Below are 55,228 nucleotides of genomic sequence, written 5' to 3'. Positions count from 1 at the left end.
TTTTAGATAAATTTACACTCCTTTTTTATGCCAGATGGGTAGTATTTATACAATCTTTTGGGTGAATTTTTCTTATTTTATTAAGGATAGGGGAAACTGATAACAGGTCGGTGGTTGGAACTGTTTGCAGTTGTAGGAAATGCTGTCATATTGTCACGCCCAGAAATTTCTCACACGAATTTCTGAACTTAATTGTGTATTAAAATCTCTATCCAGGACCAGCCAGGGTACACAGAAAGAAAATGTTGATTACATAAACATCGTTCTTAGAAACAACTGAAAATAACACTTATTCTAACGAAAATGCAGCGGGAAGAAAGGTAGACTAGCTCCAGCGGGTACGGCTCCAGTCCACAGGCAAAGCTTCGACGGTAGACCAGCTCACTCCTGAGAGACACCTCCATTGGACTCAACTTCTAGCTCTGAAGAGAGAAAAAGTTGGGCAAGGCTGAGTACAAACCACCGTACTCAACAAGTAACACGGAAAGAAGGGAATAAATGATGCATAGGGATTATCAAGGGCAGTCTAGGGTTAGTTGCAATAAAGCAGCGGTTAAACAAATAACAGAGATTAAAAAGAATAAAGATAATTGAATACATTAAAGGATAAGTAAATAACAGTTGTAAAATACCACAACACTGTCCAACGTTACACCACGTTGCAACAGGCCCAACCACTGCTCAACGTTACACCACGTTGCAGTAGTCCCGAGTGAAAACCAGTTTACTCAAGTTATTAAAAGTTCACTGATCACAGTGAAGCTGGGAGTTCGCCCGTGACCGTGGGCACGGCTATTCGAATAGATTATACTCTGATCAGAGGTGTACTACTGTACCCACAAGACACGACTCCACTACACTTGAACGTGCGCCGACATACCACCATGGTATACCGGAAAGGAGACCGTGATAGGACCCGTCACATAACCCTCCCTATTTAATCGCACCGCACTTTAGGTTTCACCCCCTCCTTTACACCAAATCGGGCAGTCCCCTCTTGTGCCTTGGTAGATCCGGAAGCAGCAGAGGCTTTCGTTACACCACGATTGTCCGTCCATACTCCATCATGCCTGCCCTTGCCTAGGTACGTCAAATAGTTCGAAGCCATGCTTCAAATCCTACCTTACCCATTTCGGCATGTGGTTAGCACTTAATTACTTCCAGGGTTTTCCGTGAACCGGTCCTTAATTGCCATGGATGCGACTCTCAAAACCATGCACCCACAGCCCACCATTATCAATATTTTGGTTGACATTAACCCGAACCGGATAATGAATCAATATTACAGCTATTCAGAACTAAGCATGATTAAATGTGATTCCATGAGCTACTTGTTCTAAGCACGGCTAAGCATTAACCTAGGCCTAACTATAATCAAGTTACCCCCGGTCTAGCAATGAATAAAGTTGGATAAACAACGGCATAATAATAAGGTTTACCCGAAAAATAACATACAGTAAATATTTTAATTAAAACAATACACATTTGAATAAAGAAAGCGAGGAATTTGCAATAATGGGTTCAATATGATCAAAGATAAGTGCCACTTGCCTTGCTCTGGCCCCTGTGGAACTTCGGCGACGATCTCGAAGTAAACCGGCTCTTTGGCGGGGTCCGAATCTAAGCGACAAAGCACAAAAATAAATAAAACAGGCACAAACTCTACTGAAACAGCAAAAGAAAGTATTTTTAATGGTTCTTGACAATTTTATGAATTTAATGAAATTTGAATGGACCTAAACGGAGACTAGATGAATTACTTATGAATTTTAGAAGTTTTCTGGGTTTTTAACTAAACAGAAAAGTCCTAAATCAATTATTACGCAATTAATGGGGTTGCTGACGTCAGCGAGGAGAGAGGAGGCGCTGACGGGTGGGGGCCACATGTCGGTGGGAGAGAGGGGAGAGGAGAGGCTGACAGCTGGGCCCCACGGGAGGAGAGAGGGAGGAGGGGCGCGGCGGCGGCTGACGGGTGAGACCCGTCGGTCAGAGGGAGAGAGAGCGGGGGAGCGGGGAGAGCGGCTCGGCGGGCGGCGACAGTGGCGGCGTGCGACCGAGACGGCGGCGCACGCGGCGCAGCCGGGCAAAGCAGCGGCGACGGACTGGCGCGGCGACGACGACCGGGCGACGAGCGCGGGCGCGGACTGGCACGGCGACGACGACCGGGCGACGAGCGCGGGCGCGGACGGGCGCGGGTGGCGGCGGCTTGACGACGGCGTCGCGAAGGCGACGATGACAGCAGCGGGCGGCGGCGGCAACGAGCACCGCACACGTCCGTCGACGGCGTGCGGCTCGGCGGTGGTCGGCCGGGAAGGAAAAGAGAGAGGGGAGGAGGAAGGAGACGCTCACCGACGGCAGCGACCGTGCGGGGGAGTCGGCGAGGTCGAGGCGGAGGTGCTGACGCGGGTAGGCGCGGTCGATCGGCAATGGCGGCGGAGATCGATTGGCGACGGTGAGGAGGTCGGGCGCCGCGGCGACCGGGTGGCGAGAGGATGCGCGGCACTGGGAATGCTCACTGGCGACGACAGGGGCGGCGACCAGTTGGCGACGACGGGGCGGAGGTGGTGACGCGGCTGGACGGCGGCGAAGGGCGTCCGGTAGCGAGATCGAACGGCGGCGGCGAGGAGCGGCGGCTGCGGGAGCTTCGGGCGGAGAGGGAAAAGGTGAGCGGCGGCGCGGCGGCGGTGAGGATTTATAGTGCGGGGAGGCCGGCTAGGGCGGGACGGTGGTTGGAGACCGAGTCGGGCGCGGCGAGGACTCGGCGGCGGTCGTTGCGGCGGCGGCGGTTGTGACGCGGCGGCGGCGCGGCGCGGCTTGGATTCGGCCGGCGCGGGCGCGCGAGGAGAGGAGGGCTCGGTCACTGACAGGTGGGCTCCACCTGTCAGTGGCGCAAGGGAGGAGGGAGGCGGCAACGGACTTCGCGGGCGCGGGCGAGCGAGCTGGGCAGAGCGGCGGCCCAGGGGGAGAAGGCGCGCGCGGGGAGAAGGCCAGTCGGCTGGGCCGGCCTGGAGGAAGAGGTGAGCCGGCTCGGCTGGGCTGGCCCGGGAAGGGAAAAAGAAAAAAGGAGAAAAAAAGAAAAAGGGAGAGGAGAAAAATTGGACTTCGGCCCAATTTGAGAAGGAAGGGAAAAAGAAAGGAAAAAGGAGGGAAAAAGGAAAGCCCCACTTTTGCCGAGTTTTAAATTAATTTGTTTGGCCACATTTTATACTTCTGCAATTTGAGTTTAAATCAAATTAGTCGATTTGCGAACCCCGATTTAATTAAATTAAGTTCTTTTAGAGGAATTTTTCCTAAGTTAATTAAGTCAATTGTTATTTACGGATTTCTTTTTACGATTTTAGGCTTAGGATAAAACTCCGGGTGTGACACATATCTCATTAGCTAATCTTCAGAGGGACTCTAGATCTTTATTAATTTGAGCAAATAGCTTATCTTTTACAAAGCATTTACCTGTCATTGCGCCATCTGATCATCAGGCACATCTTGATTCTTGACTCCAAATACACTATTGAGGGGCATCTAGCTTTGATTCAACATATAACCATTTACTCTAAAGTGTGAAGAACGAATAATAAGTAAATGACTAATCCCTTTTTCACATCTGATTGATATACCATCCCTTTCTACACTAGACAGAGTACGTATATTTATGATGTATGGATAACACAAAATACAAACACCAACCGTCACCCAGACTGGAAAGGTAGTTATAAACTCAACATGACAGATAAAATGCCCCTGAACATCCGGCCTGTTCAGTGGTCACCTTCGTTGTCAGCGCATAGAAATTATTTTATTAAATAAATCATTTTAGTAAGTAATTTTATTACTAAACCACCGAGCAATTTTTTAAAAAAACTGAACCTCTTGACCACGTCATTATTGGTGGCGCGGCAAGACAACATTGTCACGCAGTCTGGTCAGCGTGGCATGGTGTCAAGACGCCAGTCTTGCCACGCCAATGTCAATGGCGTAGCAAGACAAGTAAGCCGTTTCGCCACGTCAATATTGGTAGCGTGGCTAAAAGGTTCATAGGGTGGAAATATTTTCTCCGAAGGTTTAGTAATAAAATTATTTATTAAAAAGGTTTTAAAAAATAAAAAAATTTCCAGCGCATATTGCTCGGTACCAGATAACCATACCTGACCCCTACCTTGCATATACAATCCTTACATCACAGGACCATAATTTGTTATGAGTTGGGTGTAGGGACACAGAAGAGTGTAAATGAACAACCTACAGATGTATGTGACTAGTCGCTTGGCATAAATCCATAAGCACAACTCCACTGAACATCTTCAGGCAAAGACCACAAAGAAGCAAATGGATTTATGAGCAAAATGGATGACGTATAAACAGCTTTTCTATACCCCATCAAGCAATAACTAATTCAACAGGAAAAAAAACTATCATGCCTAATGGTGATACTGCATGGCTTCATATTTCACCGGTGCCAAGTGGCTTCCTTGAAGAATCACCCGAAGCCCATGCTTGGTAGTCCTTAACAAGCTGATAGCAAAATAATTTTCTTAGTTGGCAAATAATCTCTAGCACAAATATTAAGAGAATCATAGGAACTGCTACTCACACTTCACATAATCCTAGTAAGTTCTTCTACCTGCCAATTACTGAACATGGATTTCATTCATACTAGCATGTATCATTCTTTTTTTCAGGTCATTTAGTTTATTAGTAGTTATATGATTGAACAAATAGAAAGAAAACTAGAAACTGAACCATCCGTGAGAGTGCAAATATTGATTAGTTTGCTGGTAACAAAATCTAGATATGGAGTTGAAATGCAAGGCTAAAATTCAAATTGATGGAACAAAAGCAAACATCTAAAACTGAACTATCTGTGAAACATCAGATGTTGATTAATAGACGATAAATAAATGTAGCTACCTAGACTTGATGTCTTGATTATTGTTAAAATTTGCAAGCAAGTATTTAACTTTTTTTAGATAATAACAAAGTGTTTAACTGATAACCTAAAAAAAGGTATTTAACTGACCTGCTTCAAAAATCGTGGAAGCATGACTCGGAGTAGCTGCCCAAGAACTTGCCTGCCACTTGATTCAATCGCTTCAACTGGTAATGATTGGAATGGGAAGGGTATATCAATTGTAACCTGGAAATTTGTGACAAGAATGTAATTATGTCCAATAACTTTGTATGATGCTTAGACAGCCAAAGTCAGGTGAGAGCCAGAGAATTGATTACCTCAATTGTAGTATCCGATGTAAGCTGTTGAAATGTTGAATCATTCATGCTACTGTTGCAGAACACCCTATTCACCATGGAAGCTGCATTCCACAGTAAATCATGTCAATGATTTCCTGGACAAGGAATTCAATAGATTATCTTAGAATATGCAAAACAAAACTAAGAATCATACATATTAAAACTTAGCTAGATTTGCTAATAAATTGTGCCACTGTGACTATGAAAAGGCTTCCTAAATATATTGAAATTACATATTTTAACTGTGCATATTTGTTACTCAGGCTTGTTCTGTTTTGTGTTGCTACCACCCCCCCACGCGCGAGCGCGAAAAAAAACTCCCTATGTTTTATATTATAAGATGTTCCGACTCTACCTAGATTCATTCATGAAGCAATGAATATGTTTATATATGTGTTCAGACTCATTAGTATCCATATGAATCTAGTGAGAGCTAGAATATCTTATAAGTTATAATATGAAACGTGAGATATTATCATGTAAAGAATCACAAACAAGTAAACATCAGCATCAGCTATTGTTTATGAGGTTGTGACAGTGTATTTATCTTTGATCATTATCTAGTCCAAACCATGGGAAATATCAGTAATAAAATCAAGAAGCAACTATTGTAATTGTAATTGTTTTTGCCGTGGGATTTCTAAAACCGACCTTACCTGAAAACTTGTCATTCTGCGCCTCCACAAGTGGTGATCCCTCGAGCTGAGAAACGGAAATTTCAAATAAGTGACATTGATCGCAATCCACAAAATAGACCAGCTGCCGTCGGTGAAGCAGCACGTAGGTACCAAACCTTGCAGGAGAGGAGGCTAATACAGCAGCCGTTGGGCTCCTCGTCGACGCGAACAAGGAGCACGGGGCAGACCTCGAGCGCGAAGAAGCGGAAGCGGTAGACGTAGCAGCGGAAGGTGGATTCATCGACGCGCTCGATGCGCTCCGCGTCGAGCACCGAGTACTGACTCGCCGGCAAGCTCATATACTCCGCTACACGAGCAAGCAAACATCATCTCAGGCTCAGGGGGATCTCCCGGATCCTGAACCGGGAGGGATTAGTCCGAGAGGGGGGAAGAGATACCGAGCGGGCGGGCGAGCTGCTGGACGGAGGTGGACTCGGAGCGGCGGGCGACGAAGCGCGCCTTGGGGGAGGACGACACGGCGGGGGAGGAGGACGAGGAGGAGGAGGAGGAGGCGCGCACGACGGCGCGGCAGCGGCGGAAGGTGGCCGGGAAGGGCAGCGGCGACCGGAGCGACGCAGCCATTTTTGGGCGCGCGCGCGGGGCGTCGGCTGCCGGGTGAGTGGCCAGCGGCGGTTGCGTCCCCCCGGGAACTGGAGCAAGCGTGCGTGTGGGGAAGGCGTGGTGTGGCCGTGTGGGGGAGGAATTTTGGGTTCGATTTCTTTGTTTTTATTTGGACGGATAAGATGGAATGGGACAGGGATGGGTGGAGATCTGGAAGACCGGAACGCCGGGTGGTCGGGGGATGTATCATGTATCCGGTATATATTATTAGTATTATAAAACTAGCTCGTGGCCCGCGTAGAAGGTGCGGCTATCCTCGTTACGAAAATTCTTATATAATAAATATAGTTTCATATTATATTGTAAAATATAAATATTAAAGTGGTAATATAGTATTAAACTTAGACCTAATTTAGATTAAACTTTTACATTTGATACTTCATACAAATTAAAACAATGACTCATTTTATATTATCTTAACAACATAATACATCTAAGGATAATACTACAATAGATCAAAATTGTACAAATTTTATGGCATAATATCCTTCGTGCATATCTTTCGTATATATTAATTATTTGTTGTTGTCTATAACATGTTTCAAATAACATATCGTTAACTATAAAATAAATTAAATATTTTTAGGCATATGAGAAATTTTTTTAGTTTAATATTAAACGATATCCTCGTAGGGATCTGACGGCAGCCGCGCGGATTAAAAAGACCCTAATATTTTTCCCTTCCTTCTCCGATTTAAAAAAATATTATTTTTTTCTTTTTTATCTCTTATTTTCCTTCAACTGCACGATCCAAAAAAAACTGATTTTTTTTTCTTTCCTTGAACGGCAGAGGCATCGATTAAAAAAACTTGATTTTTTCCCTTACCTTGTGTGATTCCTAAAAGATATTATCTTTTCTTTTTTATCTCTGTCTCTCATTTTCCTTGATCATAAATCACTTGTCCGATAAAAAAAATCATTATCGTTTCATTTTTACGATTCCAAAAGAAATCCAAAATCACATTTTAATCCAAAAAATCTTATTCATTTTTCTCCTAACACTATCATTTTTAATCTCTTATTTTCCTTCCACGGCTTGACCCAAAAAACCCTGATTTTTTTACTATCTTTGTCCGATCAAAAAAAATATTATCTTTTCTTTTTTTCGATTCCAAAAATATCACTTTTTTTCTCCTAATAAAACTCCTTGCCCGTCCAGATTAAAAAAATCCAATCCAATCCAGATTTTCCAAAAATCCACGTTCTTTTTTATCCAAAAAATTATATTATTTTTTATCCAAAAAAATCACGGTTTTTTCTCCTTGCCTGATCTAGATTTTAAAAAAAAAATCCAATCCTTCCCCCCAAAAAAATCCATGTTCTATTTTTATCTTAAAAATCATGGTTTCTTCTCCTTGTCCAATCCAGATTTAAGAAAAAAATCCAATCATCCCAATAAAAATTCACGTTCTTTTTTTATCCAAAAAATCTTATTTTTGTCTCCTCGTCCGATGCAGATTAAAAAAAATCCAAGCATTTCAAGAAAAAAATCCACGTTCTTTTTTATCTAAAAAAATTACGTTATTTTATCCAAAAAATCATTTTCTTCTCCTCATCCGATCCAGATTAAAAAAAATCCAATCATTCCAAGAAAAATACCCATTCTTTGTTATCCAAAAAATCATGTTTTTTCTCCAAAAAGAACTCCTTGTCCAATCTAGATTTAAAAAATCCATGTTCTTTTTTATCTAAAAATATCACGTTCTTTTTTAGTCTAAAAAATCACTTTTTTTCTCCTTCTCCGATCTAGATAAAAAAAAATCAACTTTCTTTTTTTCTCTCCTAGAAATCACGTTTTTTTTTCTCAATTTGTCCAATCCACTCCTTCCAGTCACGTTTTTTTTCTCCTAAAAAAACTATTTCTTTTTTATCTTTTTCTCCTAAAAAAACCCTTTCTTTTTTTCCTTATTTTCTCTCGATTAATTTGGGATTTTCTAGCCCATGAGAACGAACGTGGTGGCTCCTTTTCCTGTTACTTTATATATATAATAGATAGATAGATATTTAACTCTTTTTTAATCTTCTAATATTTATCTTATTCAAAAATTTAATATAAATATAAAAATGATAAGTCATACTTAAAGTTCTTTTAATAATAAAATAAGTCACATGATATTTTTCATAATTGTTTGAATAAAATAAATGGTCAAACATTGCTGATAAAAAAAAGTCAAACATCTTACATTATGAAACAGAGAGATTAATACACAACGTCGTGGAGTCAATATGTAAAATTCGATAAATATTATTTATATGGTATAAGATAGATGGTTTTATAAAAAAATAATGATTTTAATAGTTATAGTGATTTGTTTTTTTTACATTACTCTCGCTATAGCGCTCTGTCACTACCACTTATAATGTTCAGTATGATAGGTTATTCATTATTATTTTTTTCTGGATTTATCACAGGCATGACACATTACACGCAAGGTGAGGAGAGAACGAACGATTGCTCTTTTAGGTAGAGAATGTTTACGGTGCAATATACTTAAAGTCACTCCTTTTTTCATTTGAGAAAATATTAGTTCCAAATATTGATTAATTTGCAGTTCATTGCTTTTGTCGAGAATCTAGCTTTCACTGCTTACTGAAAAAGTGGGAAATATTGTTCAATTTTCGATATGGATGTTCGAATATTCAATCTTTCGAACGGTTGCGTTGTCGGACGCGCTACAGGGACAATTTCGACTGTCTGGTTCAATTGAGCTGTTGGTTGGTGCGAAAGGAGAGAAACGCCAGAATTTTCAACCATACTAGCAGATCCCCTGCTCAGGTGGTTCAAGAAATTAAGGAGGAAATGGCGGTATGGCGCCTTGCAGGTGTGTTGCGTTGTATCCACGCGCTAGGGGGGCCTGCCTCCCTCTCTCCGACTGTGAGACACCTCACGGCACCCTTGTAAAACTTCTGTAAATTCTCCTCTTAATGAAATTTGGTTGCCCTTTCTTTCGACCAACCCGACAAAAAATATATTCAATCTTCGGAGGTGCAACTTCATTTTAAGGAGCACACGGCAAATATGGTTGAGAGGGGCATATTTTCGATTTGGAATGCAATCTTTCAGAGGATGGTCGAAAGATTTGTATGGAGCTCCCATGGGCTGCAGTTCGTGGTAGTCTCATTTACAGCCAAATGTGGTTTAGTGGTTGGATGCATTTTACGTGCTCCAACAAATTTAGAATTCAGCCAGTCTCATCTTTCCTCTTCCATTTTTGCTTATAAATTAAAATTTGAATTTTCAACCTCGAATTTAAAATTGATTTTTAGATTTCTTTTTTGTCATAGTTTATTTTTTAAAAAGTATTTTTCACAAATTATTTTTCATTTACAAATATGTTATTTCATTTTTTTCTCAAAAAACCAAACAATCGCCGCTGATTATCAACCAAAGGACATTGGGTCACTATGGGCAAAATTACATTTTTCATTAGAACCATTTTTACATCGTTCGCTAAGGCGCTAAGAGCTAATACATTATACAAGCCTATTGCCTACAATATAACATTGGACTATACCCACCGAAAAATCTATATTCCTAGTTAAAGTTGCCCAAACGATCGAGTGATGTCACATCACCAGATTCTCAGGCGTCATGATTGTTTAATCAATCTCAGCATGCACGTAATCTACAAATACAAAATTCTTCTGGAGCGTATGAAATGCGTATGCCACCGCGGCACTAACCAGAGCAGAAGCGGCAAGCAATACTCTGAACTGAACATCCGCAGGAATCCCAGCAGTTGCACAGAACGCCACTGTCGCTCCCATGAAGACTTTCTGCAGAGTCTGGAAGGCGTTGTATGCCCCTTTGCAAGATGAGCATTTCAGTGTGTGCTGCTCATATCTATCCAGCATCTACATAGGTTTGCCATTTGATCAACATATAGTCAAATATAAGAATATCATACATGCAGGATACATAGAAACACAAACATGAATGCGCATGAAAATAAGTGGAAGCATAAGATGAAAATTAGAAGGAACTGCTATGGTATCCTCAAATGTCAGGATACCATAGAGATCATCTCTCCATGCTCCCATAGAGATTTTGAAGTTCATCACGATCTCGTCATTTTGATACTTAAACTGGGTGCCCTAATGGGACCAGTAAGTATGATAATTGAAAATAGCCAATAATAAACATAAATACCAAAAGAAATCAAAGTTTATGAAAGGAGCACAGTTTAAAATATGGAGATCAATTATCAATGCATAAAAAGTTCTTTTGGGATAAGGATGTAAACAAAACTGAATTCCTAAAATTATTGAAGGACTAGCTCAAAAAATAGAACTGCACAGATGCTGTCTCATAACTAAATCTTAGAAGTTTTTACCTCACGCTTTGAGAGGACAGTGGAAGGCAATACTTCTTGGCTAGGATTTCCGAACCAATCAGGTTGGCTGTTACCAAATTTCCTTAGCCATGCCCGGAATGCCAAAACAAAACGGTCAGCTTGCGTGGGTGTATATGTGATCTTTGTGTACTGCTGATTGATATCTGCAGAAGACTCCTTGGATGCAGACAAGAAGATCTTCTCTTGCCCTTGAAGAACAATCATATCACCATCATAGACCAAATTTGAAGTCCAATGCTCATACCATCGAGGGACAAGCTGCATCACATGTACAAAAAGCAAATGGGTAAGAGCAGGATTCATGGCTTCACTTTATACTTTCAGATATGATGAGTGATGACGGCATATTCCCGAATAACAGCAAAGCTCCATTATTATTTTTATGGAGCATGGACCTTTACTGCTATCTTCCCTCAACAAGATGGCAATAATACATAATTTGAAAAGGAAATAATTAAAAAAAGTAGATACCTGCCACCATGCTTTCCCTGGCATGGTGAACTGGAAAAAGTTCCGAGCACTACAAACTATAGAACGGGTCTTCCCTGGTGCCATTGGAATGTTGAAAGAGCAAATCCATATGACCCATTTCTGATCTCCAAAAATTGGTAACTTTGTGTCTATCTCAATTCTACACAAACCAAAGACTAAAAGATTAGAATCATAAATTGAGTGGTTGAAGTGAAACTGATAATATGAGCTGCTACAAAAGCCAAATACAGGGACAATGGGAAAAGGCATGATCAGAGTGTTTTTTTGTTGAGCATACTTGTTCATTGCATAGCAAGGGGCCACAAAAGTTGCGGTGATGCGAGGATTTCCAGAATTTGACCCTGAATATCCCCATGCACCACTTGATTCCATCTTAAATGGCAAAGGCCTGGCTCGATCTCTTCGACCAGTGACCTGTGAGAGGAGTTAAGTTTTGAGGAAAGGATAATGCTGCCTAGTAGATGATCAAGATTAGCTAAATTCAATTGACCATTTTCTTTGGCCGTGGAATCGGACTTTACAATCCTGACTTTTGTTCCATGAATAATGAAGGGAGACAAATGGGACATGGGAATCTGACTTTATAATCCTGATTTTTGTTCCATGAATAATGAAGGGAAACATGTTGCCTAGTTGTGGATTTACTGAAAGTGCATCTTCAGATAATGAAGCATATATCTAGTCTATGTACCATGAAATCAAGATAGACAGTTAATACAATTGTATCGATTAAGCAAGTACTGTATTATTCAATTTTAGCACTAGCCCATAGCTTAAGTAAAGAGACTAAACTACGCTGCAGCTAAACTTTCATATGAGGTCAATGCTAAGAGTTCAATTAAAAAAATACTACTAAAACCAAATTGAGGTGTGGCTGACAGCACAGTACGCAAGTAATCACTCAAAACTGGAATATCCAGGACTAGCATTATGCGCCATCACATTAAAGTAACTAATCATTCTCAAATCAAAATGCCAGCATTACCTTGTGGTGAGCAAATTCTATATGCGACGGATCAGAGACATTCTCCATCAGCGTATCGTACCCATAGTACAAATCCCTCTGGATGGTCACCGTGGAGAATGCAGGGTCCTCAAACTCCTTCGGTAGCCTGAAATCAAACAGGATCAAACCTTGTCACCGACGACATTTACCAGACTCGATCAATCAATAACCACAAACCCAGAATATACGCACATCGGAGGCTCAGTAGCTGTGGCCTTCTCCCACCCGTTCTCGTCGGGCCACACGAAGAGCAGCCCCTGCGAGACGAGGGTGGGGAACTTGATCGCGCACGCCTTCGGCGATCGCAACGCCTTGGCCTCCGGCCCCTCGGGCGCCGCCTGCGGGATCCTAGTGCATGCGCCGGAGCCATCGAATGACCAGCCGTGGTAGGAGCACTGCAAGCACCCCGTCTCATCGATCCTCCCCTCCTACGTGCACGCAGACAAACGGATCATCGTCATGAATACAATCGGATCAATTGGGCTCGGAAGTCGGAGGAGAGATTGGATGAGTGCGCGTGGTCAAATTCATACCGAGAGGGGCGCGAGGCGATGGGGGCAGCGGTCGTCGAGGGCGGCCCACTCGCCGGACTTGGGATCCTTCCAGATGACGAGGTCGCGGTTGAGGAGCTGGAACGGGGTGGGCACGCCGGGGTCGAGGTCCTCGACGAGGGACACGGGGTACCAGTGGTCCCTCCACACGAACTTCTCATCGGGCGACGACGTGCTCGGCTCCGTCTCCCCAGGCGCCTGGTCGGCCTCCCCGGGGACGGACGGCGGCGCGGCCACGCGGAGGCGGGTGTCGGCGCGTGCGCGGCCGCGGCCGCGGCGTGGACGCAGCCGGCTGGAAGCCGGGAGCGCCGGGAGCGAAGAAGGGACCCGGTGGCTCGCCGGCAGCGGCCTCGGGGAGAGTAGAAGCGACGGGGTCGGAGCCATCACGGGCATTTCCTTCGACACTCTCGAATCCGCCGAGGTCTCTGTCCTGCAACCAACCAAGATCCTTTGGCTTGCCGGTTTTTATAGCTCGCGCACGGTCGCACCCGGCGACCGAGGTGGGCAAGCAGTACGTACGTGCTTCCAGAAGAGCAAAGTTCTAGCACGACGGAGGGAGGAGGAAGACGAGAGCAAACCACCGATGGGTGACGAAAACCAGCAGCCGGATGGGGGGGGATTCGAATTTTTCTCGTGCGGGGGGAAGTGAGAAATGGAGAAGGCGGAGGCCACCGGGCGTGCGTGGTTGCGTGACGGCACGGCGGAGGCGGGGACAGGTGGGCAGGAGCACGCATGGCGTTTTGCGGGTGGTCGTGTGGTGGAGCTTCGGCTACGCAGTGCGCAGCCGGCGCCAACTTCCCCTCGTGAGAATGACACGAACCCAACCGGCGTGTGGGAGGACGGAGAGCCGGTCCGCCCCCTGGATTCACGGATCACTTCGGCGGCACGGATTGAAACAAGATAGCATGTTATTGAAAACATCAAAATTAAATCTCTTTGATTTTTTTTATGGATTGAAACAAGATAGCATGTGTCAAGTTGTTTTTAAAAATACGCGGAAAAAATCTTTCATCTCAAAAAACAAAAAAAATGCTTAGAAAATTGAGTTTTATAGCTATATGAGTAACAAAACAGTTAGAGCATTCCCTCGTATTGTATTAATATAATAGTCCATTTAATAGTGATAATGGTGAACTTTGACCTATTTTGTACTTTGATGGCCATTTGATTAGTCGATTCGTGATCAACAACAATTTTGATATGCTATGTTGCTATAGTTGAAGCATAAGTGATTTTTTATGTTCTATTTCATCAACTTAAGAGAGATGATATCGAGTTAGTGTTGTTAACTTTATATCATGGTTTGCTGGTGATCCCAACCAGCTACATGTGTAAAGGAGCTTGGAAGACTGCAAGCTCCGACTTCGATCCCAACCTATGGCTTCTCTGATTTCTCCCTACTCTGTTTATGGAGGCTTTAAAAGTATTAGCACAAAGTGGTTTAGGGACCTTACAATTAATACAAATCATTTTCCAAAGGTGTATATATGATGCTACACTACGAGCTGAATAATGGGTGAATAATAGCTCAGTTGTATCATGCTGGAAGGCACCCTTCTCTTCTCCCCGACAATCTTGTAATATTTCATTCATGTAAAACTTCTTATCTACTTCTAAATGAAAGAATTCAGGTGCAAAACTCTTTCGCTCACCTAGGTGACCTTTTAAGAAAAACTTTTCCATCACACGTGCATGAGAGGTTAAGGATGTGTTTGGGATGAACATATTTTTTGAGTTGTTTGGTTAGAAGACAGGGGCGATAGAATGATCCCAAAAGAGAAACATTCTTCCTTGATCTAAATTCAATCCATTTATCAAAAGTGAGATGACAGGCTCATCCCAAGTGGGACGAGCTCACAGTGTGAGCGCTCCATTGGCCCTTTACTCCTCTACTGCCTTCGGTGGATCACCATTAGCACCTCTGCCCGTCTCCAGTTCGTCGTGTGCAGTCAAGCTCAACTCATGTGCGACTCCGTGTACCGTTGAGCTTCTTTGCCACCTCTAGTCAGCCGACATCTTTGCTTGACTCTAGTTCGTTACTGTTGTGACCTTGACCTCGTCACCATTTACAAGTTGTAGCTCCTCTGCGGCTTTGCCTGAGTTGACCCTCCGTCCCCACCGAGGGTCTGTTGTCGGTCGAGCTCCTCCCCTATATCTGGTCGGTTGACATCACCTCCTACTTCCTTCGTTGCCCGAGCTCTTCCGCCAACCTAATGGTAGCTGCAAATGGTGTCATCCCATATATCTCATATCCTTTACACGGTTATACAAAAGAATTGGAATCATTCTATCGCATAAACCAAATAGAGAAGTGGGATCATTCCACACCCAAAAGCAAGAATGATCTCATCTCACCACATTTTGTCTCCTAACTAAACGCACCTTAAGCGGATAGTAAGGCAAATTTCTCTTCTTTCTTCTCAAAAAGGACCGAGGTTATATTTGATTTGTCATGTGTGCAATATGATATTCTACCGTTAGAGGCCACTTGGGCTAATTGATATTCCATCTTCAAAATGAGACGCATTTTCTTACCATGTACTAACTGATATTCACAGCCAGGCCACTACCTGTCCTCATAAACCCAACTCTTCCATATTCATATGAATTTATTTGAATTTTAAGTTGGAATGAATTTCTTAGCGAAAATCGGATAATTCATATAATTCCTTGCAGTATCTATTTGTTGTTGCTACTGTTTTTGTTGATTATATGATTTCAGAGATCAAATGCATGGGCGTAAAAGCTTGTGCTTCTAATATCTTCAGACTGTCAATCAGGACGTAGCACAGTGAGAAAAAAAAAAGCAGCACAATGAGAATAGGGCTCGTTTAGTTCGCGAAAATTTTTGGGTTTATATCACATTGGATGTTTGATCAGATATTATAAGACTATTTTGATGATTAATTAAAAAATTAATTACACACTCAGGAAACCACGAGACGAATTTTTAAGCCTAATTAAGCAGTCATTAGCATAAGTGAGTTATGACTAATCATGGACTAATTAGGCTCAAAGATTCATTTCGCAAATTCTCTCTACGTTGTGCAATTAATTATTTTTTTAACTATATTTAATGCTCTATACATGTGTTCAAAAATTCGATGACATATGAAGGCAAAAATTTTTTAGAACTAAACAGGGCCTAAGAAAATTGAGTGCCATCATCAGATGGGTCCTAGTGAGGGCAAAATGGACAATGCGCTCACTCGCCCCAATTTCCATCAACATCGCCACATCCCAAGAGATATTTTGGCAAAGCTAATATTCAAGTCTGACAGCAAAACGTTCCAATCCAGCTCAAAAATCATTTTACCCTACTAGTCCTGGTGCAGGTAAGAAGAGGCCGTCAAAATAATGTATGTATTTCTATTATTAGAAGCAGAATTTTCTACTTCTGGTGTGTCCCATTTCTGTTGTAATCTACATTCATAATATACCATCCCTGCATTTTTCACCATTCAGACATTTTTCTTTCCTTATTGTTCCAAACACACCCGCATTTTCACCATGTATATATGTTTCTTTTTCCAATTCATCCAAACACACCAGGCAGCACCAACTCCTATTTCCAGCTTCCAGAACTATGGTGCTGTTTGTTTCTATGAGCTAAAGTTTAGCCCCTAGTCACATCGGATGTTTTGACACTTATTATAAATAGTAAACGTGGTCTATAAATAAAACCCATGCATAATCTTGGACTAATTTGCGAGACAAATCTAATGAGCCTAATTAATCCATGATTAGCCTATGTGATGCTACAGTAAACATTTCCTAAATTATGGATTAATTACGCTTAAAAAATTCATCTCATGGATTAGCTCTCATTTATGAAATTAGTTTTTTAATTAGTCTATATTTAATACTTTAAATTAGTATCAAACATCCGATGTGACGTGGGGCTAAAAAGTTTAGTCCCGTCTAAACAATCCCTATGTAGTCTCTATCGATGGCATGGATGGTCGTGGAAGGATATGATCACCAATAGTCAGTGTAGGCTGTGTAGCTTGAAAATGTTGATATCTTAATCACCCTTAGTGAGACAATGCAGGACACTCACCGATCACCACACAAAGGAAGATAGTACTATAAATTCAAAAATGAATTGAAACCATTCACCAGTCTTTATGGCTCTAGGTGACAGACCATTGTACTCTGTACCATAATTTTAGAAACAAAACGATGCTAAAACCATACAAGAAAGAAAGCAATGCTAAGCATAACCACAATCAGATTGTCACAGTAAAAGTTTAACAACAGTACCAGCATCACATATAGTAATAGCTTAGCAATGGAGACTACTATGATAGTAACACAGACGTTTACATGCCAGTTCCTGCTCTGGCATTTGCACGAACACAAGGTGGACACCACCGACAACCAACGAACGAACGAACGAGAGTAAATTAGCTGTATCGCGACCCCCCCTTTTAGAGATGAAAAGGGGCTAGGGTTTCGCACATTGCAAACCCCCCGCGGGCCGGTTACTTGGGCAGCATCTGCGCCGCCGCGGCCGCGGCCGCCTCCTGCTGCTGCTGGAAGTTGAGCGGGCGGCGGAACAGCATGATGTGCGGCTCCGGCCGGTGGATCGCGTAGTGCACCCACCCGCGGCTCTGCTGCACGCCGATCGCGCGCCACTCGTTCTGCAAACAAATCCCAAAGGCAAAAATCCCCCATTCCCCAGTTAGACAACCGACGACTCGATCCAACCAGGAACGCGATCCTACACGAATGTATTTCGAGATCTTGATTGAAGGCTACCTCGGAGAGGAGGCGGTTCTTGGGGAGTAGCTTGGCGACCTCGGGCGGAAGGACGACGTGCCTGCGCCGACCAAAAGGGGTCAGAAACTAGGGTTTTGCACCAGAGAGAACGAGATGGTCAGAGAACTGCAGATTTCCATCTACCTGTACTCGTAGGTGTCGTCGAAGTACTTCTCGGAGTACTGGATCTGGCCCATATCCACCACCACTTCGTGATCAACTCCTCTACAAAAAAAAAAAACCCCAAAATCTCTCAGAAAAACCACCCAAATCCCCAATCACGCACCAATCCGGAAGAAATACGATCCAAGCACAAACCGCTGAAACAAAAAAAAAAGGAGCAATCGAACCAATTTGGGGGAGAGATGTACCACGAAACTTGGAGCGGCGCGGAGAGGAGCGGATGGTGCGAAGCGGCAGCGGTGGTGGGAGGAGGGGACGGCCGAACGGGAGACGGGATGGGGGAGCGTCGCGTCGCGTATCTATTTAAAACCGAGCTGGGGCAGTGTGGCCGTTCGATCGTGCACGGACGATCCGGATCACGCGCGGCGGAATAGGGCAAAGGAGTCGTTGCCGACGATGGCCAGCGGAATAATCGGCGGCGTGAACTGGATTTCCGCCTGGAATCGGAACGTTGACGGGAGGGAGCTTTTGAATTTCGAAATCGCCCATACGGTCACACGGGGTGTGGTTGAACCATATATATTTATAGATAAAAAGTAATTTATATTTATAAATAAAATTTTATATAGATATCTGTAGTGATCTAAAACCACCCATGACCGAAAAATAAATTTCGACAAGAAACTTAAAATCAGTTATAAATTTTAGATTAAAAATTAAAGCTTATAAATATAAACAGATGGGAGTAACATTGTACTCACTTGGTCTTCTTCTTGCCTCCTCAAGCAATAATCTGCGTTGACCGTTGTCAAATTTTATTTGGAACAACAAATGTTATGTTTTTTTTTGGAATTTGTTATTTATTAAGCATTTGCCTTTGATTCAAAATAGACACTCCAGGTTTCCTTCACGACGAAGCAATGTTAGTGCTTAAAAGATCCCTCTATGGGGAAAAATTTTATGGTTCCATTTAGCAGGTAGACTTTATGTAAGTTGGGCTGAGAAATTTGTTTGGGCTTCACTGTCCGATGTAGGCCAGCGAACGAAGCATCAATCGGCCCGCCTCTTTTCTCCAGTATGTGGCAACCAAAAGGCCCAATACATGTAGCAACCAAAAGCCCATAAGTCCACCAGACATCCTAGACTTGAAGGTGAGTTTGTTTTTCGTCCCTTCCTCGCAATACAGAAATGTATACCCTAAACTCACAAAATCCGTTCAAAAAAGATCCCTCGACAGTATTGATCTATTTTTTGACCGGTTTTACTGACGTGGCGGCCGGTAGGTCCTACCTGTCAGATTTTTTTAATTTTTTTTCTCTCCTTCTCTCCCTTCCTCTCCTCTCTCTCTTCCCTGCTTCTCTAGAGCACTACCGGCCGGGGTGGGCACGGTGGCCATCTCCAGCGTTTTCCACCATGAGCCGCCTTCGGCCACCGCCTCCCACGCCTTCGCGGCCAGTGCGGCAACGTTCCTTGCCGCGTCGGCGCCCGCACGCGTCACCATCAGCTCCCTCGCCACGCACGGGATCTCCTCGCTCCCAACCAGCTCGTTGCTCCCTGCCGATGATCCCAGTTGTACAGCGTGGCAGTATGCTTATATTTCTTGTCCTGTTAAACATGGATTGCCTAAAACTGAAAAAAGGTTGCAGCTAGTAGCAGAAGAGTCATATTTTGTAATTTTATAGGAACAGACCAATTGGCATTTACTATTACGGAGCACATGTTATTAAGTTTGACGGTGTTTTTTCAGAATGTTTGCTCCAGTTATTTTTCCAGTTTGATGTCCACAACATCATCAGCCCACCATATCCTCGAACGAAAACCAAGCTAGGAGGTACGAATTGCAAGAGTTTTCTTGCATATCAAAATGATGGGGGAAATTAACTTCTTTGTAGCGTTAACTGTGTTAGTGTTAGATAGGGCATTGCCGACATTGACAATGAGTGAGGTCAGCGACGGCTTGACGAGGACCCACTCACCGTCCGTGGTTTGCATCTCATTCCTGTTCACCTCGTTCTGGCACACGATGCTAAGCCAGTTGGTGTTCTGATGGGTGATGTACCCAGTGACCTTCTCGTCGGAATTAGGAGCCTTGTACTCGGACATCCGGAACAGGTGCCACATGGACTCGCTCTGCGTCTCGTGGTGCTTCGCCACCCCGAGCCCTTCCAGGATCATCCGCCGCACCATCTCCTCCAGATCCGTGGCTGAGGAAGCCCTTTCCGCAGTCGTGCTGCAGAATCCGCCATTGGTCCACACCCACTCCCGCACCACCATGCCTCTGCCCTCCACGCGCTCCTCGAAGCCAGCATTGAGGTCGGCGTCGCTGGACGCCGGCTACATCCAGCCCCACGGCGATCTCCTTGAGCGGCGCTTCCGGGACGGCCATCGTCGTGCCGAGAGCGACGTACATCACGCCCGGCCGGCCTCCGCGTTCTCGTCCAGCCACTGCATCCACGAGGGCTTGCTGGCGCCAGCGCCATTGCACGGCAAGAGCGCCACCCGAGCCAGGCATAGCGGGCGATGGGCCACGCCCTGTGGCCGGCATGGTGATGATCCCAGTGCTCGATGTAGGGAAGAGAGGAAGAAGAGAGAGAGGAGAAGGGAGAGATAGAGAGAGAAAAAATAAAAAAATTTGACACGTGGGACCCGCCGGTCGCCACGTCAGCAAAACCGGTCAAAAAATAGGTCAATACTGTCGAGGGACCTCTTTTGAACAGATTTTGAAGTTTAGGGGTACATATTTCTGGTATTGCGGATAAGGGACGAAAAACAAACTCGCCTCTAAATTCCGGGAGACTTAGAATGAAAACGGCAAAATCCAAACGGCAAAATCATTGAGGCTTAGGCCCATATTGAGGGGCTTACAGAAACTGCAGCTTCCTTAAATAGTCTACATTCTTATCCAAATTTTAAGAATTTTGTAAGATAAAATCCAATAAATTAACTAAAAGTGGAAAGCTAGAAAATCTGTCCTTTTCTGGATTCTCATCAGCCAGCTCCTCACAGGCTGTTTCTCACAATTTCAAGCTACCGGATAGGATCGGAAATGTTTCTCATAACGGGGAAAAATATTTAAAAGCATGTATTTCGTATTTGGAATTTATTTTACTGCGAGGAAAACATGGAAAAGCGTCGTCCATAAGAATGTATTAGATGGAACTAGTACTACTTGTCATCAGAAAATGGAGAAGAACATCCAGAAGGAAACCCGGTCTCAACTCTCTCAAGGAGCAGGTGGCAAAAGAGACGCATTTGTGGTTTATTCCTGATGGATACTTGTGCTTTCATTTTAAGAACTAGTACAAATATACGCATTTCTTGTTAATAAAATCATATAGTACTGAAGAGGGCAATGCCTACTCCATTTTCTTTAATTGATGCCAACATATTTATGGGCACAAGACTTATTTTAGTCAGGCTTTAAGTACAGCATACTGCCACCTAACCAAATTGCCTTGAATTGTTATGTCTTAACAAGCTAAGTTCTCCAGCTCAGAAGCACATCCAAATATTTGACCAATAGCACCAGCCAGCTCATAATTCGCGGAAACTGTCTCATATTCAAGTTTCTTCAATGCGTTTAAAAAATATACATCTAAGTATATACAAAAATATCTTTCCCTGTCAGAGATCAAAGCTTGGGCCAACAAATCGATTCACGCAATTAATGAAATCCTCATCCAGCAAGGCAGCGACCATGTCGATTAGATCCATCCACTGCATTTTATCACCACTCTGCGATTGGATCAGGTGATAACTGAGAAATATTTTTTTCTCGCAGACATGTGCATTGCATGCAAATCAAAACTGTTCGTCTAATCGTGTTGCACGAATCAAAACAGTTCTCCCCATGGGGCAAGTCAAGTTTAGGCCCCATCACATGCAGGGCCAAATCCAAAGTTTACCAGTAATGACAACATGATCTTATATTAGTATGTACGGAGCAAGAGTAAACTCTAATTAGGGAGTACTGGATCAGATCTCGAGCCCTGTAGTTACAAAAGTCCCTAATTGCATGTGCTAAATTGCATCAAACCAAGCATACATCCATGACCAAATGGTGGATAAATATCGGGCGATCGATCAATCGATGTTAAAGACCGAAACAGTTACGGTAACATGTATTTGCATGTGACTGGTTGCAAACGCCAAGTACACGGAGAAACTCCCCAGTTCCACGATACATATCGTTTTAGATAAGAGCACAATTTAAATTTTGTTATTTTTAATTAGATATTAGCTCCTGTCTAATAAAAAATATCTCGAGGTAGCAGTACCTTACGGTACTAAATTATTTTTGGTCATTGAATCTAATAATACATATTATACTCAACTAAATCTAATGATGAGAAACGATGTAGTATCTTTATATTTATATTTATATTTATATATCAAACTACTTTAAAGTTAATTTATACATATAACCTCTGTGGTTTTAAAATATATAGTTTAAGAGTTATTTATACTTAAAATTTTTAAAAACTTCAATATTAGTCTGATTCAAAAGAATAGGTAGCAATGCGAAAGAACAAAAAGTTGCAAATGGTGGAGCCAGCTGCTCTATAAAAACAAAGCATGTGGATAGGGTGATCCCCCAGCTTAATATAATCACGCGGATAATGGTAGTGTAATTAGAGGTTCTCCTAATCCTGGAGGTTAGCGTGGACCTAGCTGGTTCTCTTCTCCGGCCGGCGCATGTATCACGGAGTGAGAGGAGAGTGGACTCTTCGAGAACCCGAGGGCATGCGGTAATTTCGGCCGTAGCTGTCAGCCAATTATTGGCCTGAGCCTGAGGGGGCCTCTCGTGGCGTGGCGCGCCGAGCGACGAGCTGTTCCTAGTGGCTGACGTGTCACCGTCGTACGAGCCACGTATGCAGAGAGAAAAAATGAAAAAAAAATTATGGGTCGGATGCTCGTTTTTGTCGAGGCTGATGACACTGTTGCGGCTTAAAAATTTCCGTAGCCGCTAGTCCGCTACTTCACGAATTGTTAACTACGGAGAGGAATCCCGATGGATGGAAGAATGCTGCTACTGCCAAGGGTTTGCGTTTCGAGGAGAACGAAAGAGAAATGCGTTAACCATGTCGCTCTTTCGACCGTCCAAGAATGACGTTACTGCAACTACAACAATTCCTACCCACGTCTGTGTGTGACAAAAAATCTACTCCTGACGCAGAGGAACTCCATGCATACATATCCTCGTCCCTGAATTTTTCTTTCTTCAGGTTAACCAAACCATCATCATCACATCTATTATATATATAAAGTAATAGAAAAAATGCCTTCACATCATCTCTCACGGGCTAAAAATTCTGAGATTAATCGAAGAAAAATAAGAGGAAAAAGAAAAAAAATCAGTCGGACAAAAAGAAAATCTACCGATGATTAATAGCAAATTCTATCTTCAATCGGACAAAAGAAAATCTATCGAATCCTGGTCATTAGCAAATTCTATCTATCGTCCCTAGCTTAAGTTCCGATCTCTGTACACGTGTTGGAATCGGACAAGGAAAATCAACGGAAAATATAATGGTTTTGTTGGAATTGAACAAGGAAAATCAAAGGAAAATAAGAGGAAAAAAAGATAATATTTTTTTGAATCAGGCAAAGGAAAGAAAAAATCAATTAAAAATAAAGAAAAATAATAGAAGAGTCCATGTATAAATATAGTTTAGAAAAATTCAAATCTTGGATTTAAAATTTTAAAATAATTGATATTGAGGGAAGAGTCTATCTATAAATACAATTTAGAAAGATTTAAAAATTTGGTTAAAAATTAAGAGAAAGAGTTAATTTCTAAAATTTGAATTACAGATTAAATATTATGCATAAAAGAGTTTACGTACCCATACAGTTTGTAATACAAGTGAATGAGATTCCATGTCAAAATATAATTTAGAAAAATTTAAATTTAAATTAACAATTAAAATGTAATTATTATCAAAATAATATATACTGTATAAATATAATTTGTAACAATGTTAATTTAGCAGCAAAGAAACTACAGTGAGTTCCGCGACTATGCTTGCCTACACTTTGAAACAGCATGAGCTAGCTCCACATGGACGGAGGTTAACAGAAATGTTGTTTGAAAAAAACACTACTACAAAACTTTAAATATATATGTTAATCTTTTACTGTTTATGCCGTTAGATCATTATCACATGTTTAGAATTGTTAATGAGCCGAGCTCAAGCTCGCCTGAGCTTAAAATCGAGCATGTATAACCTTTGAGTTTTTAGACGAAGCTTGATATTGACTCACAGTGATATAAGGAAAACTATCTATCTTAGAACTACAATTTTGGAATTGAAAAAAGAAAAATAATAAAAAAGAGTCCATGTGTAAATACAAGTTAGAACAAAAATAGGAGTACAATCTATTATATATATAAAATTAATAGAAAAGGAGCCTCCACCTTGTCTCTCACGGGTTAGAAATTCTGAGATTAATCGAAGAAAAATAAGAGAAAAAAGAAAAAAGAGAAATCGAAAAAAGAGAAAAAAAAACAATCGGACAAACAGGTTTATAGAAACAAAAAGGAGACAAGATCAATCACAGAAAAAAAACCAATCGGACAAATCAGGTTTATAGCAACAAAAAGGAGACAAGATCAATCATGTCAATTGATCAGATAGATCAGGTTTATAAACGCATGACATATATTCATATGGCAACCGATTAGCTTCAAGCGCATTACAAAAGAAAAAAAAATAACAATCGGAATAAGAGACGTCTCAATTTTCTATCATATTATACTGGTAATAGAAACCTATCTAATTTTAGTAGACTCAATTTCTTTAGTAATATACGGTAACGCAATGTATCGTTTTAAGCCGATTGTATTATAATCCGTTATAAAACTTTGGATTAGGCCAAAAAAATAGATGGCACTACTCCCTACCTAATTTGAATCATATCCTCTACTATATTTATCCATCCAAAAAATAATCACTTATAATAAAATTACAAGACGAGAAAATTGATCTAAATGCGTTTACAAGAAGAGTCTCCATGTTGTCTCTCACAGGCTAAAAATTCTAATATTAATCAAAGAAAAATAAGAGAAAAAAAAGATCAATCAGACAAAAGAAAAATAATCAACCAGACACATCAGGTTCTCTTATAGAATCCCGGTCAATAACAATATTAAAATAGAAAAGATCACGTCAATCGGATTTGTAACTCTCATCTTAGTGTTTCTATAAGAGATAAAAATAAAATCACATGCATTTGTACTTACGTATGTATGAATACAGTTTAGAAAAATCCAATCCAAATTTTAGATTAAAACTTTTATTATAATTTATATTGAGGTAAGAGTCCATCATAGATACAATATGAAAATCTCTAAAATTCCAGTTAAAAAATCCAATTAGAAATACAATTTCAGAATTAAAAATAAAGAAAAGTAATAAAAAGATTTGATGCATAAATATAGTTTAGAAAAAATCCAAATTTTATATTAAAAATTTTAAAATAATGTAAATGGTGTCATTGGGGCCTTGGGGTAGTGAGAGCAACTGCTATTATATTGAAGATAGAGATGCAAAGAAGAAGATAAGCAAATATACCATAAAATTTATATATATTTGACTTAATGTATTGTTAAGAGAATACTAAAACATCCATCATGTTTGTTTTATGCACATATAAATCACTATATTAATTAGAATATCATACACATAATTTTGATCGGGTTAGAATTTAAATTATATTACAGTGTAACATATTTTTTTATATAAAATAATTTTATATCAATGTTAGCCGCACAATCTACGTGGACCGCTATGCTAGCTTAAAACTAAATTAGATCTAGCCGTGCAAATGCTCGAGCCACCCTGCTAGTTCCTGGTTAAAATAGCAAGAAAACAACTCTGCCGAAATCTCTAGAACCATCAACCTGCACTTGTCATTCACGGGAGAGACAAAAGGAGCATCGTGGAGCACATGCTAATGCTAATCTAATCCTACGGCTAGCAGTAGAAGCGAAGGCGTGCAAGGCCCCGATCGCCGCCCCGGAGCAGCGCAGCCAATCGCCGATCAGCTCCCCGCTGCTTTCGGTTTCAGTCGCCGTGTGCAGAGACAAAAACCCATCGGCCAATCCCGGTGGATCTGTGGTGAGACGTCCACGTCACCCGGCCTCCCAATCCACACGGGCCACGAGGCCCTGCCTCCCTCCCCCTGCATGCACACGTGGCTCCCTGACAGCTCCTCGGCTGGCGTGGCTGAGCTGGCCGCCCCCCCGGCCGGTTGCTGTCGCTCTCCCTTCCCGATCCGTGCTCAATTACCCAGTGATGCTCGTGTTGTTTAACGGACCACTGCAAAAATTGTTCTAGAACACCCATTCCTTGTCAAAATTCAGTGGTGTTTGTTTCAGCGACAAAACCATGGCTCATCAAACCGACGAAGGACTACGATTATCAAAACATTTCACCGGACGATGATTTGAAGGGTCTCCAAGGTTTCATAAACCCTAAACAAACCACTACTGTACATATAGCATGGTGCAAAAAAAAAAAAGACAAATTAAATCATGCCGAGTACTCCAAATTAATCATCGACTTGATCAAAGGTGGTATTCCACGTCTCCCCACCTAGTGTTTTTATTAACTCCATGAGCTGTGAACCTGTGACACAAATGGGACAAACATTTTCCTTATTTTTCTGGGAGCCTTTATTCAATTCAATCGTATCCTTATCCACGTCGTTCATTACTCCCCAAAACCAGCACCTACCAGCTTGATGTTCACCAACACGCACAGAAACCCATCAAAATTTCCAAAATCACAGCCATACCCTCCTGGCCTCTAGAAACGTCACCACTAAAGAAATTCTTTTCTTACTAAATTCTTACCAACACCGATGTGTCACGCTGTAAACATATTTAGATTGTTTTTCTGTAATTTTTATATTGTTAAATCAACCGTTGAGAATAGTACCAGTAATAATAGCTTAGTAAGAAAAAAAAAAGTACGTGCAGTAAGAATTTACCAGGACAAGCATGTGACCATAATGTGGCAAATCCGGAGGGCGCGCACTGCACAGCCTCACATAAATAATCAATTTTTAGTGGCTCACTTGAAAGAGAAAGGGATTAAAAAAAATATCCTCATGTGTCGCCAACTCACCACCGGCCACTCCCGGTGGCGCTGCTGCATGCGCTGCGCCGGGTGTATATATACGGGCTCCCAGTCTCATCGTCTCCGCACCACAGAGGCAGACACACACAGCTCCAGCTCCGTCTCCATTTCTGAGAGCTCCAGTCGAGTGAGGAGAGGAGGAGGAGGTAGCCGAAGATGCCGATCCGCAACATCGCCGTCGGGAGCCACCAGGAGGTGTACCACCCGGGTGCCCTCAAGGCGGCCTTCGCCGAGTTCATCTCCACCCTCATCTTCGTCTTCGCCGGCCAGGGCTCCGGCATGGCCTTCAGTAAGTTGACAGCCTTTTCATCACCTTGTTAAATCAAGCACCTTGTCTTAATCGGCCTTGCTTGTCACTGCCACATCAAACACTGCAAGCCGTAGCAACTCGTAATTAAAGCATCAAAATACTACAAGACATATGGTGATATACTGATATGGAGAGAAAGTTTACGCAGATACAAAACCTTTTTTTCTCTCCGTCCTTTCAGGAGAGTTAAACAGACGGCGTGCTATGATGATAAGTTGAAAGAAATGATTTTGTTATAAGAAAAAGTCAAAAGTTATCGGGAAAAAAAGTGGTATAGCTTTTAGGTTGAATGATTGGGCCCAAATGACTGGTTTGCCCTTACTAGCTAAAGATTACGTGGACGGTGATCAGCAGCTTGTGTTCAGTGACTCTGTTTCTAGAGTTCTAGTCAGTGATGTGGAAGTCACACACACCATGTTCTTGTGTAAAGAGTAGAAGCAAAATCTTTCCAGGCAAAATAATACGGTTAATTATTATGCTAGTAGGAGCATAAAATGTTTCCAAACTCCATAGCTTAGCACTTGTTCAAACAGATTTTTAAGAACGAGATACTGATGGCTAAAATAGTTTGTTTAGAGTAATAATCAGTGACTTAGTTAAGAAAAAGAGTAATCTACTGACTAAAAAATTCCACAAAGATATTATGGTGATCTCTGAATTAATACTGTACTTGTTACGCCAATAATTGTACGTGCAACTGACCGTGCCACGCGTACGCAGGCAAGCTAACCGGCGGCGGGGCGACGACCCCCTCCGGCCTGATCGCCGCGGCGGTGGCCCACGCCTTCGCCCTGTTCGTGGCGGTGTCCGTCGGCGCCAACATCTCCGGCGGCCACGTGAACCCGGCCGTGACATTCGGCGCCTTCGTCGGCGGCAACATCACCCTGTTCCGCGGGCTCCTCTACTGGGTCGCCCAGCTCCTCGGCTCCACCGTGGCGTGCTTCCTCCTCCGCTTCTCCACCGGCGGGCTCGCCACCGGCACCTTCGGCCTGACCGGCGTCTCCGTGTGGGAGGCCCTGGTGCTGGAGATCGTCATGACCTTCGGCCTCGTCTACACCGTGTACGCCACCGCCGTGGACCCCAAGAAGGGCAGCCTCGGCACCATCGCCCCCATCGCCATCGGCTTCATCGTCGGCGCCAACATCCTGGTCGGCGGCGCGTTCGACGGCGCCTCCATGAACCCGGCCGTCTCCTTCGGCCCGGCCCTCGTCAGCTGGTCCTGGGAGTCCCAGTGGGTGTACTGGGTCGGCCCACTCATCGGCGGTGGCCTCGCCGGCGTCATCTACGAGGTCCTCTTCATCTCCCACACCCACGAGCAGCTCCCCACCACCGACTACTAAGCTCGCCGCCGCTCGCGCGCGCGCGCGCGCGCTCCACCCTCCTGTCCATGATCGCCTCGCGCGTCTCCTCCTCCGATCCAAACCCCGTTTAGTTTCTCGCGTCACGCGTGCATCGAACCCGTTTCATTTGCTTGGATGATCAGTCGTACGTTGAACGTACTGTAAGTGTGGACCTGGTGGGAACCCGTTGCTTTTGCTTCTGTAAAACTGTGCATGCATTTGCCCGAGTTTCTTTTCCAGTCAAAATTCGACCGCAATCCGCAACCAGTACCCACGTACGTACGGCCTCGTTTAATTTGCTTGTTTAGAAAAGTTTTTCAAGTTGATCGCAATTTCTTTTCAAATTAAACCGCCCCGAGAGGAAAGTACACAGCGTCGTCCCAGAGTTGCATCATGTCACTCTTACTCTCTCGGCGTGTCACGCAATAATGCAGCCGATCGAGCCGCGCGCGTGACGACGTGGGAGTGGGAGTGGGGGTGGGGAGGCAGGCCGTGCTGGAGCTGTCGGCCTGGACCTCGCGCGAGCGATCGATCGATCGCGCAGTCGCGCTGCACGACGAGCCGATCGCGACGGAGTCGAGACGCGCGCGCGCGCGCCATGTGCGTGTGGGGGAAGGCAGGAGGGTGCGGCGCGCGGCTCCGTTCCAAGAGGCGGGCACGGCGTGGACGGGCGCGTGGTGTAAATGGCGCCGTGGTCCAGCACGGTTCGCGTGTGGTTGGTTGGCTGGCGTGCTGTTTCTGGCCCGATTCGTCGGAGGGGCCACTCTTCGTCACGGACAAGCTGGCAGATATACTTGCCATGTCAGGACATGTCACTATGTTCATGCCTTATAAATATATTACTAAAAGGAACGAAAAGCGTTTCAGTAATTTTGTATTTCACTTCAATTCGATAGGAAGTTAACCTTGGCCTGTACGTGCTGAACGATGACAGAGTGGGGATTTTGATCGATCGAGAGTGGGGGGAATATCCAATTATGTCTATACGATGTGAACTTATCGATGCTTCTCATAGGAGCAGGTACAATAGCAGTCTATAAGTCATCTATAAATATATTTTAAATAGATAAGATATGAGAGAGAAGAGATGTGGTCTACTAATTTATAGCTATAGCTATATATATGACATGTGGGATCATGTACTAATATTTTGTAGGTAACTATTGTATGAATTGGCTATTAGGCCAATCTCAATGAGAGTTTTATGGGCAATAAATAGGGTGTCATGTAGACGTTTTTGATGATGTGGCAAAGTACTAATGAAGAGAGATGAAATGAGTTTCATGGGGATAAAAACTTCTATGCACTGTTACCTAGACAGTTTTTGTGTCTTGCATGTAACCTAGAAAACAACAATAGATAAAACTATGCATTGAGAGGGGTGTTTCATCATAGTTTCAAACTTTTTAGATGATATGTCACTCTAAGTAATCGCGTCCATAAAACTTGTATTGAGAATGGCTTTATATTGACTATGGACAAATCGGAAGAGTCTACGTGGCTTCAGCTACAAAGGTGTGTGACCGACACAGCCAGTTAAATACAAAATCGAACCGATCTACACCGTTACATCGTTTATGCTAAGTTATTAACACTATATACAGTCAGTACCATACCGTGTGTCGTTCTATGTTCAGTCCCAGTTACAGCTGGTAATTAAAAGCCAACACTGACACTGTAGAACAATGTGGTTAGGCTAGGCTGGGACGCGAGAGCAACTACTCCAAGCCCAAGAGAGTTATTCGTTGTGTACGTAGCTTTCAGCCCCATGATTTTTCAGTTTCTAGTTTTTGTCCGCCGTGTAACAACGTACCTACTACCAACAAAGGCGCAGGGGGCTGACGAGAGCCCGGGGACTATGCGTGTCGCTGGCAATGCGTCCAGAGGCCTCGTGCCTCTCCTGCCAGCCTGACGGACGGCCCACCACTAACTCTCAGACAGACCACGCCTACACATCACCTTCTCTTGTTGTCTTCATCTTCTCTCTCCCTGCAGTTTATACTTCTATTGATGACGATGCAAACAGGCACACCTGAGAAAAAAATGCAGCCAAACTATGGTGATGTTGACTGTCCGGTAAATGTATTCCGGAGTTTTTTTTTTCTCATTCACTTGGGTCTGCTGTAACTCAGATTTCAGGCAACCAGGCATGCTTGCCAGTGTTGTGAACTAGCGGTGCAAAGTCGCGAATCTTCAGAGAATGATCCTCTATGGCCATTCATGTTTAGATATTTTTAAGCCATTAAAGTGTAGATGGACCACATCAATCAATCATATGTTCTGTAGCTTAGCATCATCTTGTTTTAAGCCGTCGTCCTCGCTTAGTTCGTCTCTTGATTAGGACCCAACTAATGTGTTTGGTGCGGGCTAATATAGCTAAGAATCAAGAACATAAACTATCCTTACCCCGAGACAAATCGAAAAGATTATTAGTCTACACAAAGTTGGCGCAACAAAACCAAGAGCATGTGTTCGATGACAAGAATTGCTTGCACGATCCGCCGCTTTGGCCTCTGGAACCTACTGAATTGCCTCTCTTTCAGCTTTTGGTTGACGATATGTACGTGCAAGTAGCACCGACCGCCGTTGTCTCGACGTTAATTCGTGGCTGATGCTTCGCGATCGATAGGTGATCGACACGGATCTCATGGGAAGACACGTGTTGCTCACACTTCACCCTAGAGCAAGGATGCGCTAGGTAGTTAAATAATATTTTTTTATTCTTTACCAAATTTTACATAGAAAACAGCGATACCTCGTTAAAGATGAAAAATGCTCATAATTAAATATAGAGTCCCTTATTTTCTTTTTAGTATTTAGAATTAAATTTAGATTACTATGTATGTCTAAGTTTAAATTAGGAATGATGCTCATATGCTAAAAATAAATGAACTCTAACTAAAACTTTAACCGGGTTTGGGAACCCTCGTGCCCTATGTAGCTCCATCTCTGAAAACAATTATTAATAAATTAATCGAAGGTGAAAACAAAACTCAGTTCATTTAGAAGTAAGAACCAACCACGTGTTACCGATCGGCCAATCCATACCCATCTCTTGGTAAATCCAGAAAAAAGGAATTGTATTGTTGGTTGACTTGTCTTTAATGAACTTATTGCCAGATAATTACACACAACTAGTAAATGGTACTCGCCACTCGCCAGCAATCAATTCCGTCCATTGAAGTTACTACCACCAAGAATTTCAATCACTGGATGGGTTTAAATTTGTCATGTTTCCGAATATCGCGAAATGGAGCCGTACGCGCCATCCCTCTCGACCTGATTGCACGGTGATCCTGTCGCCTGTCGGTCTCGCCTGACGCCCACTCGCATCAAATGCCTGCGAGATAGAGAAGCGAGCGAGCGAGAGACAAGCTTTCTACTGCTGGTTATGGCGTACTGTTCATCGGATACCGTCTTCATCACATGACGTGCGCCCCCATACGGAGCTCTGCACCGCTGGATGGGTGGAGCCACCTGACGAAATTATCGGCGAAACCATGAGCGTGGCCGTGGCTGTGGCCCCATGGCGCTCGCGTTTAATTTGGCTCAATCCATCGGAGAAAGAGAGCAGAAATGTCGCCGTAATGTGGCTGCCTACTCCGGCGACCCGGTGGTTGATGCCCTGCGCTTGCACTGTCATCTAGGTCACTGTTCGTTTTGCCGGCACACATGTGATGGCGTTTTTTTCTCTCCTGTGCTTGAAACTACTTGTGGATTGCCATGGATGTAGCGCCTAGATTGGATCTTTCTTGTCCCTTCGGTTCTGGTTTTGGAGTATTCATCTCAGCATTCTTGATTGATTTTGCTAGCCTATCAAAAGCTGAATTGTGGCGGCACTACAATTAGGGCGGTAACATGTCGCTTGTCATTTGCCAACTCTGAACTCGCCGTACGGTTTGCCTATGCAATTATGCACGGACGACTGCGTTTGGACTAAACTGTAACCGCACATGCATCCTTCACCCAAACGAAAAAAATAAATAAAGCAGCGGATTATTCAGCTTAGTTCTTGACATGCCGTGATCTAAATCTGATTAGATTTTGGTCAGAATTGCACAAATGAAAGGTACGCACAACTGTGCCTTTTTTGATGGTATCCGTATCCCTATGAGAAGATCTGATCTGATCTGATCACGGATATATCAGGGGTCATCCTTTCCATGGCTACATGCATCACACAGTCACATGCATTCATCTCGGGAGCCCGATCTCATCAAGTCATCATGGCTGTCTCCCCAATGTTCACAAGGATCAGTCACTGACTCACTGCGAGCACAGTTGAATGAGAACAAAAGGTTCAATCAAATAACCAATGCACAAATTCAATCGCCTAGTGAGCAATGGGGATACAGCTTTCTTGAAAATGATATATAAACAGAATCTCCCAAGCACTCCATATCAATGACAATGGCATTGTAGGTCCAAGCATTGGCTCACTGCTGTGAGAAGTGGCATAATTAAACTGGTTCAGTTTGATAGTGTTACAGAGCTTCGCTGATGACAACTGGTACCTGCATGATAAGTTGATGACACAAAACAGAGACACATTCAGAAGACCAGAATTATGCACCAGATATACACTTCCACCATGCAAGACAAGTTGTCAGGATCCCATTACATGTACACTCCCACAAAGCAAGACTAGTTGACAGGATCCTGGTACATGCAGCACGCCAAACTGCTACCTGAAGGAAGTTAGAAGGGAGAAGCTTTTCTTTTGTACAAATCAATTCCCTGCGTTTGCACCAAAATCTTCGTGTGGTTATTTCCTTCTTAACTCGCATCAGCTACACCGACAGGCATTTAGGTACAACTCATTCACATCAGTACACAAGAACATGCTAGGTCTAAGCATCATTGGCTGGTTCCATACAGCAACTGGAACTACTGACAACATCCTCTGCCATTTTTTGCATTATTGTCATGCTTCTGTTTCAGAGAGTTCCTCTTGACAACTGAAGAACCTTCCTCCAAGAGACTTGGGACTTCGAGAATCTGCAGTAAGACAACAACACATGGTTTTTACAATTTGTCTAAACCAGACCAATGCAATATTGTATTACTATTAAGTGAATAATTTTATCAAGACAAAATCACACATTAAAGGTACTGACATAACCTAAAATCTTGTTTAAAACTGAATGGTTATAAATGTGTTTTTGGGTGAAAAGTAGTCCATTCAGTACGAGCTGAAAACACTCTCATCACACATCAGAAGGTACTAACACTGCCTATAATCGTATATCAAACTGCATGGATATACATGATCTTTTGCTGAAAAATATTTTCTTCAGTATGAGCTGGAAACAGTCTCACACTGACGCACAGAGATACTCTTTATCGTATATTTTGGTAAAAGCTCCAGTAAGATAAAAGTCACGAAATTCATGAACAATGCAAATTTAGGCTTACTTGAAACAAATCTGTTAGAAGAAAACAGCGCTAGCTGTACACTGAAGAATACATAGCTCATGCACAGATGCACTCATGTGCCCGAGCAGCATTTAAAAAGTGTCACATAAACATATCACATGCACCACCATGTGCAAACATCACATTACAAAGAAATAACTAGAGCATGAACTAATCATTTGACTGAGAAACCAATAAACAGGCCCAAGCATGCTCCTTGTTGGTGCCACAGGTGACATGCTGCCAATATAATGCAGGAACATATTCCATATGCCCAGGTTATAGCCATGATTCAATCAACAGAAGAACAGAATAAAACATACCCAATGATTATGCTTTAATAAATAAATCTTCTCAGTAATGAAGAGAAAAAGATGTATGTCCATACACCATAATAATGGAACATTTAAAAGCAAATGACTTGTTGATGTCTCTTTGGCTTGAATTTAGGTGCCTATTCTCATTTTTGTCCAAACTACAGAAAAAACTAGTTTTTCATACATACTCATTTTCTAAAGGAGTTGCAGGAGGATAAGGAAGAGAACCATGGGGTTCTCAAGGAGAAAGAAAAAACCAAAAAAAAAAAAGAGGGGGCGGGGGGGCTCCAGGGGTGCATAGCTATATATATACTCCTTAAAGTTGTGGTGGCAGTAAATCTACAGCCCCACCCACTCCAATTATAAAATTTTCAAATTACCCCTTGAACTTCTTAATATTAAGAAACAATCAAATCTAAATGGATAGCCACATATAAAATCAAATTAAGATGAATATTCCCTATAAAAAGAAAAACATGGGCAACACACTTCATACTTATTTTAGGCAATACTAGCATATTGCCCATGCGTTGCAATGAGATTTTATTAAAAAATATCATTAGCATGTTATGAAAGTAGAGTTCATAAAAGTGGTTTGATATATAGGTCTTAGCTATTTTTCCTTTTAAAAATAGGAGGTAGTTAGTGGTGGGGTAGGTGGCAGATTCACCACCACCACCACTCATTTTTATAGGAGTATAGATATAGATTATAATGCATTTTGTTTTATCCATAGCAAAACACGGGTATTTTACTACAATAAGGCAAGAAGCATGCTCACCAAACATGGCATATCAAGGATAATTAAGCACAAACTACCCTTGCTTTTTTGCAATTACAAGGAAGATGCATTCATGTACACAACACTACGCATGCAACACCGCACTCACACACCTGTAGATGTACCCCTAACAAGCTCAAATAGACAGCAACCAGCAGCTACTCCCTAGCCTCACTGAAGTTCTATTGAAAGTGCATATTTGGTTGGTAGTTGCATCCATTCAAGCATGATCAAAAGTAAAATAACCCAAAGAATGCCTCAGATCATTCTGCAAAAAAGGCACAACACACATGCTCCAGAACACTCGTATGGGGATGGTATTGTGACGGAGATAAAAAAAAAATGTTTCCTGAGACATGAATAAGCGCAGCCCAAAGCTCAAAAGGAAAGGCATCCTAACTGCATAGCTGTCTAAAACAGATATGCAAAATGATCTGATGACTTCAGGTCAGTTGAGTAGTTGACAGCCCCTTCTTGAAGGCCTAATGAACTTTTTCTATGGAAGAACGAGAAAGAAACGATAATCACTTAAAAAAATATTAATCCTCCAGAAAGGCAGAAACTACTTCCCATCTGCCAGGTTGTTTGAAAGACACACTACAAATGCATAACCAATGACTTCAATACACATTGATTGCTGCATTGACCAATAGAATAAATGACACAAGCAACACTATATGGACTCACAACACTGACAAGAATATCATCATGTGACCAAATAAACATATAAAGCTATGTTACCGTAGCAAGAGTCTTATATTAAGAAGACATCTGCATAACAGTTTACACATAACGAAATAGTGTTGTGTGCCAGAAGACTTCAAATCTAAATGTAAAGTCTGAACTCTGAAGAGCAATGCACTGTCATAATCAATATATGCTACCTACTAAAGATACGTTGAGATTTAGCTTCAACAATGCTACTGCATGGAGTTAGACAGTTTCAAAAGTACAGGTCAACCCGTTATGTGCCCATTAGTTCAAATGATCAAAACAATTTTAAGACTATGATGTTTAGTATATTTCTGCAAGTGTACCTTTAATGCAAGCTCTTCAAAACATTTCTCTACATTTTCTCTTGTTTTGGCACTGCTCTCAACGAAAAGACATCCACATTCCTGAGCAAAGGCAAGACCTTCTTCCCTTGTCACCATCCTTTCCTCATTCTGCAAAGTAGAATCATCAATATCAGAACTACACATGTCTGCTTCATCTTGGGTGCTAATTCCTATAAGAGCAATCACTCAACCATTACCAAACTAAACATGCTTCTTTGTTTGGATCCCATGGTATCTATAATAACTGTTTTATGCCATTGTTAACCTCAGTTATGTAATTACACCAGATGAAATCTATGATAAGGTGCTGAAGTGATACCATGATTTGTACAGAGAGTTACAGAAGTATCTCCAACATGTTATGAATGGACAAATAAATGCTTCAATTTTTGAAAGAGAAGTATCAATAGCAGCTAAAAGGGAACGATGTTCACACCAATTAGTGATTTGATTTAATAGGCAAAGAATGATACCTTGTCCACCTTGTTTCCAACAAGCATTTTGATGCACTCTTTGTTTGTTGAATGAATTTCGATTTCCTTGGACCATACATCAGCCAAATTTGTGAAACTTTCTCTCTTTGTGACATCATACACTAACAGAAGAAGATAGCATAAAGTTAAGCTCCCATGAATTAACCAGGAACACCTTGAACAGAATAAATGAACGATAGTGAGTGCACATATTATTCTTCCTAGACATTCGGTCGCAACAGGAAAAAAAAGTAACAGTTGTTAGTACAATGTCATACTCATTGTAAAGTTTCACCTCAGTGGGAAAAAAAAAGGAATCAGAACAAAATTTGACCAAGTAAAACAATGGAGCACCATGGTGTGGAAAGGAAACACCGCAAAGACCTAACATCATAGTCCATGTGAGCTGAGGTGTCCAAGACAAGTAAAACTAATATATGGAAGGATATTCTAGTCACTACATTGTTCAGGAATTACTACTGAACTATATTTTTTTTAAAAAAAACTGTATCAGAAGAATAATAGTGACAAACTGACCAGGCAACACCACATTGGAGCATGCACACAATATCAAGGTAAATATGAAAATGCATACATGAACACAAATGGAGCAATTTTTAGAGTTGATATGCCTTAACAGTGAGATTGGTATATAGTATGCATGGTAGATGCTTAGTGCATCTAATTGATGGTCTTGAACATAGGTTGCTAATAAAGTTACCTAGAATGATGCCATGAGCACCTCTGTAGTAAGAACTGGTGATTCCCCTAAACCTTTCCTGGCCAGCTGCAAGCAATAAAAAGCGAGTCAACAAACACTTTAAAAAATATTGGGAACACCATTAAATACTGTAAGTTGCAGGAGTAGTGAAGAACAGGACTGTGTCAACAAGTATTATGCAACAAGACCAATAAAACTTTATAGAATAAAACCATTTTTTTTCTTTGTACTAACACTACGTAGAATGCAGTGGCAATCGCCTTTTTAACAAGCCTTTTTTCTATGCGTACAAGAAAGCTGCCTTTGGGGAAAGGCAAGGGCAGCAGCTTTACAACATACCACCCAAATCAACATGTGAACATCATATTCACCCAAAAAAAAGGAAAAATTAACATACCAGTGTCCCATATTGTTAGCTTCAGTTTCTTCCCATTGACGGTGAGAAATTTGATTTTAAAATCAACCCCTGGGAAATTAATGTGAAAACAAAATAAGTTTATTGAATTAAATAACATGAAGTTATGGGTAGTACAATTAAAAGGTCACTCATACAGAACATGAGGGCATTTCCTGTGAAGTAATAAACCTCTACCTTATTTCAGGATGAGCACATAGAAGGTTTTGCCCTATTCACAATTCAGGTCCAGAAAATTTTCAAGCATGACTTTTGAATAATGACCTCATCACCATTGACAGTATGACTTAAAAAGTCAACCGTCTTGTGGGGAGTTTAGTATCAGGCCCCCGTTCTGTTTACTTATGTAATAGTCTGGTCATACAGACTAAGTGCTATCCATTCTTTTTTCCCGTTAAAGGTTGCTAAGAGATGAAGGTCGTTTGTCTCCGGTAGCTACTCACCTGCTGTATTGCTAAAACCACTGATCACTTCTTTTTACTGATTTTCTGATTTTTCACACAAAGGAGCAGACATACATGATGTGTGTTTAGTTGACGGTTTCACACCTAGACGGCATGATAAACCCAAACCTGCCCCCTTGTAATTAGGCTTGCCGCAAGAGAGGTCACTCTCAACTAGATCATCAATACAGATCGCAAACAAAAATCAGTAAGCAGTACTACGGACTAAGACTACATGGTATGTGAAACAACAGTAACACAGAGATGTTCACAGGGTGGTTATTCCAGCGTTTGGTGATCTCTCTACACCCAACAGAGAACTGTACAACCATCCGCGCATCTTTCGACCAAGGTACGTACGTATGTCGCGTCTATCAATAAACAGCAAACTAATAGTATCCAACAGGGACAAAAATTAATCGCCGGAGCTTTCCGTGATCGGGACAAGGCGCGGAAGCGGCCATACTCAGCACAAGAGGAGGAGTAGGAGGAGGAAGGATTCAACGAGATCCAGCGATGACGGATAGGGGGAAGCAGTACGTACGCACCTATGGTGGGCGCGATTTCGTCGTCGATGTGGGAGGCGGAGACGAAGCTGACGAGCAGGCTGCTCTTGCCGACGGCCGAGTCCCCGATGAGCAGGATCTTGAAGGAGCAGTCGTAGCTGCTCGCCGGCGACGAGGCCATGGATGGCAGCAGGGTCGCTCGCGCACGCGCGCGCTCAGGCTCGGATCGAATCGCGGCGGGCGGAGCAAAGCATCCGGGGGGGAGGGAATGCCGGCGGGTCGGGTTGGTGCGAGGCGAGGCGTGGAGGAGAGAGAGAGAGAGAGAGAGAGGAGTGGGAATAAAGCAGGCAGCGAGGGGGATGAAATGAATGATGGGGGAAAGGCGAGCGGAAGTCGAGAGCGAAACGGAACGACGGCGCGCGGATGCGTCAGGCAGACTGGACTTGTTTCAGTTGCGGTTGACGGCGGCCACTAGGGGACCGGGACCGGGGGGAGTACGTGGGCGAGAGCGGGCGCGCGCCGCAAGGCCAGGTGGCTCCGCGCCGCACCGCGCTGTCCCGCTCCCCGCGGGCCGCGTTGTCGCCGTCGTCGTCTCTCGTCTTGTGTGTGCGACCATGCGCATGCACTGTGCTGCTGTGGTGTTTGGGGCTGTTTTGAGAAATCGTGAAAAGGCTACGCGTGTTAGTTAATCCACTTGAACATTTATATATTAAATTTTGTAAAACTTTATATATATATATATATATATATATATGTATATATATATATTCTTTATTTCATATTATAATACTTTACGTATTAACCTAAATTATTAATAAATTTAGACATGTATCCAAAACTTATATATTGATACCCAGAATATCTATTAAAATGAAATAGGCCGTGTTTGGCCGGGCACAAGTTAATTAAGTTTCTCTCGTTTTTCGCGTGCGCACTTTTCGAACGGTTAAACGGTGTAATTTTTGTAAAAAATTCTATAGAAAAGTTATTTTAAAAATTATATTAATCTATTTTATTTTTTTAATAATTAATAATTAATTAATCATATACTAATCGATTACTATGTTTTTTTGTCAGGCATAAGTTATCTTATCTTCTATTGGCCGATTGCGGCCATAGATGGAGTAGATTTTACCTATCTAAATTTCATGTGTACAAATTTTATTTTTATGTACATGTTTTTTACCACGTATTTTATATACTATTAATTTTTTATGTACTCCATCCCATAATACTACAAATCTATACAGAATCTAGATATACCTTATTTTGATTCATTATACTATAACTTATATCCAATACTAGATTATTTTCTTGACGAATGGAGTATAAATTTTCTATATATAAATTTTTTTAGTATAAAGATAAAATTTTTATATACACAAACAAAAATTATAAAAAAAACTTACATGTATACACTTTCTTATATACTGTTTGTACGTACGGATTAATAGACGTGCGAATGTTCGCCCGTTACACCTGCCCTCATCGAGCGTTGCGCGGCGCGCACGTGTAACGCTTTCTCGGACCTGTCCAGTCCAGAGGTGCGAGGGATCGGTGCGCGTGGGATGGGTGCCGTGACAGTGCGGCGCTCGCGCGGGGGCGCGTCGTGTTGTGTGGACTGTGGTGGCGACCGGGCGGGTGAAGACGGAGGCGTACGCTCCACAACTCGAGCGTTGGATGTGACGCTTTTAGCCGTTTGCTGCCATGTCGCTGTGCTCGCGCACGAATTTTGGGTTCGACGGATGGGTGTTAATCGGGAAAATTTTTGAAAGAAGTATTATGTCAAATATTTGATAAAAATGTTTTTGATACGAATAAAAAAACGAATTTCACGGCTAGCCTGGAAACCACGAGATGAATCTTTTGAGTCTAATTGATCTATCATTAACACATGTTGGTTACTGTGGCACTTATGGGTAATCATGAACTAATTAAACTCCAAAGATTCGTCTCAAGATTTCTTTCTTAACTGTGCAATTAGTTTTTGGTTCATCTATATTTAATGTTTTATTTAGGTGTCCAAAAATTCGATGTGATGTTTTTGAAAAAAAATTAGAAACTAAACAAGGCCTTAGAGCATCTCCAGGTGATCATTCAAATCTCATCCTCCATATCCCCTTTTGGATGGTCATCCAAAAAATTTATCCCCTCTATATCTCCTTGCACTCCGATAGATCATCCATATTATTTTTTACTAATATATCTTAACTTCCCAAACATTTGTAATTTTTTTAATAAGTATAGCTGGTTATTTAGAATGTCTAGAAAATTAGTTTGAACCAGTGTATATTTTAGATTTGTACAGATTTTTGCAATGACTATATTTTAAATTTGTTGAATAATTTTTATGCAATGCTCTGTAAATAATATGCTTCCACTGACTTCTCTCGTCCTCTTTCTACTTCTCTTCCTTTCTCTCACATGCGTCGGCAGGGGAGAACTGCACAACCAGTGAGCTAGAGGGCAAGGGGCAGCGGGGCTGGCTTCCAGGGCTTTCTAGCAGCGGCGACGCAGAGGGCATGGCGGTGGGGACAGCATGCGGGGCGGGCGGTGGGGACGACATCCCGGGCGCGGTGGCGAGATGGCATCCGGGGCGCGACGGCGGTGATGGCATCCGGGGCGGCGGGGACAACATCCACAGCTGTGGGTGGCGTCTAGGCTACGACGGCGGCGAGGACAGCATCCACGGGCGCAGGGCAGCGTCTAGGGCGCGACGGCGGCGGGGACAACATCCACCGGCGTGGGGCGGTGTCTAACTCGCGTCGGCGGCGGCCTCGTCTCCCTGAAGGCATGCGGAGCTCGACGGAGATGCATCCGGATGCAGGCGCGAGTTCAATCTCGGAGACGACGGTTGGGGGATAGCGTGAGGAGAGAGGAAGTGCAAATTTGGCGTTTCTCTCTCTCTTTTGGCGGATGCGCTATTGGATGGAGGAAGGGATGCTGTATCTGCTAGAGGGTGTTTTTTTTCACTCCCGCATGCTATTTCGATTTGGCGTACATGATGTCGGCTCTTCTGGAGAAGCTCTTAGTTATCAAGTTCGTTGGCAGACGGAGACACTCCATCACGCCCTAGTCACATGTGCTTTTCTAAACATCCAAATGTTTACTACTACCTCCGTCCCTAAATATTTGACGCCGTTGACTTTTTTATATACGTTTGACCATTCGTCTTATTGAAAAAAATTATATAATTATTAATTATTTTTATATCATTTAATTTGTTATTAAATATATTTTTATGCATATATATAGGTTTACCTATTGCACAAAAGAATTGGAATAAGACGAATGATCAAACGTATATAAAAAAGTCAATGGTGTTAAACATTTAGGGACGGAGGGAGTACATCGAACGTGAGTTATTATATACTCGCCATATATTTTAGATATGATTGTTAAATTTTTCATACGTGTTTTTATCATTTTTTATTTAAAAAAGTATGTATTTAATATTAATTTTATTATTATATTTATTAATAAATGCATTAGATTGTATTTTATATTTTTACATATTTGTATAATGTTTTTAAAAAGATAATAGACAAATACGTGTCAAAATATTAATGATATTATCTACTGAGGGAGGGAGTAACAAACATAACACGATTGCTTCGAATGGTTATTTGCAATAGACGTAGTCGACGTCTCCCTTTGGGTCACGGGATGATGATGATGAAGATCAGTGTCACAGGGAGGATGATTTGTAAAGCGAACAAGGCACACGAGGCCTGATGATTAATCCGCTATTTCCCTATTTTCAGTCTTGTTAGTGTAAGGTTTAATCACGCCATGCCACTGAATGACAGCCATGTTTCAGAGTTCTTTTTTGTGCTGTTCCGAGAGTTCTTTTTCCTTTTGCGAGAGAAACTTCAGCTGTGGATGATCCAACCGTAGCGATGGCATAACCCTACCGGCGAAAGTAGTTAGTTGAAGAATATGGTTCGTCTCTACTATAAGGGTCCTTAACAGCACAATGGGCTAAGATACTTCTCGATTTCGTTAATACGTTTTTCAAGGTGTTAAACGTTAAAAACTTTATAAATAATATTATTTTTAACAAACAACTAAATATATTTTTTGATTTTATTAATTAATATTTAATTTATCGTATGTTAATCATGTTTATCATTTTATGTGCAGCTAATTAGCCAAAATTGGCAAATGAAAAGAATGCAGCCCAAGACGAAAGAAGCTAGTTTGAAATAGGCAAACTAAGCACCTCATTAGGGAATGATAAATCAAATATTAGCTATTGTAACTTTAAAAATAGATTAATATGATTTCTAAAACTACTTATAGATAGATTCTTTTTAATAAAAAGAATATCGTTTAGCAGTTTAAAACCGTGTTCACAGGAAACGGGTAGATTTTTCATTCATCACAAACAAATGCAGCCTCCTATCTGGTCAAAGGGAAAGGTCCAGAAATGCCTCGTTTGTGTGGATAGTGGCAGAAATAAAGGCCCATCAGATATCTTGGCTGAAATTGAACTCTAGATTCCAGCCCATAAACCTAAACAGACTGGGGTTCATGAAGGTAAAATTTGTTTGCATTTAGATGGACATTGAGCCTAATCACAACGACAACCGACCAACATGAACGTCAGGGAGGTAAAATGATAGCCCTCCGTAGCACAGCTCTTCTCAGCTCGAAAGAAGCTGTTTTCTTCCATGCAAACACAGCCTCCCTCAATTCACAGGTTACATCTTATTATGGAGCATCTGAGCATTTCAGAGTTCAGACTGCACAGACCATGGTTATGCTCTCACTGTTCTTCAGACTCTGGAGCATGCCGCCGGGTCGCCTCTGGTCTGCCGGGTGTTGTAAGAGCTGCATCCGGGGCACTTGTGTCCCAAGATGTGAAACTGCACGTTTGATGTCTTCCGGCAATCGTTGCAAAGGATCCATATCTGCATCCAAAATAACCAAAACATTTATTTGTTCAGCATATACTTACCTGGTTTAACTGAAGAACGAAAGTGACCGGATTCACATACCATCTTCTTCTGATAAATCGCTGGCATCGGTGATGCTGCAACCTGAGTGAAGAGTTATTTGGATGGTGTCTATATATGTATGTATATACATGGTCAGTGTCAATGAATAAGCTGTGCAACGGGAGAAGGAAACTGCACCTCTTGATCAAGCTTTTGCCATGCATGGGACATGTCACAAGCAGACCTCAGGCAGACTGGGCATGAAAACCTGGTGAAATGGTTCAGTGTTTGACACCGTATTCAGTAATCAGTGGGGACATGCCATGGTCTATAGGTGCATCTGCTATGTAAATCTTTTCTCTGATTACTTACTGTTTATGGGATCTTAACTCGTATAGGCATTCCAGATGAATCGTGTGTCCACAGTGCAGTGCACTGATGTCTTTTGTCGAGTCAAATAAATACTGGGACAGAAGCATGTAGGGGAATTTTTTTAGTAAATTCATAAAATTCAGAGTCAATGTTTTCTCTGAACAACAAATATTTACCTCGAAGCATACAGGGCAGTTGTGATGCATTGCTCTCTCCACACAACGATGAGAATCCTTCAGCACATAGCTATAGCAACATCCTGATAACCACCATATGTCAGCCCAGATCTTTACTGGCAACAAGAAAGTCACTGAGCCATAAACATACCACATTTGTCACAGTGAAAGAAATTCTCTGCACCACCAGTTCTGTAAAAGGTAATTATCAGATTTATCAAGGGCACATATTTCAGTACTTTGTCACATGAATGCAAATTTAGCGCAATTTACCTACATATGCCGCATCCATCACAATGAAATTGGTTCTTTGACAGCTGGAACAAGAGGAACGCCACACAAATTAGAGAAAAGAAAAGAAATGCCATCGAAATAATATTCAAGATATTAACTCTGTTTCATATTATAAGATTTTTTGGTCAAACCTAGATTCATATGGATACTAATGAATCTAGATACATATATAAACATATATGACCAAAACACCTTATAATATGAAATAGAGATAAGTACTATTTAATTTCATTAGCAGTACAAGGTTCAAATTTTTATATGCTTACATCATCATCATAAAAGTTGCATTTTGCACAGAAATATTTACCCAGGCATGCCCCGCAATTTGAGCAATCCTGTTGTACCTGCAAATCAGACGACACATGATTTTCATGTGATGGGCAATCTGACTACACCTGATAAACACTATTCCTACTTATAGGCAACTTACATCCTGTTCTTTGTTGCAAACAGAGCAGATAACCTGTGATACATAGGAAGGTAGAACAGTCTCAATAAGAGAGGAAGGTAGAACAGTCGTTATAAGATCACTATATGGCGGAGAAGGCTCATTATGATTAAACAACCAAAAGTGGCAAGAGGGAAGATAGTGACTTGTATCCATATCTACAAAAGAACAGACTTTGCCCGTTTCAACCAAACAAACATATTATGAAAATTGACAACTATTGGATTTACTCGAGCTGTCTTCTCTACTTTAATCCGTGCAGTTGTTTGTGGCCTGGTGACTTTTTTCACTGAATTTAAAACTAGAATCTATGAGCATATAGCGAGAAAAAAATTTAGATGATGATCTAGTGTGAACATTTTCAGAGAATGATCTAGTGCGATCACGCAACCAATCAATATTTGCAGTACGAAATTGGTTAATCCATTTAGTCTTTGAGTAACTTCGGAGACACCTGTTAGTCAAGCATCAACAACAGGAGTGTGTAGTTCATGGTATAATCTAATTTTTGCAACCGTGCTGTGCTGCTAATTATCCTGAGTTCTTGACTGATGGTGAACCATTCTTACAATGTTTCCTCCCTCTAACTATTTATCCATTTTCCTTATCATAACACCCTTAGCTTCATTACATACATCCTCTGATTTTTAATAGATGACACTATTGATTTTTTTTACGTGCTTGACCATTTGTTGAAAATTTTGTGCAAATATATAAAAAAAATTGTAAGCTATGCCTAAAATACATTTAATAATAAATCACATCACAATAAAATAAAATAAATAATAATAACATAATTTTTTAATAAAATAAATGATATCTAGAACTTAACGACATCATCTATTAAAGACCCGGAGGGAGTACTCAACATTGAGTGATGGAGGGCTAAACTATAATGTTGCACGGACACATTAAGTAGCTAAAAGATCAACAGAAACTCTAGCTAAGCACGTACAGTACTATCAAGGTCTGAGAAACTCATTATGGAACGGAAGCAGCAAGTAATCGATCATTTCCAAGAATAATGTGCAGCATAGACTACTAGTATCATGTCCAACACGACAGTTAGCATCAAATGCAGCAAAATATCAGATAAAGTAGTATTGATGGTGATACGCTGTAAAGAGGAACCAAGAAAACGAAGACAAGGACACCGACCAGCTTGATTTCATGGCGAGGGATCTCGTGGCGGTCGCTGATGCTGACCTCCAACGAGTCCTGTAACAGAGTAAGCCGAACAATAAAGCTATTATTCAGAGCATGTAAAACTAACTGTCCGGAGAAAACAGTGTGAAGTTGTGAACCTTCACTTCGTTGTGGCAGTGCCTGCAACCGAAGACCTCGCCGCAGCAGGGCGCCCTTATCTTGCATTTCCTCCTGTAATGCACACACCTGCCATATGGAAGAGGGAAAAAAAAAAGGAGAAACACGAGCGATCAGTAGGAAAAAGATCCGCTGCAGCTACAAGGAACGAAGACATGATGAACGGTTCTTACCCGTACTGCTCGATTGCCAGGTCCATCTCCATCTCTCGCAGCTTTACTCTACCTAATGATCAGCTGTATATGTAAATTCTTTAAGTACCTGAAGAGAAATCAAGAGGAGGAAGCAAGTCAACTAAAAAGAACTCAAAATTTCTTGCTCTACTTGCTCTGCCTCACTTCCCAGGATTTCACTTCTCCGTCTCACTCACTAATCAGGATTTCACCTCCGCGTCAGCTCGGCCGTCTCGCCGCCGGCCATCACCGACTTGACGACAAACCGAGAGAGGAACAGGAAAAAAAAGACACAAGAAACAGAGCCGCGTGGACGCGAGTCACGCGGCACCGTCCCACGCGCGGGCGCGTACCTGCGTGCGACGAGCACCGGCCACCCCCGACGATTGCGCGCCCACCCACGGGAGTCGCTGCAGCGGCAGCACGCGGCCGGCACCGAGTCGCGGTGCCACCCGAGTGCCTCTGCGCTCGATCGCGGCGTGGAGAAACGCACGGCACGCTCGGCGCACGGGCCGTGGGGGGCTATAAAACGAGGGTCGCGTAGCATTCGGTGGCGCTGGGTCTTTATGTGACGCAGTAAAATAAAACTTTTAGTGCGACGAACCAGGCCGCGCGTCACGCCGTCACCCACCCGCGTCCGCGTCCGCGTGCGCTAGCTAGCTGCCCCGCCCCATTCCTCCGAATTAAAACCTTTTGGTTGGATTGGCATGTTGGTGCGGCCGCTGTCTCGTCTCGTCTCTGCCGACTCTGCCCGTCGTCGCGTCGTGGGTCGTCGTGGAAGCCGACCGGGCGACGCTTGACGTGTGCTCAGTTCAGGGATGAGCGTCGGGCTGTAATCATCTCGATCTGATCATGGTTGAAACTCCTGTGGTCCGTGGCTGTTGCCGCATACGAAGGTAGGCTGCGTTTTCTCCCCAGACGAATATAAAAGATGAAAATTATTTAATTTTCAATAACTATTTAATATAATAAATGATGTAACCACGTGCCATAAAATCAAAAATCCACCTTTAAAAATATTATGATTCAGGTGGGGCTCTCACCCCCGTGATCCGTCAAAAATATCCACCTTTATTTTATAAGACGATGAACTTTTATATAAATACTTATTAAAAATATATCATTTATTAGTTCGAAAAACACAATCAAATCATAGAAACCAAGGATAATCGTGACAGAAAACTAGAAAAAAGACGCATCCGCAGTGGGTTCATCATAAAATCTGCTCGTCGATGCCTTTCAAAGAGGGAAAAGGAAAGCTGATCATTAATCGCTGGACCGTTACTGTATGTCAAGTTCCTGTGCCTGCTTGAATGCATTGTTTGCTGACGATCCGATCACCCTTATGGATTGGTTCAGACCTGAATGGTATTATGCGCACGCGATACATCGTACATCATACATCCTTTCCTCTCCTGTTCAGTGTTCTTGGCCAAAACAAAACCTGCATATCTACTGGAGAATGCCTCCATTATCTAAAAAAAATAATCTACTGGAGAATACCTAGTTGATTTCCTGCCCAGAGAAGCAACTGTTGCTTTCTCTGAACAGCAAGTGTGCGCCTTTCGTAAAGGCAGCTCCAACCATGCTAAAAAAAAAGCCCTAGTAAAAGCAGCTTCAGCCTTCAGCTCGACATGTCCCAAAGCCATTTGACCTGCAAACCAACTAATTTAAAATCTACCGTCAGATAGCATTACAGCATATCCAGCCTGAGAATGAACTCATGCCATCCGATTACATCTGACCAACTAGAATGATCATACCATTTGTTAATGCCGTTCTATGCAGATGGGTCAGGGTGAAAGGAATGCTCTGCCTGCTTGATATATGTTTTGACTGATCGGATCAAATAAAATTAGAAGAACAGGTACATATTCAGGTCCCAGTTGGTGCCGATGCGCTGTAAACAAGTGATGCGAGTTGCCGGGCGGCTTGCAGGTAACCATCAGCTAGCTAGCTCGATCGGTGCAGTTCATGCGATTGTGGAGCATTTTGCTGGTGTTCTTTGCGATGTATTGGAAGTGCGTCATGTCATGCGCCATGATTTTGTTTAATCTTGTGAGGTCGACTTGCAAGTTTCAACAAAGGGGTGTTTGCGACGGGGGGCTAAACTTTAAACTTTAGTCCCTTGTCCCATCGAATGTTTGGACACTTAGTATAAATAGTAAACGTAGACTATTAATAAAATTCATCCATAATCTTGGACTAATTCGCAAGACGAATCTATTAAGCCTAATTAATCTATAATTAGTCTATGTGATGCTATAGTAAACATGATCTAATTATGGATTAATTAGGCTTAAAAAATTCGTCTGGTAGATTACCACTTATTTATAAAATTAGTTTTTTTACTAGTTTATATTTAATACTTCAAATTAGTGTCCAAACATCCGATATGACGTAGGGCTAAAAAGTTTAGCCTCGTCTAAACAATCCTAAGAAAACCATACTTCGAATGATGCATTGTCCAGAAAAAGCTTAGAAGACCATACATGCGTCGTTTTCCACTGAACTGTATAGAGTACTGATTACTGTTACTCTCTCCCCTAGACGATATTTTTCTTTTTCACTATTGGCTCACTGTTTTGTTGTCATACTACAATCTCGAAGAAGCAACGAGCTGAGTCAACTTCTTTTTAGAATACCATGTTTTAATATTACGAAATGGAAGATGGATAGGCCCGTTGAATTCCTTATTCGTACTTGACGGTGCCATCTGGTCTAATCAGTACATGTAAAAGAATAATCAGTGTACGTAAAAAGAAAGTTACTGGCACATAATTAATTAAGTATTAGCTTTTTTAAATTTAAAAATAGATTAATCTGATTTTTTTAACAACTTTCATATAATTTTTTCTTTGATAAAACACACACTATTTAGCAGTTCAGGAAACATGTGTACGGAGAAAAAGAAAATGTTTCGTTCCAGATCAATTGCGAACGCGCCCTGTGAGGCCGCTAAAGAAATATCGGAGATTAATTTATAGGACCACAAAGCTATAGTAGAATTAAGACAGATGAGTGCAATAATGAAATGTGCTTGGCTGCTTGTTAGCACATTGAGCAGGTTTTAGCCCGTGGCGCATTTGGTTCTCTGACGCGCTCACTTCTTCTTAATTATCTGGCACCCAGTTCATATAGATCGTTTGTTGTTTGGGATTTTTTAAAAAACCTTATATGAATTTCATATCAAACGGGCTGTTCTATTTTCTTGTTGCACTCAACCAACTATTTCAAAATTTTTATGTATCTTTCACATAGTATTTTGAGAAGGCTTGACATATGACAATCCATTCACATATCTTTTTTTGCAAGGCTTGTGTTTGCTGTGCTCAAAGGAGACGCAGGCAACATAAATTGTGTTTAACCGATATAAATAACATTTTTATCAGATTTTTGTGAATAATGTCGCTAATAATTGCCCAAGTCGTCGACGAGAAAAAACAACTCTCCATTCCTGCCCATACGATCTCGAACGTCCATTTGCCATCCAACGTCAGGAGATAGTACTACACTAGTACTAGTTGCAGCTGAGCACTTGAGCCACCGGCTAGGTTTTCCTCTGCATCGAAGCCGCCGTCAAAACCATTTTCCTCTTCCGCTTTCGTCTCGACGCCGCGAGCCCAAACCCCTAAAAGCCCGAGACGCCGGAGAGCCTCCTCGCGGAGATGGCAGTTCCCGGCCGCCGCAATGACCTCGTGGACGACGGCGAGATCGACGAGGAGTTCGTGGCCCTCTCCGAGGACGAGGATAGGCCACTGCCTGAGCACCTCTTCGCCCTCGCCGACGCCGCCCAGTCCGGCAACGTCACTGCCCTCGTTACCGCGCTCGGTACCGGCTTGCTTGATTCTGCACACCCCCCTCTCTCCCGATCCTTGAATATTTTCTAGGGTTTTGTTGGATCATTTGGTTCGATTAGGGTACGCGTGTTGGGTAGGTTGGTGCTGGCCCTTGCTTCTGCTGTGCAATTCTAGATTTGCCCTTCCATGATTGTGGATCAGCTTGTGTAGTTGCTTGCAACCTGAACTTTCCATGATTTATGGCTTTGTGCATTGCAATGTATAAAACAAGGCTAATTTATATCCTTTTTTAGTCGAAATCTACAGTACCCTTTTGTAGGAAAACACGGTAAGCTTGTCAGCTGGCGATTCAAAAGTATAACTAAACCATGCACTTTGTGTTATCTGTAATTTCTGTATGTCTAGTTCTCTGTATTTGATCTACCTTGGCGTTGATGTGTAGCTGAGGAAGTGATGGGATATCGTTAGTCACAGAAATATGTTTATTAGTATTACAGTAAAGCAGATTTTCTATTGTTTAGATTATTTGAAAATAGCACAACATAATCTCTTTTGAAACGTCACCACAATTCCAAATGCTTTCTTTGCTCAATCCGCCCATGAAATTTGTAGGCTCAACACTAGTTTGTGAATCTATATGACCTTGTTATTTTTTCACCTGCATACTATATTACTATGTTCTTGCTTTGTCGATATGCTATTTGCTTGTCCATGAATCTATTAACCTTCATTGGATGGGCTTTATGTCTTTGTTTCAACACCAGTTTGTGTTTACCTTGGGTTCTTTTCATGATTTAATCTCTATTCTTCAGTTGTATATTCAGAGCAGTGAACTTTCTGGCTTACATAGGTTGTCCTTCTTTACCTTGTTTTTATTGATTCATCCGTCTGTGTTTTAAACTTACCAAGTTCAAGAGGAGTTGTTTCCCTCCCTTATTTTTCACGGAAACTGAACTGAAACAAAGCACTTACTAGTACTATTGATTGGGTAGAATTGAGTTGAGGTATTTTTGCCAATGCTTCATATTTTCCATTCTTTTAATCTTTTTGAGTTTAATCTTTTTGAGTGACGGCTTTGATAAACCCTGGTTTTTCCCAAGACAAACTAAAACAGAGCACCTACTATTGATTGGGTAGAAACTTCAGATACTGTTGCCAATGCTTTATATTTGCCATTCTTTTCTAGTGATGGCTTTAAGAAATCCTGTCCTTTTAGCATTCTTATGACAATGCAGTAAGCCTGTAATGATTACATATGTGTGATGCTTTCACCATGCTAACGGTCTCAGTATGTTGTGACAAATCCATTACATTTTTCAAAACTTCATAGAAAAAAGGATCCATTCTTAAGGTATCTATTTTTCTTCTGTTGGTGCATTGGAGAATTACTCGCAAGTGTAAGCTGCCACCAGGAAAAGCATTTGTACATATAGATGATAGTTGCAGACTTGTAGGTGGAGATCTTTCCTTAAATCCTATTGATATGTGTATACAGATAACTATGATGGCAAGGTTGATGATCCAATTGAAGATGGTGATACTCTGCTTCACATATCATGCTTATATGGCCATCTACCTTGTGTGCAGGTTCACATTGTTATACTGAATTATTTTTTCTCTCTATTGATTGTATCTAACTGTGGTTATCTTATCAGCTACTGTTGGAACGTGGAGCTAGCTTGGAATGCAAAGATGAAGAAGGAGCAATTCCTCTTCATGATGCTTGTGCTGGAGGTATTCATGTTTAACACTATGCATTGAGCTCTGGCTATTCTTGTCCCATTTGCTACAGCTTATATGTGCAGTTCATCAATTGAAACTTTCATGCAGGCTTTACTGAGATAGTCCGGTACATTCTGGACTTTGCTGCGAATATTGATGGCTGCTTAACAAGAATGCTCAACACTGTTGATTCTGAAGGCGACACTGTAAAGTTCCTTAAGCTTTCAGTATTACATGAACATTTTTTTCAACTAGATGCTATCTTCGTGATGTATAATTTTCTGCAATTACTCCCTGTAGCCACTCCATCATGCTGCCAGAGGGGAACATCTGGGTGTTGTGGAGCTCTTGCTTCGGGCTGGAGCGTGTCCCAAGAAGGAGAATACCTATGGCCAGGTCCCTGCCGACATGGCTGATCAAGGCACTGAAGTCTGGAAAAAGTTAACTGGCGACCAAGTTGAGGCCAGCACACATACGATCAACTAGTTGACGTATGGCAATGCTTACTTGAAATTGGTAAAATGAGTTACTGTCAAACTAAATATCTCTAGCCATTGGAACTCTACGTGGTGGTATGATATGCGGGAAACATAGGCAAACAATCTAAGGCCACCCTTTTGTTTTTGTAACAGAAAAAAAAAGGTAATACCAGACTCATACCATTTGGTTCTATCGTTTTATTTTGCATGTTTGTGCTTGCCTGATGTAAAGGAGTTTTGAAGAATCATTTCTTCCACAGTTTCATGACAACCTGGTCCTGGGACTATTAGTTATGTACTCAGGATAGGATGATAGTCGGTATGCCGCTGTCCCATACTACCATCCTCACCCATGACGTTTCACTGCAATATACTCGTAAGTAGGATTCACCAAACCGTTTGCCGAATCGATGTTGCCGCCTAGTGGTAGCATAATTATCGTGCGGTTGCCGTAAAAATCATAATAAATTTGGCCTTCAAAAAAATGAATTCAAAATCTGCGGCAAGGATAGTTTTGTCATGGTAACTGTTGCTCGTTGAACCGTAAACTGCCACAGTAACCGATGGTTTTGTGAACCCCATAACTCTTTGACTTCTCTTTTTTCTAGGATTCAATGACTTTGGTTGAGTTCTTTATTGATGACAGATAATTTTTTTTATTTTTTTCATAGCTATTGAATGGTATAAACAACGTAATTAACTAGTATCATAAAGTTAAAAATCTCTTTCAAAGATAATAAACTTTTATAAATAAACATACCATTCCGTCGTTCGGTAAACATACATATGAAAGGCAGCAAAAACACAACTTTATCGTTAAATAAATCAAATCATAACCGGTATAGATCTCATTAGTTATGAGGGTTGATACACGATTATAATAGTACATGTACGGTATGAAGAAAGCGTATTCCATAAATCTTATCCATTCGAAATTCTAGATATGTAGGTGCGCAATGTATAAGATATAATAAATATTTTACAAATTCAATCCCGAGTCGGAGTCCGACTCGTCCGGTGCAACGAGTTCGAGTCGGACTGACTGGCCCGTTCGTTCGATATAAAGCGAACGCCATCTCTTGCTTGCTTTGACATCGATCGCCTCGCTCTCCCTCCCGCTCCCAAGTCCTAACCATGGTGATGACGGTGCAGCGCCTTCCCCTCCCACCCGCCCTTCCTCAGCCCGGCCGCGGTAAACCCAGCCGCCGGAATATGCCGCCGGCGGTTTGCCGCTACTGGAAGGCCGGCAACTGCAACCGGCACACCTGCCCATTCCTCCACACCGACGTGCCTGATCACCCGGCGCCGCCGACCGTCGTCAACAAGCGCAACAACACATGGGTTAACCCGTCGCGCGTCGCGAATTCCGATGACAAGGGTAGGGTTCGCCCGGTTCAGCCGAAGAAGCGGCAGGCTGAGGAGCCGCCTGAGTCGCCTGCCAAGCGCCGCTGCGGCGTCCAGGGACCGGCCGGCGGCGCGTGGTGCGTCGGCGATGGGTTCTGCGGCGTCCAGCGGCTGAAGGGCCACGCCAAGGAGGTCACCGGCGTCGCGCTGCCGGAAGGTTCGGACAAGCTGTTCTCCGGCAGCCTGGACGGCACGGTGCGCGCCTGGGACTGCAACACCGGGGAGTGCGTCCACGTCGCGGAGATGCAAGAAGGGGAGGTTCGCAAGCTGATCGCCATGGGCCCGTGGGTCCTCGTCGGCGTGCGCGGCTTCGTCAGGGCGGTCCACCAGGGAACCGGCAAGGAGCTGCGGCTGCGTGGGCCCACGTCGCCGGTCACCGCCATGCTAGCCGAGGACGACATGCACCTCTTCGCCGGCGCGGAGGACGGCGCCGTTTACATGTGGAGGATGAACCAAGAACAGCAATCCTTCGACGAGGTCGCTGCGCTCACCGGCCACGACAAGGCCGTCGTGTCGCTCGCGCAGGGAAAGGGCGCGCTCTACTCCGGCTCCGCAGACGGCAGCATCCGGGTCTGGGACCTCGAGACCCACCGGTGCATCTACAGCTTCGCCGGCCACTCGTCGGCGGTCACCGCATTGCTCTGCTGGGAGCGGTTCCTCCTCTCCTCCTCCGACGATGGCACCGTGAAGGTCTGGCAGTCGAGGCCTGACCACGACGGCCTCGACCTCGAGGTGCACTACACCCACGAGGAGGACGAACGGGTCGTTTCCATCGACGGAACGTACGACGCCGACGAGAAGCCCGTGCTGCTGGTGTCGCGCGGCGACGGCGTTGTACGTGTCTACGATCTCCCGTCGATGAAGAAGAGAGGTGATATCCACTGCGACGGCGAGGTTAGGACGATGTCCGTCAGGTCGCACGGCGTCGTGTTCACCGGAGATGCTTCCGGCGAGGTCAGAGTGGTGAAGTGGACACCACTGGGTGCCGCAGCTGCTCAAGCCTGAACCAGTTTAGCGCACCTTGCATGCATGTAATTGTTGTTTTGATTTAAGAGAACCATCAGGCACTTTTGCTTGTGTTCTGTAATCCAATGTGTGGATAACATCGTAAGACAGAGCAATCGCTCGTCGGATTGTGAATAACAAGGGCATTCCTAACCCAATGGCTAGGATAGTGTTTATAACATTAAATAAGTTGTCATCTAGAATGAAAGATGATGTAGCGAGTGAATAAATGAGAAAAAAAATAAAATCATGTCTTATATGAGACATGTTTCTACACAACATCCAAGATATCATGTGAGATAAGTAGCATTAAATTGAAGTATGAAATAGTGGTGTTTGC

General features: G+C 42.5%; 9 protein-coding genes across 9 annotated transcripts; 3 read left to right on the top strand and 6 right to left on the bottom strand.

Annotated features, from left to right (window-relative positions):
- Positions 1 to 4,087: 4,087 nt before the first annotated feature.
- Positions 4,088 to 6,628, bottom strand: LOC102703943 (uncharacterized protein SYNPCC7002_A1590). Its single transcript, XM_006649336.3, has 6 exons — positions 6,320 to 6,628; positions 6,038 to 6,228; positions 5,901 to 5,946; positions 5,224 to 5,306; positions 5,015 to 5,131; positions 4,088 to 4,509 (listed from the first exon to the last, which is right to left on the bottom strand). Exons 1-6 carry the CDS (start codon positions 6,501 to 6,503, stop codon positions 4,438 to 4,440), a joined length of 693 nt encoding a protein of 230 aa, XP_006649399.1. The 5' UTR covers positions 6,504 to 6,628; the 3' UTR covers positions 4,088 to 4,437.
- A 3,323-nt stretch (positions 6,629 to 9,951) lies between these two features.
- On the bottom strand, positions 9,952 to 13,602 carry LOC102703661 (pheophorbide a oxygenase, chloroplastic). The gene is made up of 7 exons (XM_040522196.1): positions 12,929 to 13,602; positions 12,588 to 12,823; positions 12,375 to 12,501; positions 11,667 to 11,803; positions 11,369 to 11,528; positions 10,877 to 11,155; positions 9,952 to 10,397 (listed from the first exon to the last, which is right to left on the bottom strand). Exons 1-7 carry the CDS (start codon positions 13,337 to 13,339, stop codon positions 10,143 to 10,145), a joined length of 1,605 nt encoding a protein of 534 aa, XP_040378130.1. The 5' UTR covers positions 13,340 to 13,602; the 3' UTR covers positions 9,952 to 10,142.
- A 3,551-nt stretch (positions 13,603 to 17,153) lies between these two features.
- LOC102703377 (cyclin-dependent kinases regulatory subunit 1) lies at positions 17,154 to 18,184 on the bottom strand. Its single transcript, XM_040522397.1, has 4 exons — positions 18,079 to 18,184; positions 17,852 to 17,932; positions 17,708 to 17,768; positions 17,154 to 17,589 (listed from the first exon to the last, which is right to left on the bottom strand). Exons 2-4 carry the CDS (start codon positions 17,902 to 17,904, stop codon positions 17,431 to 17,433), a joined length of 273 nt encoding a protein of 90 aa, XP_040378331.1. The 5' UTR covers positions 17,905 to 17,932; positions 18,079 to 18,184; the 3' UTR covers positions 17,154 to 17,430.
- A 1,470-nt stretch (positions 18,185 to 19,654) lies between these two features.
- LOC102708786 (gibberellin 2-beta-dioxygenase 7-like) lies at positions 19,655 to 20,104 on the bottom strand. The gene has a single exon (XM_006650975.2). It carries the CDS (start codon positions 20,102 to 20,104, stop codon positions 19,655 to 19,657), a length of 450 nt encoding a protein of 149 aa, XP_006651038.1.
- A 6,929-nt stretch (positions 20,105 to 27,033) lies between these two features.
- Positions 27,034 to 28,869, top strand: LOC102703102 (probable aquaporin TIP1-1). The gene is made up of 2 exons (XM_006649333.3): positions 27,034 to 27,262; positions 28,004 to 28,869. The coding sequence occupies exons 1-2, from the start codon at positions 27,130 to 27,132 to the stop codon at positions 28,621 to 28,623; spliced, it is 753 nt and encodes a 250-aa protein (XP_006649396.1). The 5' UTR covers positions 27,034 to 27,129; the 3' UTR covers positions 28,624 to 28,869.
- A 4,311-nt stretch (positions 28,870 to 33,180) lies between these two features.
- On the bottom strand, positions 33,181 to 39,152 carry LOC102702826 (ras-related protein RABC2a). Its single transcript, XM_006649332.2, has 6 exons — positions 38,795 to 39,152; positions 37,786 to 37,854; positions 37,389 to 37,454; positions 36,668 to 36,789; positions 36,174 to 36,302; positions 33,181 to 33,621 (listed from the first exon to the last, which is right to left on the bottom strand). Exons 1-6 carry the CDS (start codon positions 38,931 to 38,933, stop codon positions 33,511 to 33,513), a joined length of 636 nt encoding a protein of 211 aa, XP_006649395.1. The 5' UTR covers positions 38,934 to 39,152; the 3' UTR covers positions 33,181 to 33,510.
- A 4,006-nt stretch (positions 39,153 to 43,158) lies between these two features.
- LOC102702540 (E3 ubiquitin-protein ligase RZFP34-like) lies at positions 43,159 to 46,989 on the bottom strand. The gene is made up of 13 exons (XM_006649331.3): positions 46,832 to 46,989; positions 46,479 to 46,566; positions 46,287 to 46,374; positions 46,141 to 46,200; positions 44,965 to 44,997; positions 44,801 to 44,878; positions 44,514 to 44,557; positions 44,392 to 44,432; positions 44,241 to 44,323; positions 44,065 to 44,156; positions 43,891 to 43,960; positions 43,753 to 43,794; positions 43,159 to 43,665 (listed from the first exon to the last, which is right to left on the bottom strand). Exons 2-13 carry the CDS (start codon positions 46,508 to 46,510, stop codon positions 43,531 to 43,533), a joined length of 798 nt encoding a protein of 265 aa, XP_006649394.1. The 5' UTR covers positions 46,511 to 46,566; positions 46,832 to 46,989; the 3' UTR covers positions 43,159 to 43,530.
- Positions 46,990 to 50,042: 3,053 nt separating this feature from the next.
- Positions 50,043 to 52,680, top strand: LOC102702262 (ankyrin repeat and SOCS box protein 13). Its single transcript, XM_006649330.3, has 5 exons — positions 50,043 to 50,309; positions 51,774 to 51,865; positions 51,934 to 52,012; positions 52,109 to 52,206; positions 52,301 to 52,680. The coding sequence occupies exons 1-5, from the start codon at positions 50,147 to 50,149 to the stop codon at positions 52,484 to 52,486; spliced, it is 618 nt and encodes a 205-aa protein (XP_006649393.1). The 5' UTR covers positions 50,043 to 50,146; the 3' UTR covers positions 52,487 to 52,680.
- A 933-nt stretch (positions 52,681 to 53,613) lies between these two features.
- Positions 53,614 to 54,998, top strand: LOC102708510 (zinc finger CCCH domain-containing protein 48-like). The gene has a single exon (XM_006650974.2). It carries the CDS (start codon positions 53,614 to 53,616, stop codon positions 54,886 to 54,888), a length of 1,275 nt encoding a protein of 424 aa, XP_006651037.1. The 3' UTR covers positions 54,889 to 54,998.
- Positions 54,999 to 55,228: the final 230 nt, after the last annotated feature.

Source organism: Oryza brachyantha, chromosome 3 (assembly GCF_000231095.2).
Source record: "Oryza brachyantha chromosome 3, ObraRS2, whole genome shotgun sequence".
Taxonomy (NCBI): domain Eukaryota; kingdom Viridiplantae; phylum Streptophyta; class Magnoliopsida; order Poales; family Poaceae; genus Oryza; species Oryza brachyantha.
The sequence above is the reverse complement of the archived record's forward strand: the minus strand, read 5'-3'. Positions and strand labels throughout refer to the sequence as shown.

Coding starts and splice junctions, on each gene's coding strand:
- LOC102703943 (XM_006649336.3), bottom strand. CDS start 6,503: ATGGCTGCGTCGCTCCGGTCGCCGCTGCCCTTCCCGGCCACCTTCCGC. Junction 5,307..5,900: donor GCAGAATGACAAGTTTTCAG/GTAAGGTCGGTT, acceptor TGTGGAATGCAG/CTTCCATGGTGAATAGGGTG. Junction 5,132..5,223: donor CATCGGATACTACAATTGAG/GTAATCAATTCT, acceptor ACAAATTTCCAG/GTTACAATTGATATACCCTT.
- LOC102703661 (XM_040522196.1), bottom strand. CDS start 13,339: ATGCCCGTGATGGCTCCGACCCCGTCGCTTCTACTCTCCCCGAGGCCG. Junction 12,502..12,587: donor ACAGCTACTGAGCCTCCGAT/GTGCGTATATTC, acceptor GTTTGATTTCAG/GCTACCGAAGGAGTTTGAGG. Junction 10,398..10,876: donor CTGTCCTCTCAAAGCGTGAG/GTAAAAACTTCT, acceptor AAACCTATGTAG/ATGCTGGATAGATATGAGCA.
- LOC102703377 (XM_040522397.1), bottom strand. CDS start 17,904: ATGGGCCAGATCCAGTACTCCGAGAAGTACTTCGACGACACCTACGAG. Junction 17,769..17,851: donor GACGACACCTACGAGTACAG/GTAGATGGAAAT, acceptor TGGTCGGCGCAG/GCACGTCGTCCTTCCGCCCG. Junction 17,590..17,707: donor AGAACCGCCTCCTCTCCGAG/GTAGCCTTCAAT, acceptor ATTTGTTTGCAG/AACGAGTGGCGCGCGATCGG.
- LOC102708786 (XM_006650975.2), bottom strand. CDS start 20,104: ATGGTGGTGCGGGAGTGGGTGTGGACCAATGGCGGATTCTGCAGCACG.
- LOC102703102 (XM_006649333.3), top strand. CDS start 27,130: ATGCCGATCCGCAACATCGCCGTCGGGAGCCACCAGGAGGTGTACCAC. Junction 27,263..28,003: donor GGGCTCCGGCATGGCCTTCA/GTAAGTTGACAG, acceptor ACGCGTACGCAG/GCAAGCTAACCGGCGGCGGG.
- LOC102702826 (XM_006649332.2), bottom strand. CDS start 38,933: ATGGCCTCGTCGCCGGCGAGCAGCTACGACTGCTCCTTCAAGATCCTG. Junction 36,790..37,388: donor TGCTCATGGCATCATTCTAG/GTAACTTTATTA, acceptor TTCTTCTGTTAG/TGTATGATGTCACAAAGAGA. Junction 36,303..36,667: donor TTGGAAACAAGGTGGACAAG/GTATCATTCTTT, acceptor TCTACTTTGCAG/AATGAGGAAAGGATGGTGAC.
- LOC102702540 (XM_006649331.3), bottom strand. CDS start 46,510: ATGGAGATGGACCTGGCAATCGAGCAGTACGG. Junction 43,795..43,890: donor GGCAAAAGCTTGATCAAGAG/GTGCAGTTTCCT, acceptor CTCTTCACTCAG/GTTGCAGCATCACCGATGCC. Junction 43,666..43,752: donor CGATTTATCAGAAGAAGATG/GTATGTGAATCC, acceptor TTTTGGATGCAG/ATATGGATCCTTTGCAACGA.
- LOC102702262 (XM_006649330.3), top strand. CDS start 50,147: ATGGCAGTTCCCGGCCGCCGCAATGACCTCGTGGACGACGGCGAGATC. Junction 51,866..51,933: donor GCCATCTACCTTGTGTGCAG/GTTCACATTGTT, acceptor TTATCTTATCAG/CTACTGTTGGAACGTGGAGC. Junction 52,013..52,108: donor TCATGATGCTTGTGCTGGAG/GTATTCATGTTT, acceptor ACTTTCATGCAG/GCTTTACTGAGATAGTCCGG.
- LOC102708510 (XM_006650974.2), top strand. CDS start 53,614: ATGGTGATGACGGTGCAGCGCCTTCCCCTCCCACCCGCCCTTCCTCAG.